Consider the following 72,089-nt stretch of genomic DNA (forward strand, 5'->3'; position numbering starts at 1 on the left):
CACACTTTATTTGTAATATTATTTTGTGATGCTAGATGGTATGTATTTGTAACAATGTGTTCTAGCTATATGTTACAACATACTACCATTCTGTAACATTTTTAGCTATAACATAAATTTTGTGTTACTGAAACCATAACCTGTAACACATTTTAACAAAACAAGTGATACGTGTTACAACGTTCATTATAACACATAGCTTTGTGTTACTATGAAATTTCTTTGTAACAGAATGTGTTACAGCTATATGTTACGAAATCTTTGTTCCGTAGTAGTAGAGATGCTCTAAGAAAACTGGCTGTGCAAATATTCGCCCCCCTCCCCCTATTATGATCGGCTCTCGAAATATAGTAGCATTCGCTTGAAAGTGTCGAATTACTTCTAGTATATGTAATTGGTTGTTAACTACTTCTCTATTTCAAATTGTGTCTCGTTTTGGCCTTCTAGATTCGTAGCTCTTGCTATGCATCTAGATATATGTTAGAGAGAATTTCCTATTTGACACCAAAAAAATGACCCATTCTTTCCTTAGCCCTCAAAATTTTTTCCCTTCAACTTTCGTTTTCAAATTGACACTCTGTTCGATTTTCCATCCGTTAAATTCCATGTGGAAAACACTATTTTATCCCCGTGAATAACTTGGGCCCACTACAACCACCCTTCTCCTTCCTCCCTCCCCCTCTCTCATGGCATGAACAGCCCAAGCCGTCCCTGTGCAGCACCACCGGTCCGCTTGCTATCGTGGCCCACCCCAGTGGCTATCCTCATGCCCCCATCGCAGCGTGCTGCCCACCCTGGTCGATGTCCCCATGCCGCCGAAGCCATGCGGTGTGGCAAGAGCCGCCCGACCTCAAGATCGGCAAAGCTTGAGGACGTGGACGAGGCGAAGCAGGGCCGCCGCCATGGACATCAGGGTGAAGCTCGCCCTCGACACCATCGGGGCCCGGCAAAGCTCGGCCTCGGCACAGCGGGTGCAGGCGGCACTAGTGAGATAAGGGGAGGGAGGAAGGAAAGGGGTTGTTGCAATAGGGCCCACATTCTTCACAAGGGCAAAATGGTCTGTTCGCAGGGAATTTAAAGGTGGTCGGATGGAAAATTGAACAGAGTGTCAATTGAACAGAGTGTCAATTTGGGAATGAAAGTTGAAGTCAGTGTCAATTAAGGGTCGAAAAAAATTTGAGGGTAAGGAAGGAGAGGATCATTTTTCTGGTGCCAAATAGGAAATTCTCTCTATATGTCATGTCTAGATACACTGTAAAACTTATGTTTATAGAAAACCTAAAACGACCTATAATTTGAAATGGAGTGAGTAGATATAAAATATGAGTGATACGTTTTTGGAGGATTACGTTGCTGGAGATTTTCCACAACTATTACGGCACTTGTAGTCACTTCATGAAAATTATTAATGGTTACTAGATGTAAACTTTTGAGAGATGCATGAAAACCATGTAGAGTGACAGAGTCTACAAAAACTTAGACTTGAGGAGGTGGAAAGCTAGCATCACATCGATCTATCCTGATCGACAGGCCCATGACTTGTGTTGCCAAGCTTTGGTGGTCTCTCCTATTCGCCGTTCCCATTTATATAGTATATAGTTTAGTTTATACAAGGCCAGATGCACACGGGCAGACGAATATCGCAGCAGGGTCGCTGTCTCGACAGCGCAAAATATCTTGCTGTCGTCGTCCTTGCTCAGACTGTTGTGGGTGCGGAATCGTCAAAAAGATGTACCTAGAAATAGGAGTGTTTGTTCGCCACTTTTGAATTTTGATAGCTGCCAAGCACCTGGAGTAAGCGTAGGTACATGAGTTGAGGATACAATAATATAATTAGGACAATAATATAGTAAGCGTAGATATACCTGGAGTATATCTTCTTTTTTCAAATTAAGTATTTAATTATAAATAGTGAGTGAAAATATTGCAATAACTATGCACTCTTGATATCCTCAATGGCAAAATTAAACATTGTAGCACGTTTTCTTCAAGACCATAGACAATCATCGTGAAATGGAGGGAGTAGATATACTTTTGAGACATAATTAAAATATTTTTCTTACACTTGAAAACGTAAATGGACTTATACATGGGATAGGAATAAGTAGTATATTAATTGTATTATTATTCTAACGAGATAGTAATGCTAACAAGCAATATTTTTCCAAGTAAAAGTCTTCATAAAAAACTGTAAATAGGATATCTCATTTTTTCAGTACTAAAGAATACGATTAAAGGCATAAAGCTACCATTTTATTCCGACCACTCAATATTAACACATTTTGACCGCTCAGCGTCTGCAGTCATGTATTTTACAATTTTTAAATATTACGTATTATCCACGTTCTGAGTTAAGAAAGGCTTTACTTTACAAAGAAACTAATTAATATATAGGCGAGGCAAGGCCCAGTGACCACCGCCAGCCCAATTTAATTTTGAATTTTGCTAGTTTTAAGGAATGTGTTTTATTAAATTTCTTACCATGTAATCTTAAATTGGAGAGTCATGCAGAAACTTTTCTCCAACGAGCATCATATAAATTTTGGAGTGCTTCATTAAGTCCAAAAATGATGTTAGGGCTTCAGGTTCACATTACGGGATTAGGATATAGGGCAGTCCCAACCCAAGACACCACCACGTAGTCTCTATTCATACCAGGTCATATAGAAATTAGATATAAAATTATGTTGGCAATAAATGATTTCTTCAAAATAAAGTATCAACCAATCTCCTCTCTTCTCTCCTTTCCTCTCCAATCCCCCTTCCTCATTTCTTGGATTGTGTGTAGATTCTTTCTCCCCTTCATTAACTCTCATGCCACATCACTCTTTTGCTTACATAGTATGCTATTTAATACTACAGAAACTATCCTAGTCACCGATTGGGACTGCCCTTAGTGGTGTCGATTCGTAGCTTGTAGAGCTACGAGTTGGGAAGAGTGTTTGATCGGTGGTGGCAATGGATGACGGGTAGGGTAGCTCGCCACAATAGTGGTGAAGGATGACTGTTGCACTACGGGAAATCTCTAATTTGCCGAGTGTATTTTTATTTGCCGAGTGTATTCCCTCGGGCACTCGGCAAAGAGCTCTTTGCCGAGTGTTTCGCGAAAAACACTTGGCAAAGTCATGACACTCGGTAAATCAACGCTTTGCCGAGTGTTTTATTTTTAGCACTTGGCAAACAAAAGGTTCGCTGAGTGTTTTATTTTTTACACTCGACAACAAATTTTTTTCCCGAAAAAATGAAACAAAAACTTTGCCGAGTGCCCCAATCGGGGACACTCGGCAAACCTAAAAAAATCCTACGTACGTAACCCCCACCGTGCCCGGCCCCTTTCCTCCGCACCCCACTAGGCCACCACCCCCCGAGCCCCACTAGCTCCGCACCCCCCCCCCCCGAGTCTCCTCCGACCTCCCCTCCCTGCCCCCTCCCTCCTCTCCCTGCCCTCCCCGCCGGCGGCTGGCCCTCCTCCCCTCCCCTCTCCCTCCCTCCCCGGCGCACCTCCTCCCCTCCCCTCTCCCTCCCCCAGCCGGATCTGGCGCGGGGCGGTGACGGGGGCGGGTCGAGGCGGCAGCGGGTCATGGCGGCCGGTGGGGGCGTGGCGTGGCGGCCGGATCTGGTGCCCCTCCCTCTCCTTCTTCCTCGGCCGGATCTGGCGCCCTTCTTCTTCCTCGGATCTGGCGCCCTTCTTCCCCGGATCCGGCGGGGAGGCGGGGGGGGCGTGGTGGCGGCGAGGGCGGGTCGAGGCGGCCGGCGCGGGCGGGTCGTGCGGCAGCGGGGCGTGGCGGCGGTGGTGTGTGTAGTGTGTGGTGGCGGCGGTGGTGGCAACGGTCGGTGGTGCAGTATGTGGTGGTGGTGGTGATGGCGGCGACCGGTGGTGGTGGTGGCGGCCGGATGTTTTTTTTAATTTTTTTGAAAAATTGGTTGCCGAGTATTTTTTGGCCACTCAGCGAAGGGTTTTCCCGAGTGCCCGACACAAGACACTTGGGGAATCAGCGTTTGCTGACAGATTTTTTGTCGTGTGTCATATGCCGAGTGTTACCCTCAGCAAACGCTTTGGCGAGTGTTTTTCAGGCTTCGCCGAGTGCCCCTGGCACTCAGCAAAGTCCCTGTGTCCGGTAGTGTTGGATGAAGAAGTTGGCAGGCAGGACATCATGTGTCGCTCGGATTAGCGAGGGAGTAAATGAGTGGCGGTTCTAGCGGGTGGCATGGGGGCCGGAAGAGCCTAGCATGGCGGTGATGCGGCGATGAAGCTCGAGCAAGAGGATGCAGTGGCGGGGCACATGGAAAATATAGGTTGCGTGGAGGCAGGTGGCTGCACCGGCTCCAGGAAAGGTGGTAGCGTGCATGCAGACTGTATTGAATTTTTATGTAATGAAATTTCTTACCAGGAATTCTACTATACGTACGTTTATAGTATTCCTATCAATCTATATTCTACTCTACTCTTGTATATGAAAGGTCGGTCCTCGTTAGAGGTTACTTTTCAGGTCACTCCTTTATTAGTAAGCGATGCTATGCCCATATCTATAATTAAATAGGGAACTGTATGAGTTTGTGGTTGTCTTGACCAAGGGACTTAGGGTGTTTGAATCCTTGGCTAAAGTTTAGCTCTGGTCACATCGAATGTTTGGATACTAATTAGGATTATTGAACATAGGCAAATGACAAAAATAATTGCATAAATGAATCCATTAAGCCTAACTAGTCTATAAACATGTCATGGTACAGTAAACATGTGCTAATCATGGATTAATTAGGCTTAATAGATTCATCTCGCTAATTAGCCCTGATTTATACAATTATTTTTGTCATTAGTTTAATACTCCTAATTAGCATCAAACATCCGATGTGATCCGAGCTAAACTTTTGCTAAGCATCCAAACATCCTCTAACTTGATGGAGAAAAAATATCATGTACCTAATAGATGGGGAAATGAGGATGGAAAGAAAGAGAATTAGTTGATTTATATGAAATTCAAATGTAGATCCATGTTGCGCCACTTCCAGCTAGTGCAGTCCCCATCGTTAAAAGTTAGGTCTCTCGTAGCCACGTTTATTCATGTTATTAATTGTATGTCCTTTCGGCCCAATTTTAGACGGCAAGTATTTAGGAGGTGTATAAAAATTAAGATCTAGATTAATTCATGATATCTTCTCACAGTTTCGTCACAAAGCAAAATTGTAAAAATAAAACTTGGCTCATTCTGCTTTTGTTGAGTATACAGTGCTTTTCTGTTTCCTCGGACTTGACTTGAAGTAGGAGCGAGCATCTGGGAACGAATTATTTAGCATTTTTTCTCTTTTACCCTAAGGCCCCGTTTGAATCATTGGAATTGAATTCCATCCTAATAATCATAATTTAGACACAAATTAATTAAGCTAATATAATTGTATGTGGAATATAGTTGTATATTATAGTTGGTGATATGGGAGAGATACTTGTATGCTGCACTTCTACTATAGAGAAGCGAGTCTAAGAGCGTGCTATAAGAATTGAATTCCATTCTAATAACCATAATCTATAGAATCAATTTCCATCTCCCACCCCATGAATTTAAGATAGGCTTATATCTAAACTTTGGAAAGTTGTGGAATGCCACATTCCAATATAAATTAGCCTACTCCATTAAATAGATTTCAATTCCTTGGACCCAAACGGGACCTAAGAAGAAAGCAAGAAGATTAGTCAGACAGGTTCGGATCACACAACGAACGGCAGAGATGAGATCATCCCGTGCTTTAAGGAGAGGCACAAGGAATCTTTTGATCGCTGCTGTTGTTCCTGGATCGTACGGCGCAGAGGTAGCCTTCGGTCGGAAGCTTCCGATGATAGCTTCCACGATCGGAAGCGCCGTGATTCTCGGCCGGGCCCACACCAGCTACTTCCAAGGAGGGAATGGCGAGCCGGCGGGCCCCACCTTAGCCGATTTAACAGGTGGGCAAGCAGCGGGCCCACCTCCCTCCGCTCACGTCAGCATCCCCCTCCCCTCTCCCAGAGCTGTATAAAAGCCGAGCCCCATCTCCTGCTCCCGGCACACACCCAATAATCAAATATCTAGCTAGCTCCTGTAGCGAGAAAGAAACCATGTCGGGCGTTTGGGTGTTCGAGGACGGGATCGTGCGGCGCGCGGACAGCGACCCTCCCAGCGGCGCCGGCGCCGGCGGGTCGCGGCCGAACAAGGTGCTGGTGCACGTGCCCAGCGGCGAGGTGGTGACCTCCTACGACGTGCTGGAGCGGCGGCTCCGAGAGCTCGGCTGGGAGCGCTACCTCTACGACCCCTGCCTGCTCCAGTTCCACAAGCGCTCCACCGTGCACCTCATCACCGTGCCCCGCGACTTCGCCCGCCTCAAGCTCGTCCACATGTACGACGTCGTCGTCAAGACCCGCAACGTCTTCGAGGTCCGCGACGCCGCACCAGCCTGACCGTGTCGCCGTCGACGCATACGCCGCTGCCTTGGTCCTTGTCGTCGATCGGACCGGTGCTGCTGACCGCCGGTCTGAGTGCCGCCGCCGTATCAGCGTACGAACACATGTATTGACGTATTGTATGTTGGAATTGTGAGATCGAGTGAGGTAGAAGAGTACGTGTGATATGGCGGCGCCCTGCTCGCGTGGCTGCTTTGCATGGACTACTCCTACGATTGTTTGGCGCCAATTAAACATATAAAGAACACGCTCTGCGGTATGCTTATATTGAGGGCGTGTCTTTCACAAAGGATTGATGTACATGTATTGATCGATTTGTATGGTAATGTTTGGCTTGTGAAATAAAGCTTCTTCTTTTCCATTCAAGGTTGCCAGATATCCGATTTTTTCTGGATCAATTGTTTGTGCATTATATATGGGTTATGAGTGTGAAACGCACAAGCTGAATTTTACTATGGACGGTGCTTCAATTTTTTTATCCCTTCATTGTTTTTGTTTCAATATCATATGTCCTCTTATTCAATTAATTTTGATTTTCGAATATTTTAGTTTATTGTTTACGAAAATAATTACCAATATAGGGACGGGGTAAAATAAGTACAAGTGAATACCCGAATAGATTATATGATATGTAAAACCTTAGATTTATATATATTGAGAAGTCGACTAGGACACGGATGACAACTACCCTCCAGTGCTGGATAGGTTTGCATCTAGTAATAGAACAATTTCACACATCCATACTTTTGCTACCAACAACTTTGTATGATAGTGACATCAATATATAAGAATTCTCTGCCAGGTTGTTGGAAGAACATGATATTTAAATTCTCATAATATGTTCGTGTATATTTAAACCGTACGTGTCATTGCATGGTAAACATTAATCTATAATTCCTCGAAAATGACGGTTATTTGCATGTTCAAGAAGAAGCTATAAAAAGCCACCGAACTGTCAAAGTTGAACATATATATTGCTAGGTGTCATTGTTAGAAAATATGTAGGAAACAAGAACAATGATTCATAAAATAGTTTTATATTGGCTTCATGGCTTCTCGCTATCAATTTTGCTTAAGTTTGCAGTGTTGTTTACATATATGTAGAGCTTGTTACAGAAATATATACATACATACATACATATATATATATATATATATGTATATGTACATTGTTTTGCTATATCATTCTTTTGCTGTTATACTACTTTTTCTTCCCACTAACAAAACGTATAATCCATCGCTGTGCCAACAGATCTTAGTTACATTATATTGCTGTTTCAACTTTAACTAGTAACTATAACAATTGAAAGGGGTCAATAATAACAGGTTTAATATGATCATTCTATTCAGACGTGGTTTTCATTTTTAATCTGGATGTACTTTCTCTCCCAGCTAGTACAAGGTTGGAAATCCATAAACATATGGAAGATAGACACATTCATGTAAATCAATATGTGTTGCTCACCGCATCAGATTTCATCTATGTTTTTCACTCAGAGATTCAGTTATAAACTTCATTGAGATTATGCGTATGATCCATTTACGATGAATATAAATGAGTAAAAACTGAAGTACATAAGGAATAGCATTCAATGATACTGTATGCTTCCAAAAAAAATCATATATTTTTTGAAAAGAGCATGTGTGTTGAGGAATATAAATTATACACAAATACACATGTTGTGCAATAAATAAAGCTGCTACATTTTGAGCATAAAATGGGTGTACCAATGATCTCGAACATTCACATGATATTTACAAAGAAATTCCCTTGAAAATCCTAAGAATTAACTAATTATTAAAGGAAACAAACTTTATTCCAAGGAATCATATTGTGCAAAATGTTGGTGAAACCATGAGTGCGGATAGAAGTTGATAAAGAGTCTTAGTGATGGAATTTGGTGCCATTCCCTTTGATATATAGTTACCTACACTACATATAATGGGTGCACTCTGCTTTCTTGCAACCTCTACTCTAATCAAAAGACTAAAGGACTTTTAGAATAGAACGGGCTACAATGCCTAAGTTAGTTAGCTGTGCGCTTTCAGGGCCGGGTCTAGATTATGTACGAATTTTACAGTAGGTGTGGTGCATACATAATTTTCCATTGATGAAACAATTTGAAGTAAGGCTTCAGGAACATGCATATAAATTAATTTAGGGAGCATCTATAATATCTTTTCACCATTGTGAAAAAAGTATTTTTATTTGTAGTTTCTGAACAATGTGGATAATAGGAAGCTTGCATAGCTTGGAATACAAAAATCTTAGAGGAAGTTGTAATTTTTCTCATTACTAAACAAATGGGTGCTTTGCCACAATGTCGGTAGCCAACCAAAGGTGCGCTAAGATTGTTCCACTTAGAGGAAAGTATGGCTCAAGACAGACATATGTAACTTGTAACAACCTTTGTCCCTAAGATGCACGACGTACCCGTAGCTGAGAGGGAGGATGGCAATTCGAACTCTTCCTCTCCTACCAGTTGCGTGTCACTTGTTCATGCATGTACCTGCTGTCTTGGGCTCTGCAATATTACAAGATATAGCCATGTGATTGAGTGCAGGATATTGTCCACACCTGATAGTACCAAATGGTCTTACTTATTTCCCAGCCACAAGGCTATCATTAAAAACATTTCTAGGAATTCATTGGCTCCCAGCACCTTGCATATTGTGATACTACTCTTAACAGACCTTCTACTACCACTAGCTAGGTAGTCTGTCGAGCACACCCCTACATTTTGGCACATGTGGCAGCTGAGCCGTATTATGTTTCATCTAGGACACTTGAACAAAATACGGATATTCGCAATAGGAATTCGTCTTGATATTGGCAAACAAAATGGTGCATGCACCTACCTTCCTCTCCTGCATCCATGCCGTTGAATGCATGCATGATCGCACATATATAAACATCTATATATAGCGAGGTAGGAACATAGCTGGTTGGTCTCCATAACATGACAACCAAGACATCTCAGAACAATGATTATTGTAACTATACGGGAAGAAGAGGATGTGCCTGCAGCAACGTACCCTAGCAAACATTGAAGTGCACCAATAGTCCTTAACACAAAAGAAATATAAGAGGAAATCCAGCACCAGTGGAACAGCGAACACATGTTCGTCCTGAATTTTCCTATCTTGAAACATTAGCTACTGGGATTTATTACTCTGATAAACTAGATAAAATAAATGTATTCTGTTATGATCTGACACACTTTAAGTTCTTGATTTGAATTAAATAAACTTGCAGTTAGATAGCAAAGATTATATTACTATGTTAGTAAACAATGCTAGACTAAGATAATCACTACAAGAAATGATTTCTTTCGTGACGATTTTCTCTGAGTAGCCAGTAATTTTAGTGTTTTTATTATTTCTCTCTCAAGGGGCCAACAAAATCATTATCCACAGTTATTGTGTGTAGTTATATAAATATACTAAAAATGTCAGGAAATATTTGGAACTAAAGATTGATACCAATATAGCGTGGAAGTATAAAATATATAAATAAACTATGAACATATATACATAGATACAGACTAATATCTAAGAATTAAGCTTTAAAATAATTCTTATATATGCACGCAAAATGGAGGAATTACTACTGTAGACATGCTACGATTCATGTAATACATAGTGAGTGCAAGAATAGTGAGTGACCAATGTTCAGGTCGATGCTGAACTGATATGATGGATAGTCATAGTGATGTAGCGATGCACATTTTGTTGTTCACGTGAAAATAGTTCTCTTTTTCTGATTCTTAATAATACGACTATTCACGTGCAACTACAATAGGACCATCCACAAAAACTGTACCATAAAAGATTCCTCAGTTCCTCAATGTAAAAAATGCTTCTCTTTATGTTGACTTTAATTTCAATGGTATTCCCCCCCACCCCGCCCCCGCCCCAAAATCCCAGTTGGGCCAACTACATGCTTTGCATGGGTGTGAATAGATCTTCTTGACCAGTCAATAAATAAGCTAATCAATTCAAAGCAGATCCAAATTAAATGAGATTAGAATATTATACCTCACTTTTATTCAGGTCAACCCATCTATACGACTATACCTACGCCGATGTAACTTATGAAACTTCATTTGTATTTGTTTCAATCATGTTCTCCACTCCCTTTCATATCAACTGTTATATTGCTTACTAGTGGCGCTACCTCGAATATATGCCATATAGACCTATCACTTTTTAGTTGTCACGATATTCATATCGCTTTTGTTGGTCGGTTTGCTTACAAGGTTGTGTCCAAGTGGCACCCCTGTTGCTTACTAGATTGCCAGCTTTAACATGTTCTTCATAGCCTTTTGGAGACGAATAGCGAAATTGTTAAGTGTTAAACAGCAGAACTATTCTAGCACTTACCTGCAAACAGAAGCTGCTGCAGTAGATGCCGACAAATACATACAGCGTATATAAATATAATTCTAGATTGGATCCAACCTCCAAAAGTTGTGTGATTACTTAATTTGATGAGAATAATAGAGAGAGATACCTCTATCAGCCTACTGGTGGGTTTTTCTGCCTTGCTGACAAACCAGAGAAACGAATAAAACCGTTACCGTCCAGCGTAAACCTTTCCCAGCTAGTGGCTGCGGCCGAACGCGGACGACGACGGAGACGACGAGGGGATTGGAGCCGCCAGCTGGCAGCAGAGCGGCACTTGGACGTCCTCCTCCGCACGCGCGGGCGATCCCGTCGTCGCCGTCGCCGCGCACTCGCGTCGCCGTCGGACTCGACGTGCCCCCGCCCGGCCAATCGATGCCTAGAATGGAAATCAACTTTTCCGGCCGTCCCGTGCGCACGCCCACCCACCCGCGCGGCGGCCGGCCGCACGTGAAGGGCCCCGCGGAGGGGCCACGGGAGGCGCCCCCCGCCACGCGCGTGCACGCGCAGGCGACGGCGCCCCCGCGACGGCGACCGCGTGCGTGGTGCTACAGGGCCCTGCGCGGGCAGTGGTGGGGGCCGGCCGGCCGATCCTGTCCCCGGCGACGTGACGAGCGCCCCGCCGCCGTCCACCGGACGGGCCGAGGTAAAATCGACCATTATTGCAAAGTAACCGCTGACTGGGGCCACGAGAACTCGCACGTGCATGCCATGGTAACTAAACCGTGTCAATGGTGGCCCTGGCCGTCGGTGTCGTGGGCAGGACCACGGATCGCCATCCTCTGGATGACTACGGACCCTGCCCTCACAGATGGTCAGTCCTCGCAGTGCAAGAGTCTCGGAGAGAAAATCTGCTATTAATGGGCTCCACAAACATGCACAAACTTTATACAAGATGCAAGGAAATGATATACCATTTCTGCAAAGATGTGGTAGTGATGACAACCCTGACTTTATTTTCTTTTTCTTCCATTTAGGCACAACGCTGGTCTTACCCGAAATCTCAGGATGTATCTTATTGTGCAATTGCATATCTGCAATAATTGTATCATACATATATATAGTATCACTTGCTTACTATATAGTGGCTTATGAACGAACATGGGCAAATTTGAAAACAGTGTTAAAATTTGAAAACAAAAGAGCAATACTCATGTTATTAAAGATAATGTCTCCTCTATGTCAGTAATCACCCAGCCTTACATTTAAATCATAGGAGAATACCATATTGCAACATTCAAACTTCATAAACCCAGTGGGTAGTATCATTCACATTAATTATGTGCCGTGTAGGATTTTTTGCTGCCTTGACACAATAATTAATGAGGGCAAAGACGTAGTACAGTGGAGATATTGTTTAGATACCAAATCCAGCTATTTGAAACCATATAATAGCTGCAAATGGAGTTGTTTCATATAATACTTGTTTTGTGTCCACTAGCATAGACACATCGTACAAAAGGGACCACAGAAGTGATCATACTTGTTTTTGCTGATGAGAGCTTTTTTTTTCTGCCAGAAAGATATCTCAAAGTGCAGACGCCTTAAAAAGTTAAAATCAACTCAGCAATAATTATATTGCGATTGCTCAAGAGACAGAAAGTGAGCTTCTCAAAGCCTCCAATTTTCTCTGGCCCTAGCTCATTGCCTAAAAATTCAGAATGATGCTCCTAAGTACACCTACCTTGAAATTCCAATAGATGTACGTGGGTTATACTCCCACTAAGACTTTTAAATTCCTAGGGGAGAGAGTGCAGAAACGGATCAACAGCTGGATTAATGAATTATTATCTAGAGGTAGGAAAGGAGATTCTTCTTAAGGCTATGGTTCGATGGATTCCGACCTTTATGTGATGACCTGCTTCCAAATTCCGGGTACAACTTGTGAAAAGATGAGGAAGTCCATTGCTGATCCTTACCTTGGGGAATGTGTGTGTTGGGGGAGGAAAGAAAAAAGATGCATTGGCGTTCTTGAGATTGGCTTTCTTTGCAGAAATTCCTCGGCTGTTTGGGATTTAGATATCTTCAACTTTTCAACCAAACCATGTTAGGAAGATAGGGGTGGTGCCTTCTAGTGGAACCAGATTCTTTGTGCTAGAGTCCTCAAATGTCGCTGTTTTCCTTTCTTTAACTTTTGGCATGCGAGCTATATCCTAGATCAGCTTCGTATACTTGGCGTAGTATTATGCATGGCAAAAATCTCTTACGAGAAGGAATCATGTGAAAAGTTAAAAGTAGAAAATCTATTCAAACGTGCAAATACAGATGGGTCCCTAACGAGAGACGGTTGGTGTTGTCACTCCATTGCCCTGCCAGCCTGCATCATGCTAGAGGACGAGGACACTGCTAATGCTTCTTTTTTTCGCGCCGAATACGGCAATGAAAATAAAACATGCATATAGCCCTTGCTAGAAGATAACAAGTGAAGGACCATGACACCCTAAGAGGGGGTGAATTGGCTGTTCTAAAATTTAAGACTCCAAACCACAAATAAAAATCTATTTCAATTTCTATCTAGATGTGCACTAGGTTTTTCTATGTGTTACTATCTCTACCGCAAAAGATTTTTGCATCCTAGGTTCCAATCCTATAAACTCCACATGGCGATTCTAGAAAAGGTAAATGCGGAAATGTAAATGCAATAAAAAATTATGGAAGGTAAATGAGATAAAGAAGGCAAACTCCCAACATGGCGACACGACGATTTTTACCGAGGTATCGGAAAGCAACATTTTCGACTAGTCCTTATTGTTGGAGCCCCTCTCACAGGGAATGCCCGCGCAATGGCATAAACTTCCCAATCAAATAACTCTGTAAGATAGCCGACGGGTTTTCCCGCGGGCAAGTGGGTCTCCACCTAGCCTCTCCTGGATGCTCCTTGCCGCTCTTCACTTAGTAGAGCTTTGGCAAAAATGCCTAGGGCCTCTCCTCCCTATCACAAGCACTAGCGTCCACTCCACAAGAGCAGTTGGAGGGTCTCGCAAGACTTACAAACTCTGAATTTACATCTCTTTGTGCACGCAATCACCGATACAAAGTAGGTGTGCAAATCTCGCCTAACTCTAGTCTAATCCCTAAAGTAATGCGCTAATAGGCCAAAACAAGCACTAATCAAGACCTAAACCTTATGCTAATTGCCTTAATCTTCTCTTTAGCACTTTGGTGGCCAAAGCACTTGTGTGTATGTGAGAATCAAGCCTATAGCTTCTCAAACCTCTAACACCCCTCAAATGGCCAGGCAATAGGGTATATATAGCCCCAACTCCCAGAATTAGCCGTTGCATAGCCGTTGTAACTTTCTGCGTATCACTAACTCATCCACTGCCCTAGTCTTTGTACCCACCATATGAATCGGTGAGGCCCAAATTATACTCCAAACCTTCGAGAGCCGATTTTGAGCCGATGCTGAGCCAAGCCGTCGATCATCGACTTATTCGGTGATGGTCACTGTTCCCACCAAATGAGTTGGTGGTAACACTGCACACGCCTACCTTTACCATGCCACTGTCATGTGGTCACCGATTGAATCGGTGATGATCACTATTCCCACTAAATGAGTCGGTGGTAACAGTGCTCACACCGATCTTGGCTTAGCCTGTGATCACCGACTGAATCGGTGATGGTTACTGTTTCGACCGTATGAATCGGTGCAATGTGTTGGTGCATATTTCTAGCAGGATTCGCTTCAAGTCTTTTTGTGTCTTTATCCCGGCATATTTTTAGCAAGATTCGCTTCAATATATCTGGATTTTTTGCTATCATTTGGATACCACAGAATTCTTCTAAGTCTTTCTTTTTCTTCTCATTTTGATGATTTTGTAATTCATCTTTGGGACCAATAAAACACCTATAAAGATACATCTCAAAAACACATTAGTCCTAATGAGCATGTTGTCATTATTCACCAAAATGATTATGGCCTAGGGCCATTTCCCTTACATCTCCCCCTTTTTAGTGATTGATGACAACATAATCAAAGCAAGAGATAATATAGAAATTAAGCACAGCTTCTTGCTTGGATGTTATGCAAGAGCAAGAATCATGTACTAATTGAAATATGCAATTAACATCAAATTGAAGTAAACTATATGCAATTAATTCCAATGCCACTTTTCTCCCTTTCTTGGACCAAATTCTTGCAATCTCCCCCAAGCTTGAAATGTAGAATCTCCCCTACACTTGAGGTTCTTGCTTTCTTGCATGCCCCCCCCCCCCTTAAGAGCGGCTCCCCCTTCAAGTACTACTTGCTTTGGTTGCTAAAATTCTCCCTCTTTGGAATCAAACACCGAAAAAGGAAGACATTAAAAGCACAAGGGAGAGTTTCATAGATCATGATCTTCTGGATGTGGAAGGCAAGAAAGATCATGAACATGAAACTCACATAACATAGACTAAGCTCCCCCTAAGTGTGTGCATACATACAATGGATGTCAAAGCATATGCACAACTAGTCAATAAAGATAAGATGAGGATTTTAATCTATATTATGCATGGAGATAGCTATAAATGAAATGAAATGCATGATATTGATGTAAACAAAGACACCAAGTGATATTTAAGCTCCATTTGAAGGATGATGCTTGCATATCTCCGGGATTGATTTCTTTCAATATGAGACTACACACATGATAAGCTTATAAACAATATTAGTCTCAAAATCACAAACCATAAGATAGCTCCCCCGAAATATGTGCATACAAGTGCTTGAATTACTTGTGAGAGACATGCACTAGTCAATAACGACATTGGAAAGTTACCCTATGTCTTGGACTTGGCCCTTAAGATATGAAATAAGTACTAGTGACATTTTCCTACAACTAATAAACCATGTAGGTTGCTCATTGGCTAGAGAGAAGCACAAGAAACCTACCATATGAAATTGCACACTAGGAAATGCAAAGGAATTTAAATATGCTTATGCAATCCTAGATAAATATAGGAATTAGATGCTATTTGAAAATGCATGAAATTACATCTAGTTACCTAGTTACCTTTGGAGGATTTGGGAATAGGATTCATCAATGATTTGCAACTTGCTTCAAATCTTGATTAACTTGGCACTTGCATGAAATGCTCTTCTCTTATGGCAAAGTCTCCAAAATCCTCCCGAGTCCCGCAGACTCCAAGTCGCCTTTGGAACCCAAACCATTTTGGAGCCCTTCATGGTAGTGATGATTTCCTTGGACACCCAAATAGGTTGGTTCCACCCCTTGCCTTGCTTGTTGATCAAGTGAGCCACCACCTTGTCATCTTTCTTCTTTAGGAGGTAGGGTGTGCTCTTCTTCTTATCAACCTTCAAGTAAGGCTTAGTGTTGGAGTTGACTTTGATATTTTCCTTTTCTTCCCCCTTATTCTTGTTCTTGCACTCATAGGACTTGTGGCCTTGTTGATGGCATGAGTAGCAAGTCACAGTTGCACCCTTCTCAAGCTTCTTCACCATCTTGAGTTGGTTATCTTGAGGAGGTTATTTCTTGCTCTCATTTGCCTTCTCCTTACTGAAGGATCTAGGCCCCAAAGCATTGTGCTATGATAAGTTTTGGTGATTAATGATAACTGGATGTGCAGGACTAACTATTTCCATGAGTTGATATGTTAGGTTGAGTTCCGGCATCAAGATAAGGGTTGATAGTGCATTGGTTGAGGAGCAACAAGTTGAGGTTGTGATTGATGACAACAAGACATTATGTGTCGATGGATACTTGTTGAGAAGGTGTGAACAAATATGAACATCATGAGTTGATGGAGATCAAAAGCATGGGCATGATGATTTTGTGATCAACAAGTATATGGTGTTGAATGAAGTGAATGAGAAAGTGAATACACTAAACATGTGGGATACAAAGTGATTTCATGTGGCCAGATGGTGAAGGGCAAGCAATACTCAGCTACGATGGACCATGCAAGGGTGAAGGGCAAGCAAGGAGCTTGGCGTCGAAGGACCAAGGCAATGGTGAAGGGCAAGTAAAGGCGTGGGGCTGATGGACCATCAGAGGCCATATGAAGCTATGAGTGATCCATATCAATCATATGAAGAATGCAAGAAGATAATCAGTGAAATCAAATGATATACTTCACATGGTGAAGGACATCACGTGCCTTGAAGAAATGAAAATGAAGGATCATCATGTGTCAATGAGAGTCAAATGATGTGGTGAGGAGTTAGAAAATGGAAATCATGTGTTGAACGACATCAAGTGTATTGATGGGATGAAATGGGTGGAGTCTATATGTTGATGAACATCAAGTGCCATGAAGAAATGATAATGATGGACATAATATGCATATGAGCATCAAGCTAGATCCAAGTGGAATTGCGCAAGGCAAAGGTATGATATGTAGTGCATTTCATTTTGTCAGTCTCGGTGTTTAGTGGAGAAAAGACTGGATTGATAAGATAGAATATTTTACTATTAAGAAGGGTCTTGATTATGCTTGAGTCTTTACTAGGTGTTTAAAAGCTCAATCTTGCATATGCATACTAGCCTTGGCATGGAACTGGTAGTTTGCAAAACTTGCTTAGCAAATGGTTGATGGTAATGGTTTGTGGTGCATCTTGCATTAACATTATGCTTTTATCCAATGTGTTTTGGGTCAAGCATTCCATTGGGATGTGTAGTACTCTTAATGAGCTTTCCATAAAGTCCAAGATCACCTAATTTGGACATCAGAGCTAAAAGTTATAGCCGTTTTATCGAGCCTCGGTTGTGCTGAAAATGGACCCGCGGATGATCCGCCATCGATATTGATTTTAAGGCCAGACACAAACATGTTGATTCTATTTTCATGATAGAAATGAACTGCGGACAGTCTGAACTTTTTAGAGTGGACGGTCCATGGGCATAGATTTTGAGGTTGAGAGCCTAGACATGTCCATGGCACGTCTATGTGTATTGGCACGAGGAATGGCAGACGGTTTGCCCCTGTAAGGGCGGATGGTCCGCCCACTCTGCAACAGTTGACTCCAAGATGCATTTATTGAGAATTTAGCTGTTGGGTCTGAATGGTGGACTATCCGATCCTGTAAGGGCAGGCTGTCCATGGAAACAGAGTGTTTTGGGCTGTTTGAATGTAACTGCTAGTTTTGGAGGGTTGGCCTTTGTATACCCAGTTTCCTGCGTGTTTGGCGAGTTCTAGGCATCTATTTGAGCATTCTTGAGCTTGTGCAAGTCTTCCCCATGAGTTTGTGCATTTGTTGCACATAAAAGAGGGTGGGAGGCAAGATTCAAGTGCATTTGCATAAGAGATTGAGCTTTAGGCACTTGGTGGAGGGTCAAGGGTGTCTTAACTTACTACTCTTCATGTTTGCCAACACCTAGACGGTTTGGTGGTGCTGTGATCCAGTGATCTTCTCAAGTGAACCTTGTGAGAAGTCCCAGTGTGCTTGTGAGAGGCATTGTGCTCACCTCACTGGAGTGGTGAAGAGCAACTCTAGTGAAATTAAGATGTGGAGCGGTTCTTTGATCCAAGCCGGCTAGCTCAACATCAAGCGAAGCCTTAATAGAGGAGCGGTTGGAATATTGAATCCACCTCAACGTGGATTAGGGGTGACTTGCAAGTTGCCAAGACCACGGGAAAAAATTCAGTGTCTCCATTGTGGTTTGTCTACTTGAGCTTATTTACTTTATGCAATTATTTTCAAGCAATTAACCTTAACAGATGAACTTGAATTGCTTGCTTGTCACCCTAGGATTGCAAACCTTGATCTAGATGTAGGGTGTTGTTGCACATAGTTGAGACATTGAATTTTGGAGGTGTAGTCATGTTTTAGTTGATCATTTTAATTCTGTATTGATTCAGTCGTGCTATATTTTTTAGAACTGACTATTCACCCCCCCTCTAGTCAGCTTCCTCGATCCTACACTTACCCTTGAGACTTATCAAGTCCCTCATGAGTCTTTCCACTTCTTGCTTGAGCTTATCATTTTCTTGATCAATGAGATCATCACATGTTTCTACAACAACATTCTTGGCACAAGTCTCATTGCAAGATGGTGAGCAAGATTTATCAATTAAATCAATACAAGAAGTAGAGGCATAATTTTTAGATTTATTTTGAAAAGATGTGGATGCCTTGTTAGAGGTAGTTTTAGCTTGTTCAAGAATATCAATTTTCTTAGTTATCTCATCATTTTGGTCAATGACATCATCAAACTATTCGGCCAATTCTTTATAATTGGTTGATGAGCTAGCCAAATTTTATTTTGAGTTCCTTATTTTTAGTAAGAAGTTTTGTTAGGCAAATATGTGATGACCTTGATGATGATAAGAAGGCGAGTGGCTTGCAGTGGGTTTCTTCATCACTTGATCTTGTCATATCAAACCCACCCGTAGCAATGCTTGTGAAGGCCTTCTTGATCACCTTCTTCTCCTTCCTCCTTTGTTTTCTTTTCTTTGCTTGTGTCTCTTCTCTATCAACGAGCAATACTCAATGTAGTATCCCTACTCACCACAACCAAGATATTTCTTCTTCTTTTTCCTTAGGTTGTGGTGAACCAATGGTTCCATAGGGACACCCTTGGAGTTGAGTTTCTTGAGTAGCTTGTTCACTCCTTTCACAAGTTGTTTAATTTTTTCAACATCGGAGTAGTTGCTACTACTTGCTTGATCATCCTCTTCATCTTCTACCTCATCATCACTTTAATTTCTTCTTCATTATGACTTAAACTTGAAGCTTCAATTGAGCGTGAGCTTGAACTTGATGCTTGCTCTTGAGCTTTCTTGCTTGAAGTGGAAGATTCTTGCTTATTTTCACTTTTCTCTTCCTTCTCCTTATCCTTCTCTTCTTTGCTTGATGTACCAACATCTTGACTTGAGAGAGAAGGGTTTTTGGTAATCTTCATAGATAGCTCATGAGCAATAATTTTGTTCAAGACCTTGGTTGGCTTCAAATTGTTCATATTGGTTGGTATATTTAACGATCACAAATAAATTCACAAGTGCACGAATATATTGTTGTAGCATTTCACCCAAGAGTATTCCCAAGGGTATCGTATTTCCAAAAGGAATGCAAGTAGGTCAAAAGAGTTTACTATGCATATGAGTATATCATAAGATGGATAGAGGCAATACTAAAGGTAGGAGTAAGATAATGATAAGAAGGGTAGTGTGACACACACAAGAATCATCTCAAGGTAACTAAGCTAGGGAGAAGGACTATGAGTTAGCTCTAGGTTCATATGTACTTCCTATATACTGCACAGATCATACAAGCATAACATACATACACATTGTATAGGACTCAGGCTAATGCCATGAGGCACACACGGAGAGATAGTACCCGTATCGGTGCTGCCCAGCAAAGTTACTGCTAATTTACTAACTCCTAACGTGTACCCGAACGTGGGGGATTATGAAGGATGGATAGGGCTATCACCACCTGCCGCCTACCCCTAGCAACCCATAGGGTAAACTCATATCCAATGAAGCTAAGCAATCCAAGCACCATGCTTGCATTGTTAACAACACTCCAGCTGTCCTGAGCTATTGTGACCAGGGCTGAAGCCACCATAAATATGGCCATTGAACTGATGCCGTAGCATAGATTATCTAAGCTATACAAGGTATATATGCACATAGAGTATGTACTGAAGCATGGTCTCATGGCATACATGAGAGTATATAAGCCTCTACTATGGTATCAAGGGTATACGGCTAGCATACAAGCATATAAGCCTAGCACATCAACATAGCAAGGGTATATGATTAACTCAGGCATAGAAGAACCAAACACAACACTATATAAGAAAGATGAATACTTTGAATAGAATAAATTCAACCTAGAAATGTAAGCTACAAGGGCTATACCCTAGACTCCAAGAAGACCTGGAACCTTGAATTAGTTGTGGAGCTATTGTCAGGGACAAATTGTAGACCTGGATCACGACCAGTAACTTGAAAAATGTGCCTACCACTATGAAGGATGTTTTGTGGGCCACATTGAAAGAAAAGTTTAGTTTTCGTAAAGGTCAAGAGGATTCCGTAAGAAAATTTGCTAAGGGCCTCCTTGGAAGATGTTTCAAGAATTGAAGGTAAATTCTTAATACAGAATATGTAAAGAAGGGAAAGAATGCTAGGAACGACTTCGGTAGGATTCCTCCACAAATGTGCGAGGAGTTCGTACAACAGAAGAACATGTCAGAAGCAAAAGCCTTAGGCGAAGAAAATACCAGGATGGCTATGAAAGCCACCGAGAACCCCCATCACTTGGGTGTGGGAGGGTGCACGACCAAGATCGCTAAATGGAGGAGAGAGGAAGAAGAACGGAGGATAGCTGGTTTACCAGATTTGTTTGAAGGCTTGGATGAGCACAACAGGAATTAGGTGCTAGCTCGAATTCTGTATTCACACCTGAGGGCAAGGTTACTGTAACAACTCTACCTAAATTAAGTGCTTTTAAATCTAAACAAGTGGTTAGTCACTAAGCAAAGAGGTGAAATGTTCATTTTAGCCCTAAGAAGCTCTTTTTGGAGGTTAAAATAAAACTTGAGATTTTATATGCAAACCTAAATTTTTTCCCAAATAAGAGTTGTAAAACTTTTAATTTCAAACAACTTTTGTTAAAGACACTTTGACTAATTCGGAGTGGGAGGAGGTCAAAAACAGGAATCAAAACCGGAGTATTAAAGAACCCTATAAACCACCTAAGTCCTGGAATTCCAGTTTTCCTCCAACTTTGCAACCTGTTATCTCACGAATTCATATCTAAACTCAAGTCGGGCCCTTAATAAAAGTTGTAGTCCCTTGAGTGTGTTCTAACTTTGTTACACTGACCCAGGTTCAAATCGAATCCGATCCTGTTCAAAATCTTGGTCAAGAAAAACCCTAAATAGAAGTTGAAGTCTTCAGTTTGGAGAGCAACTCCTTTAATAACACTTCGGCCTAATTCAACTCAGAAGCTTCCCTAAAATCGAGTCAAAGATAGCTAAACTCCTGAATTTCCACCTCTCCAGCTAAATTGCCTAAGTCTAAATTTGCAGATTTTTTGCAAACTTTGGCTCGACGTATCTCCAAATCCTTTCAAAATCTGAACAAACACCTTAAACCAAGTTTGAACTACATCCAGAGTTGAACAAGTTTGCTTAAAGGAGTTTTGAAAGTTTAGTTGAAAAATCTAGAGAGGGGAGCTCCCAAAGCCGGTTAGGCTTGCTGCCCGAAGTGGCCTCGACGCCCGCGCGCCGCGTGGCCGCCGGCCACCGGCAGCTTGCCGGCACCCTATCTGCGGCGAGACAGTGACAGGGTGAGAGCCACGGCGTCCAACCCGCACCTGCGACAGCACCGGGCGAGCGCCGGGCCGGCCAACCGCTAGCCGCACGTATCCGTTCCCCTGCCGCGCATCTGCTCTGCCCAAACAGTGCGTCGCCCACTCACCGGAGAAGCCGCTACGCCGTCGACGTCCTGCGCCTCCGCCCACTCGCCCAACCTAGGCCGTGGCCCTCCGCTTCACCCGCCCGACAGACCGGAGGCACACGACACGCTCCGCCCGAGGCCAATCACGGCAGGAGAGCGCCTGGAGCTCTGCCTCCCCAGCCCAATGGCGCCGCTGGCCAATGGCCGCCTCGCCCGCACACCCGCCACTCCCCGGCTTTATCCTCCCGCCACCGGAGCCCCGCCTCGACCCTCCGTTCCACCGCTGCCCTATAAAAGGGTCAAGCTCGCCGTTAGCGCCACCCTTTGCCACCACCCGCACCCGCGCCTCTACTTTTCCTCTACGTCGCCGCTAGGCTCTCGTGGAGCTCACACCTCCGCACCGCCCCGCACTCTGACAATTTCTCCGCCCGCTTCGCTACCCCGCGCACGTCTCCGAGCAGCCCGTGGCCTCCCCGACGCCGCCGGTGTGCCGGAACGCCACCTGCACCGCCGCCCGCCAAGCTCTGTCGCCGCCGCCATGTTCCGACCCCCGTCGGCCATCTCCGTCGCCCCAACCCTGCCAAATCGAGCTCAGGTGAGCCCCTGAGCCTCTCCGGCAACTTGTTGCCCCATCCGCGCCGGCGAACCGCCGGGGATTTCACCGCCGCCGCCGCGCGCACCCCAGGGACGACATTGCATCTTCCCCATTCTTTTCAGGGGCCTGGGCGCAAAAACTCAGGGACCCTTGCATGTTTAACCCTTAGACTCAGGGGGTAAAATGCAAGTTTGCCTCGGCTTTTAGTTTAATAATAGGCAGAAATAGAGTTAAACTTTGTAAATGCCCAGTAAATCGTAGAAAAATCAGAAAAATGCCAAACCACTTTTGTTGGAATCCTTGTTCTGTCTAGTTCCTAAGAAAAATAAGTTTGCTAAAGTTACTATTGTAAATAATACCCTATGGTTTTAATCATGGTTTAGGCCTTTTAAATCCTAATAAATAGAAGAAAAGTGAGAAAAATGTAAAACAAACTCTGTGATGCTTGTTTCTATGTGTAGAAGCTTAGAAAAATAATTAGGGCTCTGATCTAGAACTTAAAGTCACTGCTTTAACTTTATTTTGGGAATCTAAGATTAAATCTTCCTTTTTGCATAAGTTTTGATCCAGAGCTCAGAAAAATGTGAAACTAGTTGGGTTAAGTTTTTTTTGCTATATAGTTTGCAGGAAAAATATGAGTTGTGATAAAAATCAGAAAGAAAATCAACTTCCTCTTTAAGCATGTTTAATTAGAAGGAAAATAGGGAAAATAGCTATCCTTCTCCAAAAATCATGAAAAATTCACCAAAGCTCCTGTAACACACCCTTAACATACTGGTAAAATTTCACCCTCTGTTGCACTATAGAAAAATTTAAGCTCATACTACCTTTAATAATGAAATGCATGTAATTCCTTTTTGAGTCACCCAATGGCTTCCAAAATTTTACAATAACTTATCGATGGCTCAAGTGAGGTGCTGTAATTTTCTCAATATCTTTAGCTACTGTTGGTTATTAAATCATTTTTGGTTAAAATAATCGACCTAAAGGAATAAAAGGAAGCACAAATCCTAATACACTAAATAATCCCGCCAGCACAGAATTCTTTTAGCCGCCAGCATAAATCTTTTGTGGTCTAGTGAGCTCTGCGCCACATTGGCCCTGCTCCAATATCCCTCCACCGATGTATTTATTCCTAGATTCGCAAGGGCCCTGCTGCATACCCGAGCTCGTCGGACTTGATGAAGCTGGGCATTGCACGTACCCCAACCTTTCCACTCCCCCGGCCTGACCCTCACCCCATCGCTGCCACACGAGATGCCGAGTGCTGCTGCACGCCTAGCCGCCCGCGCATCTGCCCGCAGCCACCCACGCTCTCTCCCTGCTGGCTCTTCCCGTCTTCCGCTCGCGGACTTGTTGACGGAGAACGATCCGCAACTACATGGTAAAAGTGGATCGACCCCAACAGCTTGATTTGAAGAAATAGTTCCGACCTGCACCTACACACGGCATATTCTCTATTGGGTCCATGCTACCCACATGGACGCACCCAATCAAATGCTACCTTAATTAATCTGGTCCAACTCGCCGTAACCTATTTCAACTCGCAAATCTTTTTTTTTTGAGTAACATTTCAACTCCCAAATTAAGCACATCGTAATATCGTACCATAGATGCTCAGATGGGTCGTGTCATGTTCTGGTGTTCACGTATTTTTCTTTATTATTTGAATAGGATTTGCCGATTGTAATATTTATTAAACCATGCTTGAGCATTATTTTTCATGTCTCCTTTTGGACTAAAATGGAACTATATAGGTGGGAAGCTCACGATATCGTTATCCAAGGCCGGAAGCTTACTCCCTCAAAAATGTGGGCCGTCCAAACAAGCAGCCAGATGTTAGCCCATGGTGGCCCAGGTAGGCCGTAATTGCATCATAAAGGTCATGAATAAGGGACCGTTCGGTTGAGCTGGCTGTTGCTGTTAAGCAGCACAGCTGATCAGCCGGCCATGCAGCTGCTACAGCAGCGCATCAGCTAGGCAGTGGCGTATGAGCTAGGCAGCAGCGGCTGCAGGCAGCTATTTTTGTACCCAGCGATCAAGTCGAGTTTTGAAAACAAACAATGTTGTAAACTCAGTTGGAACTGGATTATATAAAAGGCAAAATTCAATGAGCAAACAAAGGTCACTTTAAACAATCATTGAAAGAGCAAGTACAAATATTTTTTGATTGGGGCTTCAGAATATAATTGCAACAAATTACAGTACAGAACCACATTGATAATATTCAGATGACTGACCTATTAAAATAAGATCACAAATGCATACCATATTTCATGATAATGTGACCAGTGAATCATTAATTCATCTAAAAGACACATTTTTTTCAGCTCCTTCAGAAAAAAGAAATACCGTGACAAGCATTGCCGTCTCAGCTCCTTGATTGTCTTTAAAAGTAACGTAGGCAAGCAGACAAACAGAGAAATAGGCCCAAGATATTGACTAAATATATGATACAAGCATAACCAAACATCTGCAGACAGTGATATGAACGAAATCACCAGAAGTGCTATCCATAACTCTCAAACACCTCATTTTAGTTTCCAGGACCTGGGCACCCTGATAACAGTCTAGTCTAGCACAAAATAAATGACATGCATATTGAACTCAAGAGTACACAGGGCATACAATTAGAACATTTCAGCCCTACAATAGTTGATCAGTGCTTTCTCAAGTCACAACAACAACAAATTAGAAAGAAATTGATGGGTTATATTCATAACAACTAATTAGCAAATTGAGAAAATATCTCCGTCATGTCAACCCATAAAGTCCTGCTGCAATCCAATCACGAACTTTACTAATATCATCGTTGGCAGTAGCGGCAAACCAATCTGATGCAGGATCATTTTCATCACTTGTCCTACTCAGGTAGGTCCCATGAGCAAACATGTCAGCACCAACCATTCCCGGTTCGTTGTTGTCCAATGCAAAATTGTGTAGCGCAAAGCACGCAACAATAATCTTTGATTGCTTCTCCATATTATATAACGGTATACCTCTTAGAATCTGCCACTTATTCTTTAGCACTCCAAAAGATCGTTCCACAACATTCCGAAGGCACGAATGATGGTAGTTAAAAATTTCATTCAAATTCTCAGGACCTTTGGCATTAAACTCCGATAAATGGTACCTGCCCTTGCGATATGGCGCCATATAACCCTCACGCAGTGGGTAACCAGAATCCACCAAATAGTACTTTCCTACATATCAACATTGTTATACACATAGCAATTTAGATTGGCACTCCCATATGTTGCATACTATAAAACTTACAAACAACATAAGATCACCTTGGGGTGGGTGAGGGAAATGCTCAGCTTTGTTTAAAGCCTCCCTCAAAACAGCAGTGTCATGCACAGCACCCTTCTTCCCCGTAGCGACAAATGTGAACCTCATGCCCATGTCACAAACAGCTAAGACATTCTGGCTGGTGAACCCCTTTCTATTGATAAAATCATCATGTGCGTGCTCAGGGACTGACACCGGAATGTGGGTTCCATCTATAGCTCCTATGCACCCATCAAAATATGGTGAGAATTGATGCAGCTTAGGATGCACATACCTGAACAGTGGATCCATTGGCCTAATAATAGTACGTGCAAAAGAGACCACGGCATCTAACACTTCACCGAACTTCCGACTCACGGTGTCCAGTGACCTATGGAATCTATCCGACATTTGTCTCTGGCATTGTCTTGTGCCACATGCCCATAGGAACATCCCTAATGCCTCAACTGAATCACATTGTCGTGTGGATTTTAGCCCATGGTTGGACACTAAGATTGAATGCAACAACTGGAATGCAGATGGATGGAGACGGAAATTTTTGTAGCACTTCTTACTGTCAGCAAGGTTAATAGCAACCCATTGACGCCCAGTCAACTCCTGCAAGTGCAATGGACCATCTTGCACGCCACATGCACTTGAGGTAGACGATGCATACGCAGCTAACACACCAATGGTTGCACCCATGTCCCACCATGTAGACCACTCATCATTCAACCTTGCTGGTGAGGTACTGGTGTTGCTCGAATTTTCGGAGCTTGACTTTCCTTTCATTTTCGGACCATAACAGTGATCAATGGTCCCAGCTTCTTTAATCAGCGATCTGGAAAAAATCTGATTCTTTGTTAAGCCTAGATATGCTAGTTTCAAGACGACATATAAAAAGCATGCCATCTTTTCTTGTCTAAGAATCTCTATAACAAAAGAATAGCATATTCAGTACCCATCTTTTAACATGTTGTGCCCCTTTTCTTTTCTTTCAAAAATCCTAAGTACTTAAATATGGAAATATGATTTCATTGCATACCTTTACGATCCATTTGACCTTCACTTGTTGATAGCCACCTCATTCATCATGAAGACCTTCAGGCTGTAAGGTTATAAACAATAATTTCCAAAATGTTAAAAACAACAGTAGCAGCAGCATACTCAAGTGGAACGACACAAATTTATATGGATTAGTAGCATGAATAATCAAGGTCTAACACAACATAATTCACATTACAAACATGCTGCCACACCATGCCATAGTCACATTACAAATACACACATTCCTAGGTAGATGCAAATACACTGTAATCATGGACCGGTATTACTTCCTTTTGACATTATCCCAAGTCCATCGGAGCCATGCAATCCGGTTCTCTGAAGCGGTAATGCTCCTATAAGATGCACGTCGAGCTGGCGATCTAAACAGCTCAGTAGCTATGAAGTACAACTCAGACCCATTCGGTACACCATCTTGTTCTACAAGGTGCAGCATTTCCGTAACCTCCTCTTCCTCACGGCTGATTAGATTTCTTTCATTCATAGTCCTTTGAATCATGCTCTCAGATATACGCTCGACATAGTACTCCATGCTCTTAGTTCTCTTGGGTGGTGGGCTATTAACAACATGCTCCTTTCCTGACCTTTGCGACACACGACCCACACTAGACCGTCCAACAGTGTCCTCCAACCAGTCAACATTTTCATCCGCCATTGGGTCAGGGGTGTCTTCACTTCCACAGCTTGGTGTTCTATCTCCAATTCCACCAACACACAACATTGGACCGCCTTCAGTGTCCGTTGTCCCGAAAAGAGTGGTTAACTCATCATAGAATGGAAACGCCTTGCCACGGAAATGTTTGTTTGCCTCGTTCTCCTAGAAGTCATAAATAGGAAATATGTAAGCATGAGGAAAATCCGAGGACAAAGCCGAAGGTAAATGATAGAAAGCCGTAATTATTAGGACGAAAAGTAGGTACCTCAATTCGGGCTGCCCACCATTCATCATCACAATCAATGGTGTGGGTATTGTTGTTCCACCCGGTACCACTCTTGTCCTTCAGTTTCCTCCAATCCTTGTATTACCTCTTAAAGGCATTAAATTTGTTCTGAAGCTGTTTGCAGGAATATTTCCTGCCCGTCTGTTGTTTGAAATTTGTATACAGGTTGTGCCAACCTACCTTGGTTAGGCCCCTTTTATTGTAGTTGAGCTTGTTCTTCTCATCAATGCAGAGGTCTAGGAATATTTTTGTAGTGTTATCATCCCAGTTGGCACGACCTGCATCCATCTGTGTGCTACTTTGAATTATATGCCTTCCTAAGTACAAGGTGCTACTTTGAATTATATGCCTTTCTAAGTACAAGGTTTGTATGCCACACACGCAGTAGCAATGACTGCAAGATACGATTCAACATGTATCACAAAGGGAACAAATAAGATGGAATTGATGCTTGCCTCGTTGTGCTTACGTCTTGCAGGAGTTGTACGAAGCAGGTACCGAGGGGCTTCATGTGGAGACCATGACGATGTAGAGGAGTTTGCCAGTGCTGCCGCCTGTGGAAGTTTCTTTTTTTGGCACACAAGGAATGCTCTCCTTAGCTAGAGTCGTATTTACTACTGTAAAAAGACTATATAAAGTGAGAGAAATTTAAAAGCCAGCCTAAACATTGTCATATTTTAATGCAGGCAGTAAATAGTAATGAGAAAAAAAAAGAAGAAGAATATTTCCTGTCAAAATGGAGGAGGAAATTTACAGTCACCTAATTTTTGCAGGCACTTCACAATTCCCACCCACTGAATGTTACTGAGTGGATTCAGTGGTTTATATAACTAAAACTAGCCACTAACAAGATGAAAGTAGCAGCAGTGCAGATGCAAAATAGGAAGCCCGTGGTGGTGATGGCCGCATTTGTGGCATTCTAGAGTAGCAGCAGTGCACGTGCACCGTCCAGTTCAGTCAGATAGATGAGCATCAGTTGATTTCCGAGGGCAAGGCAGAGCAAGTAGGCAATGCAACAAGCAGGCAGAGGTAGCCAACAATGCAGCCCTTTCAATTAGAGGTACTGGGCAGTGCAGCTGACAAAAGCACACCAAAATAAGGTTACTTTAGCTAAAGCGACTAAACCTCTAGTCAGAAACTCATAATTTAATAACTGCAGGAGATTCTTTCATAATTTACAGCAGAACCATGTCTACCACAACTATTGCCAAGAAACAAAAAAACCACAATCCCACGTTAGAGATGGTTGTCAAAAATCCAAAGTAGTACTAAACAAGCTCAAAAACAATGAAAAATTTATGTGCTTGCCAATTTCATGAGTTACTTTGCAAACCTCAGCACTTACGAGCGAAATCGTACCTGGAAAACAAGAGGCTTGTTCAGATCAACAGTGAACTCCTGGACAACCATCTTCCCCAACCAGAGCTGCACCACAGAATTCCACATTACATGCCAAACAGAACAGTCAAGAAAAAATAAACAGCTTCGGAAAAATACAGCACATACAGCACAGAGGCACTCCTACGCGCAAGACAGGTGACGACTGAAACCAATTATGAATGACAACGGAGAGAGCCAGTGCCATACCAAACTACTAGTGAGTATCAGGCCTAAACGCAAATGCGGATGCCATGATTGCCACCTTTTCCCCCAGCCCTTGACAAGGTTCCTCTTACCGAGCAATCCTCAGCATGTGGCTCCAGGCACAAAACAGCCAATCTTTATCTCCTTCTCACCCACACTGGATGTTCACACGAATTTGGCAACCAATACTTCAGTGCTATAAGAGTGTGCTACACGATTTTTTTTCTCAGGCAAATGTTTACGCGAATCTGAACAGAATGACAACACCGTCGCAGCAAAATGCGGCCACAGAAATCTCGGCCTAGATCCAAAACTTCGGGTCAAAAAGCGCGCTGCCCTCGAGTCACCATTGCTGAACCACGAAGATCCCGAAAAATCGACGCAATGTCCTACATCTAGGAAACTATACACCAAGCGCCATGCGCGCGAATACAACCAATGCGGCCGCGAGGTCTACGACACAGAACCCGGAACAGCACGATGGGATCGAGATATGGGTTCAGGGGGACCTCACCAGCAGTGGCAGCAATGGCGGCCTCTTCCCCGGAGCCGGAGACGCCTTCCTCCCCGGGCGGCGAGAGAGAGAACGGGCGAACGACGACGAAGAGGAGCAGCGGAGTGGATGACGCGAGAGGGAGCGGCGGGGCGAATCTAGCCGGCGGCGGGGGAGGGGCGGAGCTGGGTGGGCCTTCGACGGTGGGGCGGCGACGGCGGGGGCGGGGCCGGCCAGAGGCGGACTGGGCGGCGAGGTCGAGAGGAGTGCGGGGCGGCGGGGCGCAGTTCGGGAGACGGGAATAAGTGCAGCTGTTCGGCTGCCGTGGTGGGCTGTTGCTGTTGGGCCGCAGCCGAACGGCTGGGCTGAACAGCAACAGCTGCAGCCGCCCAAATAGCTTAAGCGAACAGGCCCTAAATATGTACACATAACACACTAGTAGAGAATTGGCTTTCCATGCGCCCCCTTTTATCCCGGTTTAAAGTTGGCCCGGGACAAAAGGTTCACTAACCGGGACTAAAACTCGGTCACTGGTGGGGGGCTCACCAACCGGGACCTTTTATCCCGGTTGCAAAGGCTAGTGGGAAAAAAAGACTCTGAGAGGCCTTTTGTTCCGGTTTGAAACACCAACCGGGATAAAAGACCCCCCCTTTTATCCCGGTTGGTAACACCAACTGAGATAAAAGGGTCAAGAGCCTTTTATCCCGGTTGGTATTACCAACCGGGATAAAAGGGGGTCATTTATCCCGGTTGGTGTTTCAAACCGGGATAAAAGGGTCCCCAACGAGGTGACTGGAAGGGGATTAAATCCTCGAACCCTTTTATCCCGGTTTGTAATACCAACCGGGATAAAAGGGGGTCTTTTATCCCGGTTGGTGTTTCCAACCGGGATAAAAGGGTCCCCCACGAGTTAATACAAAAGGATAGCATCCCCTAAATACTCAGATGTGGTGTGTAGGTGGGATGGCAAGGAAGCTACGCGCGAGGCTGGAGGTTGTGGGTTGAGTGACCCGGGATAAAAGACTCCCCCTTTTGTCCCGGTTGGTTTATCCCGGATGGATTTTCGGGATCTTTGCACCCTACCAACCGGGACTAAAGTCCAATTCTCTACTAGTGACATAACACCGGATGGTTACAAATTCTTAAAATGACATACAAGAAAAATATTAAACCAAGCCATGATCAGACCTAAAAAGGGAGCTGAGAGGACAACCACACCTGTGTCACAGCTTAAAAAGGAAGAACCACATCTTGTAGAAAACGGGAATTCTTAAGGGAAAATTGGATCCTTACCATCAATGGTAAGAACTCATCTTTGGATATATATCATCAAAAGATTCAGCTATAGATATATACCATTAAAAGATTGGACTTCTTAGCAACTTAGCACTTCGGGGAACTCCATGTTAACTCACCGTGCAAGGAGGAGAAGAGCAGCCCGGACCTCGTCGCCTCCCGCAATCGCCTATGTGCTACCGGCGCCCGTTTGTCGCGGGGGCTGCGCTCACCACCACCCTAGGCCATGGCTGCGGCTTCAATGACGGAGGCGACAACATTCACAGCCGCATGCCCGTGCGACCTCTTCTCATCACTCACAGGCTCTGCATAGTGCTCTAGGCCCACATCGCGCTGGCCGGAACTCGCCAGTGGACGAGCAAGTCGGCGCCGGGAACAGCGAACCAGGCGAGCCATCACGCGGTGGAGACCAAGGCACACCAGAGGTGCCACGCTATCAGGAAGAGAGGGAGGAGGAAGCCACAGCTGCTGGAAACCGCCCCGCCGACGAGACCTCCCAGCCTCCCGGGAGCACGCAGCTGATGAGGCCTCCTGGTAGCGCTGATAGGGACGCCACCGAGCAGATGCGCGAGGAAGAAATTTGCGCCCCTCGTTCCAATCAGGCGACGAGGTTGAGTTTTTTTTGCAGATGGATAAAATTGGAACGGTAAATACTTGATCGGTAAAAAAGGAAAAAAACAAGAAACTAGCGGCCGGTCATACTGATCGGAAGTAAAACGGAATGGTACATATCTGTACTTTACCATCTTTCCATGGTATATATCTATAATTGAATCTTTTAGCGGTATATATCTAAAGATGGGTTCTTTCAATGGTATGGATCCAATTTTCCAAATTCTTAAACCCCAATCTGTACTCCTGCACGCTCCTCACAGTTTTCAATATTACAGACATTTTATTTTGTTGTTACGACGGAGCATCCGATCGGAAATTGTTTTCATAGGACGTTAGAAAATGCTAACTCCCGTCTTCGAATAGTTGTCATTTCAGATCCAAATCACTATTTTGACCATGAATTAATGATACTAAACCTATTCAAATTAAAGAAAATATGTAATATTTCAAAACTACTATTGAAGGACAATCTATCAATACCATTTTCAAAAGTTAATTTGAAATATTCAAAGAGAAGGTCCAATCTGAAATGTATTATATTGACTACACGCATCTTAAAATGATAATTATTTGAATGCCAGATGGAGTATATTAATGACTAATGAGTATCATCAACATATATATATTAGGTAACGGTCTTCCATCTACTTTTTGCAGGTAACGTCTCTCTTTGTGTACATCACCTGCTTTATCCTTGCTTTGTGGAAAAGAAACGTTTGCAGTGTAGGTGCACCAGCTTCCAATGTGGATCTCTCAACGCACTCCAAAATTAGCAACCACTCCTCTTACCGACAAAGCAATTGTACCACCAGACCCCTGACCACGGAACCACAGCCCTGCACCCCATTACATATTCTCATATACTCAGCGCCTGCACCCGCACTATACCAACCATGAGCGACCTCATTTCCTACATCTCCAAGATGTTGTGTATCAAGGCAAGGTCCGAGGCAACACCGGCCGGCGGCGAGGACGGCGGCGGTTGCGCGGCGGAAGAGTGCCGCGTCTGCCTGTCGAGGATCCGCGTCGGCGAGGCCACCCGCCGGCTGCCGTGCCGGCATGTTTTCCACCGGGACTGCGTCGACCGCTGGCTGCTGTCCTGCAAGCGAACCTGCCCGCTCTGCCGGGTTTACGTGGCCGACGAGAACAGGCATCCGGTGGCGGTGAAGCACACTGGCCGTGAAGCACTCGCCGACGACCTGGTGATCTGGTTCTCCACCGTGCTCGTCCCCGGTTTCTGATGACAAAATCTTCTTCATTTTCGCTTGAAGCTGTTTTTTGTTTTTGGCATATACTACAGCTTACGTGTATGTACTTATGTTAGTCTATAGAACAGTTATCAACAAATTTGTGTATGCATGCCCGGATAGATTCTGGTTTCATTTATTGGTGGAATTTTTTCTATTCGATGCTGCTTACTAAACGAGAGTGACTGAAAAATAAGAGCATTCAGAATCGTGGCCTCTCCTATCCAAATTTCTGCTTACGCATCATCAGCCGCCTTAGGGTGCGTTTGGCAGCTTCCAGTACTGATTTTCTGCTGAATCCAGTAGGAGCTCTGCCAAATAGTTTTTGAAAAAGAATTGATTCTTTGCTGATTAAGTGAAGTGATTTTCTGAAATGAACTAAGAGGTTGGGAGCTGCAAGAAGTAGCTTCTCCTGATTCATTGAAGTGATTCTCTATTCTGATTTTAAGAGTTTATGGTAGAGAATTATAAAGAATCACTTTCAGCTACAGAATCACTTCTATAATCAGCTTTTCATATAGAATCAGAATCAGATGGAGGCGTAACCATATGAGTATGGTCCATGCTCTTTGCAGTTACTTCCAGAGTTCCGCCCGTGCACCAAGGTGCTCCTCGGCGATGGTACACTGACATGACCACTGGATTGGGTCTCAGCCACTTGCATTCACCTTCCCGGCGTTGTTCTGGTTCTGCAAGCGCGCCAACATCACTGTCCACAATGCTTGGGCCAACGGACAGTGGAATTTGCAGCTTCTTCCTCAGCTCAGCTCCTCTACGTCGATCGAGAGCTTGGCACCTTGCTCTTGGCTCGGCCTTCTACCATTAGCACATGGCCTCTGCACCAATTGACCCCTTTGCCGCCAACATCGGGTACGATGCGCACTACTAGAGAATTCGGTACTAGTTCCAGTTTGTAGGGTGCATATCTTCCGAAAATGCATCCAGAATTAATCTGTCGAGATAAAAGGGGGTCTTTTGTCACGGGTCCCTCAACCAGGATATAAGACCCCTTTTAATCCCGGTTGATAATACCAACCGGGATAAAACGGTCGCCACGTCAGGGGCTACCTCCCGCCTTTATCCTAGTTGGTATTGGACTAAATGGTTTTGCAAAAAAAATTGCAAAAATAAAAAATCCCTGGAGGTCCCGGGAGGCTCCCCACACGCGCACGTCGCAAGGCACAAGTCACTTGATTTTTCACGCGCATGTGTGGTCCGTGGGATTCAAACCCACATGGGATTCGAACCCATGATCTCAAGCCTCGCGCGTAGCTTCCTTACCATCCCACCTACACACCACATCTATCTATATAGGGGATGCTATCCTTTTGTATTAACTCATGGAGGACCCTTTAATCCGGGTTGGTAACACCAACCGGGATTAAAGACCTCATTTAATCCCAGTTGGTATACCAACCGGGATAAAAAAGGTTCCAGGGATTTAGTCCTTTCCCAGCCACACATGGGGACCCTTTTTATCCCGGTTAAAAACACCAACCAGGATAAAAAGGGTCCAAGGGCTTTATTCTTTTTTCAGCCACCCGTGGGCGACCTTTTATCCCGGTTGGAGTTTCCAACCGGGACTAAAGGACCCCCTTTTATCCCGGTTGCTTTAGTTCCGGGTGGTAATACCAACCAGAACTAAAGGGTGACCTTTTAGTCCCGGTTGATCTTACCAACTGGGATTAAAAGGTCCCCCATGTGTGCCTAAATTTTTCAACCGGGACTAAAGGATCCTCACGGGTGGCTGATTTTTGAACCGGGACTAAAAGGTCCCATTTAGTCCTGATTGCAAATACAAACTGGGAGTAAATTCTAGCCTACCGTGACGTACCCTCTTTTCTCCTGGACCTAAATTAAACCGGGATTAAAGAGGGGGATCGAAAGTCATTTCTCTAGCAGCTCTCCCAAGGTGCAAGCATTTCCTGTGGCTTCTTCACCGCCACCGTCTGCCGCCTTGGTACATCATGGAAACATCATTGAATCCTCGGTCTAGCCTACTGCGGTGAATATGAGAACCAAGACCACCTTGTCCTCCGATGCTCACGCACACGACGTTTTTGGAAGCTCGTCGGCTGGCCTTCTGTCCCATACCTTGACTCTTTTCAGGGACCTTTGGGACTTGCCTGAACTCATGTCGTTGTGTGACACCCGAGTTCGCTCGGCGATTATCACTGCACTGCTCTGGAACATCTGGAAGGCTAGAAATGTCCTGGTGTTCAACCAAACTGTGCAGAGTGCGACAACCACCTTATATGCTGTGGCCGCCGACTTTAGGACTGTGGAAGCATCGGCTGCGCAATGCTGAAGCTGCCAATTCTATCCTGCTGTGGGGCGGATATTTTTATACCAACGTAAACTGTCACCTCTAGTACCCTCCACTCCCAAACTCATGTATGCACCAACTTAGTATATCGATATATTTGTTCAGACCGGCTAGAAGCCTGCCGTAGCCCCTTCAATAAAAATAAGAGTAAATTAAATGGCGTCCAAATTTCTGCTACTCAATCGTTCAGTTCTATGCACGTGCATTATTATGCCTCCTGTACCTGTTTTTTCACATGATTTTTGTTTCTTCTTTCTGATGGAAATGTTCCACAGGCTCGCTTTCCAATGAACCCCTACCTAACGAGATCTCATCAGAACAAGAGTTCCACCCACCGAACAACAATTGTCCAACTGTTTGTATGTTGTATATACGATAGGTGCAATTCAATTTATCTCCATAAATCACTGCACCTAGCATACTTGGACCATATTGTTGGGATACGAGGTAGGCTACGCTAGCGCAAATCAAAATTTCTACCGCGTATAACCAAGAAGAACTGCCGTATAAGGATCACGGGATTACCACTCGACGCACTACTGGTGCGGAAGATGTAGATATGCGTCGATGCAGTGAAGACGATCACGTAGTCGATCACGTCCAGCAGCTCCTCAGCAGCTCGTCCACGTGCACAGCAAGATCGCCTCCGGTACCGCGGCTCGTCGTCGGCTCGTCGTGGCTCGTCGGCGGCTCGTCGATGGCTCGTCCAAGTGCTGCAGGCGCAACACCTCCAAGGTATCCACACGTGCAGGGAGGAAGCGTCGCAAGCCGGATTGCTAGATCCGCGAGTTGCAACAGGCGAGGGCGTGGGAGGCGCGGCAAGTGTGTTCAGCCAAAAAGGTGTGAACCCTAGGGCGCCCCCACCCCTCTATTTATAGAGGTTCCTGATGGGCCTCTGGATTCGAGGCCCATTAGTACTCCTAAACCTAATCCAACTCAGATCAAATCCGAATTGGGCTTCCAGCCCCTTAAGTGTGCGACCCTTTGGGTTCGGATACGTATAGACATGGCCCGAGTACTCCTACTCGGCCCAATAGTCGGTAGCGGCCTCTAGCAAGACGTGCCAACTCCTATACGCACACGAAGATCATATCAGACGAACCATCACAACATAATATACATGCTATTCCCTTTGCCTCACAATATTTGGTCTAGCTTCAAGCCGACCGCTCTTTCTCGATCCTGTGATTCGGAATCCCTTTGTAGGTTAACTCTTAACCGTACGTAGCATGGCCATGCATTTTCGGATCCGATCACTCGAGGGGCTCAGAGATATCACTCTCAATCAGAGAGGGGCAAATCCCATCTTGATTGACCATGTCTCATAGCATGCTTCTTGACAAACCCGAAAGCTACCTTTATAACTACCCTGTTACGGCGTAGCGTTTGATAGCCCCTAAGTAGGTCGATCCACATCTAGAATACATGCGACAATCTCAGGTCTAAGGACAAAGCGTATATGTTGTTTAAAGAGAGAACTACTTCTCGTGTTGGGTCAGTCCTAACACATGTCTCCACATGTGTCCACATTATTAGTTCAACATCTCCATGTTCATGACTTGTGAAACATAGTCATCAACTAATACATGTGCTAGTCTAATATTCATGTGTGTCCTCACATGAACTGCGACTAGGGACAACTTTAGAATAACCATACAAGTAAAGAGTTTCACATACAATTCACATAATTGCAAATCAATTCAAGTAGCCTTTAATGGATATTCAATGAACACAATATACAAATCATGGATACAAATGGAATATCATCATCTCTATGATTGCCTCTAGGGCATACCTCCAACAGTCTCCCACTTGCACTAGAGTCAATCTAGAAGGTACCTAATACCCATAGCTCTTACATGCGCATCATGCTTAGCCTGCGGGAGTGGTTTTGTCAACGGATCAGAAATGTTCAGATCCGTGTGTATTTTGCATATCTTGATCTCACCCCGGTTAACGAAGTCTCGAATGAGATGAAATCGCCGCATTACGTGTTTGTTCTTCTGGTGGTTCCTTGGCTCCTTTGCTTGCGCAATTGCCCCATTGTTATCACAGTAGAGATTCAATGGGCTGGACGCATTCGGGAACACACCAAGCTCAATGAGGAAATTCCTTATCCAAACACCTTCCTTCGCGGCTTCCGAAGCCGCGATGTACTCGGCTTCTGTCGTAGAATCGGCCACCGTCTCCTGCTTGGAACTCTTCCAACTAACAGCACCACCATTCAGCGTGAACACAAATCCTGATTGTGACTTTGAATCATCTCTGTCGGTTTGGAAACTAGCATCGGTGTAACCTGTTACAACGAGCTCCTCCTGACCTCCATAGACGAGGAACATATCTTTAGTCCTTCTCAAGTACTTAAGAATGTTTTTCACCGCTGTCCAGTGACTCTCACCTGGATCAGATTGGTGTCTGCTTGTCATACTTAGCGCATATGAAACATCTGGGCGAGTACTTATCATTGCATACATGATAGATCCAATGGCCGAGGCATATGGCACTCTACTCATGCGATCCCGCTCATCAGCAGTCGAAGGACACTGAGTCTTGCTGAGATGTATGCCATGTGACATAGGCAAGAACCCTTTCTTTGCCTCTTCCATGCTGAACCGCTTCAACACTTTGTCAATATAAGTATCTTGGCTCAAACCTATAAGCCTTCTCGATCTATCTCTATAGATCTTAATGCCTAGAATATATGCCGCTTCCCCTAAGTCCTTCATCGAAAAACTATTTTTCAGTGAAGTCTTTACGGACTCAAGCATAGGAATGTTATTTCCAATCAGTAATATGTCATCCACATATAAGATTAGAAATACTACAGAGCTCCCACTAACCTTCTTGTAAACACAAGACTCTTCTTCGTTCTTGGTGAAGTCAAACTCTTTGACCACTTCATCAAAACGAATGTTCCAACTCCTAGATGCTTGCTTCAATCCATAAATGGATCTCTGAAGCTTGCATACCTTTCCAGCATTTTTCGGATCGACAAAACCCTCGGGCTGTATCATATACACGTCCTCAGCTAGGTTTCCATTCAGGAAAGCTGTCTTGACATCCATCTGCTATATCTCATAATCGAAATATGCAGCTATAGCTAGAATAATCCGAATGGACTTAAGCATCACTACGGGCGAGAAGGTCTCGTCGTAGTCAACTCCTTGAACTTGTCGAAAACCTTTTGCGACAAGTCGTGCTTTATAGATGTGAACATTTCCATCCATGTCCTTTTTCTTCTTATAGATCCACTTGCACTCTATGGCTTTAACACCATCAGGCGGGTCAACCAAGTTCCAAACTTGATTGTCTCCCATGGACTCTATTTCGGATTGCATGGCACTCTGCCATTTTTCGGAGTCTGGGTCCATCATTGCTTCTGCATATGTCGCAGGCTCATCATTGTCCAACAATAATATTTCTCGCATTTCGCGGAGCCTTGCTGACCTTCGTGGTTGTGGCGGTGCTTCTCTTGCTATGGGTATCTCAACTTGTTCTGCTACGTTAGCATCACTCATTGATTCTTGCCCGATTGGCTCATCTTGAACTTCTTCAAGATGCACTGTCTTTCCACTCTTTTCTCCTTTGAGAAACTCTTTCTCTAGGAAAACCCCGTTCCGAGCGACAAACACTTTGCCTTCTGATCGGTTGTAGAAATAATATCCCAAAGTTTCCTTTGGATATCCCACGAAAATGCACTTATCCGACTTGGGTGTGATCTTGTCCGACTGAAGTCGCTTGACAAACACTTCACATCCCCAAATCTTTAGAAAAGACAGACTAGGAACCTTTCCAGTCCATATCTCATATGGTGTCTTAACTACGGATTTAGATGGTACCCTATTTAGTGTGAAAGCTGCTGTTTCTAGAGCGTATCCCCAAAATGACAACGGTAGGTCCGACTGGCTCATCATTGATCGAACCATGTCTAACAAAGTTCGATTACGTCGCTCGGACACACCGTTTCTCTGAGGTGTTCCAGGCGGCGTAAGTTGTGGAACAATTCCGCAACTCTTTAGATGATTGCTAAACTCGTGGCTCAAATACTCGCCTCCACGATCAGATCGTAAGGCCTTAATTTTCTTGCCACGCTGATTTTCAACTTCATTCTGAAATTCCTTGAACTTTTCAAAGGTTTCAGACTTGTGCCTCATCAAGTAGACATAGCCATATCTACTAAAATCATCAGTGAAAGTTATGAAGTATTGGAATCCTCCTCTAGCCGTCGTGCTCATTGGTCCGCATACATCACTATGTACGAGTTCCAACAAGTCTACTGCTCTCTCAGGAAATCCTGTGAAAGGCGTCTTGGTCATCTTGCCTAGCAAGCAAGCCTCGCATGTCTCGTATGATTCAAAATCAAACGAAGTTAGAAGTCCATCAGAATGGAGCTTCTTCATGCGCTTTTCACTTATATGACCCAAACGACAATGCCACAAGTAGGTAGGACTCAAATCATTAGGCCGAGGCCTTTTAGCACTTACATTACAGACAGGTGAACCATCAAGATTTAAAACAAACAATCCATTCACAATGGGTGCAAAAGCCATAAACATATTATTCTTAGAGATCACACAACCATTGTTTTCACTCGCAAATGAATAACCATCCTTCATCAAACATGAAGGAGATAAAATGTTTCGACTTAAACTAGGAACAAAATAACAATTATTCAACTCCATAATAAATCCTGACGGGAGGTGGAGTTGCATCGTCCCGACGGTCAAAGCAGCAACTCTTGCATTATTGCCCACGCGGAAATCAACTTCTCCTCTTTCAACGCTTCTACTTCTTATCATTCCCTGCATCGAATTGCAAATATGAGCAACCGATCCGGTATCAAATACCCAAGAATTAATAACTGTATCAGCGAGAAATATGTTGTCTATAACATAAACAACAAGCGTACCTGAGGTAGAAGTACTCTTACTTCCGCCGTTCTTCAACGAAGCTAGGTACTGCTTGCAGTTTCTCTTCCAGTGACCAAGTTCATGACAGTAAAAGCACTCTTTATCTGGAGCAGGTCCAGGTCCAGCTTTAACCTTGGGCGGTGGGTTTGGCTTGGACGTTCCAGCCTTGCCCTTCTTCTTCCAAGAATTGTCCTTCTTCTTAAAGCTGGGCTTGTTCTGTATCGCCATCACATGGCTGGTACTAGCGCTTTTCTTTATGTCAGCCTCTGCTGTTTTAAGCATGCCACACAGCTCATTCAGACCCTTCTCTGTCCCATGCATATGGTAGTTCGAGATGAAGTTCCCATAGCTAGGCGGAAGAGACGAAAGAATGAAATCAGTGGCCAACTCTTGGCCCAGTGGGAAGCCTAGCTTCTCCAACCGTTGAGTGTAACCAACCATCTTGATTACGTGTGGTCCTACTGCTGCGCCTTCTGCTAGCTTGCTCTCAACAAAGGCCTTAGACACATTGAACCTTTCAGTCCTGGCCTGTGTTTGGAACATGTCTCTAAGCGCCACGATCATATTGTGCGCCTCATGGTTTGTTTCGAACTGCATCTGCAGCTCGGGTTCCATGCAAGCAAGCATAAGGCAGCTTACTTCGAGGTTAGCATCACATGCTTTCTTGTAAGCATTCTTAGCAGCAGCGGGTGCATCCTCAGCAGGTTCTTCTGGTAGTGGGTTGTCTAGAACATCTTCCTTTTTCTCAGCCCTGAGAACAATTCTCAGATTGCGGATCCAATCCGAGTAGTTTGTTCCATTCAACTTGTCCTTCTCAAGGACCGAACGCAAAGCAAACGATGTGGTGGTGTTGCTAGGTGCCATTTAATGTACAACAAAAGTAATGCAAAATACACTAAGACAAACGTATCCATGATAGAGCAAATCATATTAAACTATTTTAACAGAATCTACTCCCACTAAAATCAATATCCCTCTATTGAAACTTAGTGATTCAGGATCCACAACTAACAAGTCCACTAGTGAGCTTTAGCATCACCGCTAGCAAACGAGGTAGATCGGTAAGCAACTTTTGCTAATCATATCAACATATGACTCCTGTTGTTGGGTGACATCTCTATGTCTCGGCGCCCAACCTTTATGCCCCAAGGTCCTTAACCGTTAAGATATCCTTGTTAAGCAAACCAACCCTTATGCGTGTAAGTGTCCGACACAAACCCGTCTAGTCAAGGAAAACTAGTGGCACCCTAATTTCATAGACCCACCACTAATTGTACAAGACATGGGACGGTGCAAGTTTTAGTTGGGAGGGCATACTAACTTAAACTTTGTGAGGGATCGTTCTACTTCTAACATCACAGCATGCAGAAAGTAAAACATAAAACAGAATAGCATTCACACAGTTGTGACACAGTATGGCTCGTTTTCATATGGTGATCTCCATCTCCATAGAACATGTTCACCATGGTGATCTCCATCTCCATGTTCCATGTGCGCCATCCTCCTGGTTATGAGTCCTCCAAGAACTAGAGCATGCTATTACGCCTAATAGCTAGTAAAGAATCTAGTAATGAAGATTACATAGTTGCTTGGATCATCACAGATTGGTACGCAGACCATTAAATACAATAAAGTGACAACACATATGGCTCCTGCCGTGTTGCCGTACGCGCGACACGCAGGTCACGAATGAGTTACACACATGCATCACATACACAAGGGGGCCATACTGATCACAAGATACATACATACATCCTGCAAAACAGAGTTAGGCGTCCTAACGTTCCAAACTTGGGAGGCCCGAAACTCCATCTTCCAAGCCGAATTTGGGGAATCTAATCTCGCCGAAAACGGCGAAGCGGTTGAAATTCATGTGTAACTTTTTCTGTAGATCAATTTTCGTATAGAAATCGCCTCGATCCGAGATCGTACCGAAAAGTTACGGCTGATTTACCGAAGCATACGCATACAGCAAAATCCCGACCCCGGCAGTAGATCCTATCTACTATTGCACATCTAATGCGCCTGGCGTATGACCCTGGATCTCGATTTGACCAATCATATTGATCTTCCCTCACTGCAACTGGGTTTACGTGTATCACTTAACTCCGATGGCGGAAACCGACCGGTAGGAGTATGTCGTTACACTACCATTGCGGCAAGGGCACGAAATCAGGACATAGATCAAACAGAGAACTCGCATATCTCCATATGCACACATCCCGAATCCAAAACTAAGCAGCTACGGCTCTTGATACCACTTTTGGGATACGAGGTAGGCTACGCTAGCGCAAATCAAAATTTCTACCGCGTATAACCAGGAAGAACTGCCGTATAAGGATCACGGGATTACCACTCGACGCACTACTGGTGCGGAAGATGTAGATATGCGTCGATGCAGTGAAGACGATCACGTAGTCGATCACGTCCAGCAGCTCCTCAGCAGCTCGTCCACGTGCACAGCAAGATCGCCTCCGGTACCGCGGCTCGTCGTCGGCTCGTCGTGGCTCGTCGGCGGCTCGTCGATGGCTCGTCCAAGTGCTGCAGGCGCAACACCTCCAAGGTATCCACACGTGCAGGGAGGAAGCGTCGCAAGCCGGATTGCTAGATCCACGAGTTGCAACAGGCGAGGGCGTGGGAGGCGCGGCAAGTGTGTTCAGCCAAAAAGGTGTGAACCCTAGGGCGCCCCCACCCCTCTATTTATAGAGGTTCCTGATGGGCCTCTGGATCCGAGGCCCATTAGTACTCCTAAACCTAATCCAACTCAGATCAAATCCGAATTGGGCTTCCAGCCCCTTAAGTGTGCGACCCTTTGGGTTCGGATACGTATAGACATGGCTCGAGTACTCCTACTCGGCCCAATAGTCGGTAGCGGCCTCTAGCAAGACGTGCCAACTCCTATACGCACACGAAGATCATATCAGACGAACCATCACAACATAATATACATGCTATTCCCTTTGCCTCACGATATTTGGTCTAGCTTCAAGCCGACCGCTCTTTCTCGATCCTGTGATTCGGAATCCCTTTGTAGGTTAACTCTTAACCGTACGTAGCATGGCCATGCATTTTCGGATCCGATCACTCGAGGGGCCCAGAGATATCACTCTCAATCAGAGAGGGGCAAATCCCATCTTGATTGACCATGTCTCATAGCATGCTTCTTGACAAACCCGAAAGCTACCTTTATAACTACCCTGTTACGGCGTAGCGTTTGATAGCCCCTAAGTAGGTCGATCCACATCTAGAATACATGCGACAATCTCAGGTCTAAGGACAAAGCGTATATGTTGTTTAAAGAGAGAACTACTTCTCGTGTTGGGTCAGTCCTAACACATGTCTCCACATGTGTCCACATTATTAGTTCAACATCTCCATGTTCATGACTTGTGAAACATAGTCATCAACTAATACATGTGCTAGTCTAATATTCATGTGTGTCCTCACATGAACTGCGACTAGGGACAACTTTAGAATAACCATACAAGTAAAGAGTTTCACATACAATTCACATAATTGCAAATCAATTCAAGTAGCCTTTAATGGATATTCAATGAACACAATATACAAATCATGGATACAAATGGAATATCATCATCTCTATGATTGCCTCTAGGGCATACCTCCAACACATATATGATCCTACGTACTAACTTTATGCATATGTTTGCATGTTTTGCAACTTTTTGAACTAAACTGATACACGGTAAATTACACCCACCTTACAACAACTTGTCCAATAGTTTGTATGTTTTATGGTGGGTGCAATTTTATCTCCATAAATCACTACACCTAGCATACTTGGACCATATATGATCGTATGTACACTGGTAGACAACTCGGTATTAGTCCCGGTTGGTAGGATGCAAATCTCCTAAAAATCTATCCGGGATAAACCAACCGGGACAAAATAGGTCACCATGCACTAGTAGAGAATTGACTTTCGATGCGCCCCCTTTTGTCCCGGTTTAAAGTTGGCCCGGGACAAAAGCGGGTGCGCCACGGTAGGCAAAAATGGAGGGGAGGGTTACTCCCGTTTGGTAATTGCAACCGGGACTAAAGGGGCTAGTTCCGGAGCGTCGGTGGCGGCACCCTTTTGTCCCGGTTGGAGGCTCCAACCGGGATAAACGGGTGTCCCTTTTGTCCCGGTTGGAAGCTCCAACCGGGACTACCCGGGTGGAGGCTTCAACCGGGACAAAAGGTCCACCCTTTTATCCCGGTTGGAGCCTCTAACCGGGACCAAACTTTCAACCGGGACAAAAGGTGTTCCTTTTTGTCTCGGTTGGAGTTTTTAACTAGGATAAAAACTTATCCCCATTACATACCAAGACAGAGGCCTTTCTTCCTTCTCCAGCCCGAGCCAGTCCAGCAAATAGACAGAGGGCTGAGCTTCACCTACTCTCCGGTGGTGCCGAAGCAAGGGAGGTTCTGCTCGAAGTTTTTTCCCTCATTTTCGTGGGAATTTCACTAACCTACTCTCCGGTTGTGAAGGTTTGCTACTTCATCCTTGTGTTATGCTTTGATTTATGCTTTGGAGATGGAAAGATTAATTGCTAGAATGTGATGAAGTAGAAAATGGAGAGGTATTTTGAGCTAGAATATGAGGGAGATTGATATGTCATATATAGTATGTATTCTTGCAGTGGTTTAAAAATGATGCTACCTTGTCTAGACGGTTTATCTTATCAAATTCAATAAGGTTTTTCAAATCCATACTTGTTGAACTTGCATACCGTATTCATCTCTGCGAGGATGTTCTCTGCCGAGCAGCAACGTATGTCAAGAAGGAGGTTCGATTCTACGAGAAAGAGTGGATACGGACATCGTGACCGTGTCCCCTTTTCCGTAGCATCTAACCTCTTTCATCACAAAGTGCGGTGCCGTCCAGTTGAGAACATGCTCGCGAGATGATCACGGTCTTCAAGTTCAACAACTTCTGCAGTGCTAAGAAAAGAATTTTTGTATATAGATGGCTTCTACTACTTGTTGAACTTATCAAATTCAATATGGTTTTTCAAATCCATACTTGTTTAACTTGCATACCATGGTCATCTCTGCGAGGATGTTCTCCGCCGAGCAGCAACGTATGTCAAGAACGAGGTTCAATTCTACGAGAAAGAGTGGATACGGACATCATGACCGTGTCCCCTTTTCCGTAGAATCGAACCTCTTTCATGATGAAGTGTGGTGCCGCCCAGTTGAGGACATGCTCGCGAGATGATCACGGTCTTCAAGTTCAACAACTTATGCAGTGTTAAGGTAATAATTTTTATACATAGATGGCTTCTGCTACTGGAGGAAGTGGCGATGGTGGGGGCGATCGTGGTTCCTCTTTCGGCAAGGGAAAAATCATAGTTGTCCCTCAGCATAAGCCGAAGAAAATGAGCGTGTTGGAAAAAGCAATGCTTCGTTATTTGCAGCAACGTCATGAAGAAGCGGTTGCCGCGGGTCAGGAACCTCCTTTTGGTGGTCGTTATGCTCCACCTTCAGTCCTGGGTGTTTCACGTCCACTTAGTACTACCGTTTTAGGCGGCACAAATAAACCTAAGGATGAGGCTGGATCAGCGGAACCTTCATCTTCACCGTCCAAGGATGCTTAAAGTCCTCCTAGATAATAACCAGTGGATGGCTTGTTGTAGTGTATTATGTTGTTTGGATCTTTAATTTAAATATGTGTATTTGGATCTTCATGTTGTTGTATTGTACCATGTTGTTTGGATCTTTAATCAATTTTCACGCGTAATCCATTGTCAAGTGTAATCCATTTTCATGCGTAATACGATGCAGATGGACCGGCAATGGATGTATAATGCAGACAGGCGGAGCTAGGTGTTTATTGATGGCTTGCATTATTTTCTCGAAGTGGCCAAAGCGAACAAGCCAGAGAATGGGTTCGTATGTTGTCCATGCTTCCAATGCAATAACAAGAAGGAGTATTTAAAGGATTCCTAGGGGACTATTCACAGCCACTTGTTTAAATACGGTTTCATGCCTAACTATTTGGTTTGGACCAAGTACAGTGAACGAGGGGTCATAATGGAAGATGGTGAGGAGGATGAGGAAGATGACACCATTCCGGACTGGGTTGCAGGCCAAGCTTTTGCAGGTACTACAATGGGCGAGGCTGATGAAGATGAGTTTGCAGAAAATGGCCGTACTGATGACCTTGGTCAGGTGATACGAGATGCACATAGAGATTGCGAAACTAAGAAGGAAGCAGCAAAGTTGCAGCGCATGATAGATGATCACCAAAAATTGTTCTACCCAAGTTGCCAGCAGGGCCATAAAAAACTAGGTACGACACTAGAATTTGTGCAATGGAAGGCAAAAAAAGGTGTGTCTGATCAGGCATTTCAGGGGATGTTGAACATTGTCAAGAAGATTCCTACCGAAAATAATGAATTACCGTCCACAACATATGAAGCTAAACAGATTATTTGCCCTCTCAGATTGGATGTTCAGAAGATACACGCATGCCCTAATGACTGTATCCTCTATCGGGGTGATGAATACGAGAAATTGGATGCTTGTCCCGTCTGCGAAGCGCTGCGGTATAAGATCAGGCGAGATGATCCTGGTGATGTCGAGGGGTAGTCTTCCAAGAAGAGAGTTCCCGCGAAGGTGATGTGGTATTTCCCTATAATACCACGCTTGAAGCGGTTGTTTAGGAACAAGTTGAATGCTAAGTTGATGCGATGGCACAAAGAAGAACGTATGGAAGATGAGATGCTGAGACACCCCGCAGATGGGGCCCAGTAGAGATCAATTGATAGAGCATTCCTGGACTTTGAAAGTGAAGCAAGGAACATAAGGTTTGATTTAAGTACTGATGGATTCAATCCATTCGGTGAGTTGAGTAGTGGCCATAGTACTTGGCCTGTGACCCTATGTATGTTCAACCTTCCTCCTTGGCTGTGCATGAAGCGGAAGTTCATTATGATGCCGGTGCTTATCCGTTGGTTGATGACCTTTTACAACTCTGGAAGGAATAAGGTGTACGTGTGTGGGATGAGGATAGACAAGAGATCTTTAATCTACAAGCATTGTTGTTCGTAACCATCAATGATTGGCCAGCACTAAGTAACCTTTCAGGACAGACAAATAAGGGATATCGGGCATGCACCCACTGTTTAGATGACACAGAAAGCATGTATTTGAAGCACTGTAAGAAGGTCGTCTATATGGGTCATCATCAATTTCTCCCTGCTCACCACCAGCTGAGAAAGAGCGGGATGCATTTCAAAGGGGTGCCGGACCATCATAAAAAACGTGCACACCGTAATGGAAAGCGTGTCTTCGAGATGATGAAGGATGTAAATGTAGTCTTTGGAAAGGGTCTTGGTAGACAACTTGTTCCGAACGACGATAACGGACATGCACCCATGTGGAAGAAAAAGTCAATATTTTGGGAGCTACCTTATTGGGAAATCCTAGAGGTTTGCAACGCAATAGACGTGATGCACCTGATGAAGAATCTTTGCGTGAACGTTCTAGGCTTCATGGGTGTTTATGGGACCTCGAAAGATACATTGGAAGCACGACAGGACCTGAAAGCCATGGGGCAACGAGATGACCTACATCCGAAAAAGCGAGATAATGGACAGCACTACTTACGTCCTGCTAGTTACACTCTCAGCAAGGAAGAGAAGGATAGCATGTTTGAATGCTTGAATAGTATGAAGGTCCCGTCTGGGTACTCCTCGAATATAAAGGGAATAATAAATATGAAACAAAAGAAGTTTACAAATCTCAAGGCCCATGACTGCCACATGTTGATGACCCAGTTGCTTCCGGTTGCACTGAGGGGTCTTCTACCAGAAAATGTCCGGTTGCTGCTCGTAAAGCTATGCACGTTTCTCAATGCAATTTCGCAGAAAGCAATTGATCCATCCAAGCTATCAAAGCTACAGAACGATGTGGTGCAATGTCTTGTCAGTTTTGAGTTGTTTTTTCCACCATCCTTCTTCAATATTATGATGCACTTACTGGTTCACCTAGTAAAAGAGATTGGTATTCTCGGACCTGTATAGCTGCACAATATGTGGCCTTTTGAGAGGTTCATGGCAGTTCTAAAAAAACTATGTTCTTAATCGTGCCCGTCCAGAAGGAAGCATCGCCAAGGGATATGGAACAAAGGAGGTGATCAAGTTTTGTGTTAATTTTATTGATTCAATTGACTCGATTAGGGTTCCAACTTCACGCCATGAGGGGAAGCTCCGAGGAATGGACACCCTTGGAAGGAAATCAAGTTTCAGCAATGATATTGATTTGTTCGACAAGGCACACTACACTGTTCTTCAACAGTCATCCTTTTGTGTCTCCGTATATCGAGCAGCACAGGCAGATGGTAGCTTACAAAAACCCGACCAAATCCGATGCTTGGCTTACCCGTCATCACATGGAAACTTTTCCCTCCTGGTTGCGCCAACAACTTATGGGTAACTCTGAGATTCACCCACAGCTTGCCTGGTTAGCCAGGGGACCTGCTAGGATAATCGTCAAATTCCAAGGCTATGAGATAAATGATTATACATTTTACACAAGAGCCCAGGACCAGAAAAGCACGAACTAGAATAGTGATGACCGCATAGATGCCATGGACAGAAATAATAGCAAGGAGTCATATTATGGTGTCATACAGGAGATATGGGAACTCGAATACGGACCGTTGTACATCCCTCTATTTCTTTGCAATTGGGTGAAGCTAACTGCCATAACCAAAGATCAGTACGGAATGACAATAGTAGATCTGAGCAAGACTGGATACAGTGATGATCCATTCGTACTTGCCAATGTTGTGCATCAGGTGTTCTATGTGAGAGACATGTGTAGCAAACCCAAGAGAAATCCAGAAGAGACATGAGAGCTAAAGTGCCACATAGTTCTTCCAGGTAAAAGAAAAATCGTGGGAGTCAAGGATAAAACAGACCAATCAGATGATTATGATCACTTTGATGGCATGCCTCCATTCGTAGTTGAAGTTGATCCAAGCATCCTGCTATCCAAAGAAGAGGCTCCGTACTTACGACGCGATCATGATCAAGGAACTTTCGTGAACAAGAAATTTTACAACGTCGTATTGTAATGTGCTAAATTTACATGACCTTTGTGTAGTACTTGATACAATTTTTAATTTACCCTATGTATGATTTCATGTGTTCTTAAATTTGTTAGGTGAAGATTTATTAGATAAACATGAACAATGTTAACCACATACATACATGGATTTTTTTGCGCGTTGAAATTATTTAATTGAATAATTTCTTGATCACAGCGATGCAGTAAAATAAATATTTTAGAGGCTAAATGAACTGGTATAGAATTAATGACTAAATCACACTTATTGTCAATATACTAACTAATTAAATATATATTTTGCATGTACAAAATATGTGAAGGTTTTTGTTTTCCATCCTGAAATGCAGTGAAAATATAAATAAAATCCATTTCCAAAAAACAGGCGGGAGTAGAAAAATGGGAAAAGGACCTTTTGCCCCGGGTGCCAACAGCAACCGGACGAAAGGCACCCCTTGTATCCCAGTTCCAAACTGCAACCGGGATAAAAGGGTAGTTTTCGACTCCTGCCGGGACGTACCCTTTTATCCCGGTTGCACTTGGCAACCGGGATAAATCCCGGTTGGTGCCCAGCCCCACCTGGTGGACGCACCCTTTTGTCCCCGGTCCCGTCACCAACCGGGATAAAAGGGGGGGCCTTTTATCCCGATTGGTAATGGGACCCGGGACAAAATGTCCGTTAGTCCCGGGTGCCATTACGAACCGAGATAAAAGGGGGGGGGGTTAAAAGGCACTGTAGCCTCTTCTACCCCCCATGCTAGTTACATTTACCCAAAATTTCGCCAAGATACCGCGCTCTGCTCCATCGCCGCCTGTCCACCTCCCTCGCCGGCTGCCGCCGTCGTCGTCCCCCATTGCCCCGGCCATCGTCATCTCGCCGCCCGACCGCCTTACCCGCGCCCAGACAGCCTCCTCCTCCATCGCCCCGGCCCGCCTCGATCCTCCTCCGTCGCGCCCCGACCCCTCGACCTCGTCGCCGCCGGCCACCTCCATCGCGGCGCCTCGCCGCCCCCATCCTCGTCGCCGCCTCCGTCCTCGTCGCCGCCTCCGCCCTCGTCACCGCCTCTATCGCGCACGCCGCCTCGTCGCCCCTCATCGCCGGCCACCTCCGCCCGGTGTTTGCTTCGCTCCGTCCTTGCCTCCGCCGTCCCGCGGCCCCGGCCGCCGCCGTCCCACTGCCCCGGCCACCTCGTCGCCTCAGCCACCATCGACCGCGCGAGGTCCGCCGGCACTGGTGCCGGGAGTACCGCTCTTGCTGACGTTAGCAAGGGCCCTTTTTTAGTTAGAAAATAAATAGAAATGAGTAGTAATTAGTTAGAAAATCAATAGATATTTGTATATGTGTTAGAAAATCAAATTAGTGGAAATGAGTAGTAATTAGTAGTAATTAGGTTAGTCGCTCCGCCTAGATTAGAAATTAATCGTGTTTCGTCGTGGTTCAATCCTTCGCATAGGAGACGGTGGCTAATTCCAGAGACGTCCGTCCTCGCCTCCACCTAGGTTAGAAATTAATCATTGCCGCGGCCACCTCGCTCTATCCCCGCCTCCGCCGTCCCGCCGCCCCGGCCGCCACCGTCCCAACCTAGGCACCATCGACCGCGCGAGGTCCGCTGGCACTGGCGCCGGGAACGAATTAGTTATAAAATCAATAGATATTTGTATATTAGTTAGAAAATCAAATTAGTAGTAATTAGTAGTAATTTGCTAGAAATTCCAATAAATATTTATAAATTAGTAGAAATTTGGTAGAAATTCATACAAAGTACTACTAATTTGTTGAAATTTGTAGAAACATTTCGAACTTTGTGGGATTCATGTTATTTTATGATTTCATGTATATACCCTTATGTACATATAACCAAGGCGATTTCTATGACTGTCATGTATGATTCCATGTATGTTTCAATCAATAGTTGAAATGGCAGACGACGAGACCGCAAGGTATCTCATGGAGCAGATAATCACTGGTGATGGTAGTGGCGACAACCTTCCACTATCGTACACTGATGAAGAGGGCACCCAGGCGGACATGTTCCTCAACATGTCTGCCGATGGGAATGAAGAGCATGAGCCCCAGCAACACCTTGCCGTGGCGGAAGGTTCCGGCGAGGTATATATAATGAATCTTGTATTGTTTCACACCACCATTACTACTACATACTAATTAACAAATCTTGAACTGTTAGCCCTCTGAATCGACGCAAGGGCAGAAGACCCGAGGTCATACAACGGTGATGGAAGGGAGGCTTGTCATCACGGAAGTGACAGAAGAGGGCAGGCCGGTTGCTCCCGAGAAAGTAGCAAAGAAGTACGTGAGTCAGATCGGGGCAATCGTCCGAGACAACGTGCCTATCAGCATCAGAGAATGGAAGGGCAGAAGCACTAATCCGTACGCCCTCCCGAAGACAGAAAAGAATATGCTGTGGGAAGACGTCAAGAGACATTTCACATTCCCCGAAGGATATATTGAAAAGGATGTGAAAGCGTGGATGCTGAAGAAGATGGCTACACAAATCTAGACATTCAAGAAGATGCTGGATGCCCACTACATTAAGAAGGGCCGAACTCCAGACTTCAACGTGTGGCCAAAGTTGAGGGACGACTGGGAGGCATTTGTTGAATATAAGAGGAGTGAAGACGGTGTGAAAAAGATCCTGACCAACACTACAAATGCTAGTCAAAAGGGCTACCATCATCATCTGGGGCGAGGTGGTTATGGCACAGCAATTCCCAAATGGAGGAAGATGGAACAAGATCTGATCGAACGGGGAATCGTACCTGCGACTATTGAATGGCCCGGACGATCAAAAAATTGGTATTACGCTCATGGAGGCTCCCTGAGCCAAGAGGATGGGACGTTGATTTTCAATGACACAATACATGAGAAGGCCGAATGTCTTATGAAGAACATTGAAGATTCTAAGACTGGGAGGTTGAAGGTGGACCGAGAGAATGATGAGCTCACATTGGCCTCGGTAATCCCGAGCACCCAGAACGTTGCTGAGGGTTCGGGGTCATTCCTTGGAAGTTTTCTTTCCGAGGTGACAGCGCATCGTACAGAAGCCACAAGCGAAGAAAGGAACAGATCGAGGAGAGTTGGCGGCAGATGCTAGAATCCAAAGTGCAGGCACAAGAACAAAGAATGTTGGAGGAAATCAATCGTCGAGTGGCCCACGTAGTTGCAGAGTTGGCCCAATCTGGAGCATTGCCGAATCCAAACTACGCCAGCCCTTCTCAACGCCTCTTGAGCAGTTGTGCTTCTACAGGGGTTCCCGATGCGCAGACGCCCAGGTTACCTGTGGAGGAGCAACGGTTCCCCGTGGATGCCATCACGCAACGCACCACATGTGAGCTGTATGCACTAGTCGGCAACCTCACTATTAAGGTATACTTATACATAATATTTATGCAATCTTGTCAATTGATCCACGCCTCGTGATCAGAGTTTAATAACTTGTTTACTTCTACTATATGTACAGGTAGCGTACGGGAGTGCGTTAGCAACCCTGGCGGGGCAGAGCAGTCATGGCATGGAGATTCCACCTGGCTACGCCAGCGTCCGCGTAGAGAAAATTGTTGATAGGCAATATGAAGGCCTAGAGCTCGACCTCCCGGGAGGTGACGGGGAAAAGACACTGGCAGATGCGCTTCATGGGATCATTTTATGGTAAAAATGCTACATCATTATTCCCGACACGGAGCCATCTCCTCAGAGCTCAAGACCGCTCCCCGTAGATCCCCAACAGCGACTTTCTCCTCATAGCTCGAGACCGTCATCTCCTGCACAACCTGCTTCAGGACCGTCCTTTCCTGCTTTATCAAGGTCTCCATCTCCACCACATTCTAGTGGTGGGAGCGACGATGACAATAACAACACCCCTCCCCTATCACCGTCGCCGGCACCAAGAGCCGCCCCCATGAAGAAACCCGCAGCACCACTAAAGAAGTCACGAGCACCGCCTCCCAGGCAAAGATACAGAAAGAAGAAAACAAAGGAGCCTGAAGTGACTCGTAAGGAATGCTGGGAGGCAATGACTCATGCGGAACAGTGGGTAGAAATCCAACGAGAGGCTAGTGAGTGGTTCAAGAAACAAGCCGAAGAAAAAAAAGCAAGGGAGATGGAGCCACCGCCAGTAAATCGAAGAGATTTAAACTTTTTTATCAGGATGGAAGAAGGAGCCAAGAAAAGGATACCACTCTTATCAAACTATGAACGGGCTTTAGTAAAGGCTGATGAAAAGGACAAAAGGAAAAGAAAGTCATCTTCCAGTGGTGCTGTCCCCGACCTCAGCCATTTATCAAAAAAAGACGCTCAAAGGGTAGCAGCAATGCCCTTGGATCAACAAGCAGAAGTATTGAAATTCATGCAAGAAACAGGTCTGGGACTTGATGAATTCTTAGGGCAAGTTGAGACGCCAACTGCACCGCCCCCTGAGCCGAGATGGCCTTATGAGCTAGGCAAACCTCTTGTAAGGCCCAATCTAGTATGGAAGCTATCAACAACGATGTATGCATTCCATCAATGGTACATGATGGCATCCACCGACTCGAGGGAGATGCTCGGCCTGAAGGTAAAACCGATAGATTTTTACGACGAAGGTGAGAAAGTGCTGTGGCTAGACTTCAAGAATATATACGAAGTGTACCATCATGATGCCCTGGACGTCTCTCTAATCAGCGCTTGGGTTCTGTAAGTGTCCGTTTATCTCTACGTGTAAATTTTGGCGTGCGTCACCGTACTAACTTCGTCTTCCATTTTACGTAGGATGCTAATTCAGATGTGCCGACGAGAGGCGTACCTACATATAGGCTTCATGGATCCATCTGTAGTTAACCAACAACAGATACAATTAGCGCCGAAAAAAACCTTGGTGAAAGTATACGATTTCCTAGACAAACAAACATTCAAGGATTTCATACTACTTCCATACAACTTCAAGTAAGTGTGTGTATACCGTCTACTTTCGATGTCTTTTTCCTTATCTCTACATGTTAGTTAGCTCTAATATGCATGAACATTTTACGTACGCAGCTTCCACTAGATCCTTATTATAATTGAGCCTGAAAGAAGCCACGTCACTGTCTTCGATTCATTGAGGAAAGATCCGGTGGAGTACCAAGACATGCAAGACATGCTAGGCTTGTAATCATTCTAGACCTTTATCTCTATGCAAAAGTTTGTTTCCTAAATTTTATCCCTGTTATACTATATCATTCATTATTCTAACCCGCAGCGCATGGAAACAATTCATAAGGACACACAAAGGTCCATTCAAAGAAAAACTAACATGGAACACAGACTTCCCGGTATGTATGAAGTCTGCACATTTATTACATTGTATAACACGAATATTTCATAACTTATTTTTTTCCGCACTGAAGTGCTTAAGATAGGAACCCGGGAATAATCTATGTGGCTACTACATCTGTGAGCACATGCACAGTTTTATGGAATCCAAGGGACTAAAGATGACGCCTCACAACTTTAAAGTACGTAAAATAAAACTATCACTAGTTAATTATTTTCTAGCTCCTTATATTTATTTTTTCGTATAACATTCACAAATTTCCAAATTATAGATGTTAAATATTCTACAATGACTCTTGAATGAAGAAAGAGTAGCAGCAATATGTGAAGGTCTCATTGGATTCCTAATGGATGAGGTGCTAAATCCACAAGGAGAATTTTCTTATGATGGACGACAATTAGACACTCCGATCAGCAACACCTCGACGGGAAGATTGTAGATATATACTTTGATTTATTTATATATATAATATGCGCTAATTATGATCGATTTGTACTAGTTGAATTGTGTATATGAATTGTGTATATATATAGTAATTGTATAATTACAAATTTCATTCGTTTAAATACTAGTTGATTTCATTCTATAAAAAATCTCAACTACTAAAGGTTAACAAAAGGGCCGCGGTATTACGTACGTGATGCATGCATGAAAATTTCAGGTGCCATGCAGGGCGCCATTTAGTCCCGGTTGGGTTTCCGGTTGGGAAACCCAACCGGGACTAAGGGTAACCCTTTACTCCCGGTTGCTTTTACCAACCGGGAGTAAAGGGCCTGTCCCGCGCCTGGCGTGGCAGGCCCTTTAGTCCCGGTTGGTGACACCAACCGGGACTAAAGGGTGACCTTTACTCCTGGTTGAAAGACCCGGGACTAAAGACCCCCCGTTTTGTCCCGGTTGGTTTATCCCGGATGGATTTTCGGGAGATATGCACCCTACCAACCGGGACTAAAGGCCAATTCTCTACTAGTGATGCCAGGCGCTGCAAAAAAAAATTCCTGGGAGGGCCCCCCACACGCGATTTTTAACAAGTCACAAGTATAATTCACAAGTCATGCGATTTTTCACGCAAAATATGGGCGTGCGCGCTGCGTGGGATTCGAACCCACAACCTCCAGCCTCGTGCGTAGCTTCCTTGCCATCCCACCTACACAGCACATCTAACTATATAGGGGATGCAATCTTTTTGTATTAACTCGTGGGGACCCTTTTATCCCGGTTGGATTTCCAACCGGGATAAAAGACCCCCACACCAACCGGGATAAAAGGGGGTCTTTTATCCCAGTTGGTGTTTCAATCCGGGATAAAAGGCCTCTCAGCGTCTTTTTTTCCACTAGCCTTTGCAACCAGGATAAAAGGTCCCGGTTGGTGAGCCCGCATCAGTGACCGAGCTTTAGTCCCGGTTGGTGAACCTTTTGTCCGGGGCCAACTTTAAACCGGGACAAAATGGGGTGCATGGAAGGTGAGTTCTCTACTAGTGGTACATGATAACTTTATACATCTGTTTGCAGGTTTTGTAATTTGTTGGACTAAACTGATACAATACAATAAGTTGTGTATGGTGGATGCAATTTACTCTTAGTAAAAAACAATATTTTTTTAAACAAACGACTCTCTAGCCACCGTTTAATCTTGTAGCACTAGTTAGCATCCCTCTCTCTTTTTTTAATATAGGGCAAGATTCAATAAATGCAGCAAATAATAGATATGAAGGATGTGAAGATGCTGACCTAGAGAAATTTATCGTAAGTCATATGATTTGGAATATATTCACTTTTCATATTATATTTGCTTACATGTAACTTTTTATACACAATTTCATATTCTATCGTACAGGATCTTAACGATGGTACCATTGATGATAGCAGCACAATGCCAAACTTTGCAAATAATGTGTACGGACAATCTTCCTCCATGGCAGCTCCATTGACCCAAGAAGGATATGCCAAACTTTACAGTTCCGTATATCCAAGGAGGATATACAAATCTATTACTTGGAGTTGATCAAGTTGCAACATTACAGCCTGCTGTTAAGAAATTAAATTTTGATGGAATGCCAAATCAAGAAAACAAGTGACCTTGTTGTGTTACATAGAATTTTATTTTTCATTTGTGCTGTGTTGGGACCATATATTTGTTATCTATATCAGTCATGTAACTCATTTATATTGTTTGAGAATTATATGTAACAACATTATTTGTTATTTTCATTTGCACTGTGTTCCGGGCTTTCTGCACTTGGGAATTATATGTAACAGCATTATTCGCCTGTACAAATTGGCTCATTGACGTTTGTATCTGCTAATTGTTGTTGTGGAATCACCGAATGAACGAATGAAAGAAACAATGGAGAGAATGGACATGGTAGTGCCGTTGCCGGGGTAGTTGAAGAGCACAACCGATCGCAAGGATCGTGGTGGACGCACGATGAGCGAGCCGAGCTGAGCCGCGGACAGAAAGTACCACGCGGACGGCACACACGTCAATGAGGCAGGGACTATCGAGCCGAGCGAGGGTGCCTCCATCCGATCCCACGCGGAGGGTATCGGGCGACGGACTGCAGGGCGCTCCGTCTGCAGCCCGACTGCATGCAATTTTTTCCACTTTGGAAACTATGGTGCTGGCTTTTTTTACGAGGCGTCGGTTCCTAACAAGATCCGACATGGATTAATTTTGAGCTATCTGTTGCTTTTATTTTGAGCTGGTGTCTGCATCGGTTCAAGTACTTTCTCGCGTTCACAATTTGAATTTTATTATTCTTTTATAAATTTATAAAAAAAATTATATAGATTCAAATGGAAATTTGTACCAAAATTGTAGGTTTCAACAAGATTGTTTTAAAAATTTAAAGTTATTTAGATACTTAAATTGTTAATTAAAGTTTTTGACAACAAGAATCAAAAGAAATAAAATCCCTATTGCATCAATAATAAAGAATCGGCGGAATGGTAGGTAGTTCTCGTGCGAGGGGGAAGATTTTGCCATGAAACTGTCCTTGCAGTCAGGGACGGATCATTGAATATGTATATTTTTGCCAACACGCGTATGCTAAATCTATACACAACAATTTTACCATGGGCATCAGAGGAACCGGCTGGTCACACTCTGTAATGTAGGTATCACTCGGTCACGACTTCTCTCCATCGCCATCGATCTAACGCGGCAATCACTTGTACAAGTAGGTATCGAAGAAGAGTGCATAGCTAGGGCACTGTGACGATCAGCTGGAGTGCTTCACTGAACAAGCCACTACTTGAGCCCAGTGCCTAAGTCTTGTCTTCACAAGCTGAGGGTTGTCACCTGTTGCATCAAAACCATCAAAGGAAAAGAAAAGAATCAATACAATATTACAATTTAATGCCAAGATAGATGATTCCGAATGAACGTCTTAGAGATTGGATTTCACGGTATATAGTAAGAAACTGCAAAAAAAAATGAAAATTGCAAATTACCTGGACTGCAAATCTTCCACGAGTCCATGGGGTTAGAGTGCGCGCAAGGGCTACCCGGGCATGGCGTGCCGCACAGGTTGGGTGACGACTTGGTCGCCGATAGAGACGGCGCCGAGCTGGTAGACCACCGCATCTTGGGCTCGGAGAGCTGCCGGTTGACGGCGAAGTAGAGATCGAGGGCGGGGAGAGTGTCGCAGAGGTCCTGGCCGCCCTTCTGCTCGTCGAACCTGAAGCCGAGATCCATGGACCCCTTCAGCTCGTCGAGGTCCTCGTCCGTTAGACGCTTGGCCACCCGCTCCGTGCTCGAGCTTGCCTCGCCGTCGCCGGGACAGGCACCTCCGCCACCGGCGGCCGTGTTATCGTCGGCTTCGTGCAGGCCCATGCTGCTCCTCTGCCGTTGTATCTGCCGCCGCCGCTTCTCCCACTTGACCTCCCGGGTGGTCTCCTTCATGGACAGCTGCTTGGTCAGCTTCTTCTTGTTGGTGTTGCCGGCCGCCGCCGCGGTCGATGTCGGCTGGACCGGCGACGACAGCGTGGGCCTGCTGGCCTTGACGACCTCCTCTTCCTCCCAGTCCCTGTAAAGTGATAATGGCGGCGGGCGTGGGACGCCACGCCTGTGCTCTCGACCGTTGCTGCCCATGGCTTCTATCGCTGTGCTCTCTATTGCGGTCTGACGAGAAATTGTTGGCTTAAACGTGGCGTCGTCTCCTTTCCTCCTCCTCCCCTGAAGAAAATTGTGCTTCACAGCAGCTGTCGTGGTCCGACAGCTGCCGCTGGTGCTGGAGGAAGGAGAGGGAGGGGGAGACGTCGACAAGAAGAGAGGGGAGGTGATGCTCCCCCTAATATCAAGGTGACCAAGGAGAAACAAGAACCCAAAAATAGGGGTGTGTAACCTGTCCCATGGCCTGGCTACACGCCTCTTTTACTACATCCAAATGGTAGCCATGCAGGGACGTTAACCATGACCGTCGGCGGTGCGCGTTCGGGACCATTCATGGCTATGCACTTAAATTAGTTTTTAGCCAAAATCAGCATAGAAGCAATAGATTGTTATTTAATGAAAATCTAATAACACAGGCAAGAACCTTACTCAGAAATCAGAATGCTTGTACAAACAGCGCATTAATTTGGAGGCAGGGAACGAATCTGGAACTGATTAATTATAACAATCAATAAATTAGATGCGGGCTTACTCCCTCCATACCCAAAAAACCTGACGTTTAGGACAGGATTGTGGTAACCAAGGAGTGATTAATTAGGGGTTAGTTTTCCTTCTTTGCCTCTAATAAATATGGTTGCGCTTGCTCTCTGTACGAGAAAGTTAACCAGCTCAATTGGCTAGTGCGCGGAGCCTGCATTGCTGCGCCCCAGGTTCGAATCCCGGCTGCCCCACCTTTTTTGTTGCCCACTTCATTTTGCATGGCGATGGTCCGCTGCGTGGCACTGTTCGCCCTGCGTGGCGCGCGCGGACAGCAGTTTTGCTTGGCGCCTGCATTTTCGCTTGGCGCGGACAGCAGTCTTGCATGCGCGCGGGGCAATTGTTTCATTTTCGTTTGGCACTTGTTTCATTTTCGTTTGTTTCCGAGTGCATGGTCCGCTGCGTGGCACTGTTCGCCCTGCGTGGCGCGCGCGGACAGCAGTTTTGCTTGGCGCCTGCATTTTCGCTTGGCGCGGACAGCAGTCTTGCATGCGCGCGGGGCAATTGTTTCATTTTCGTTTGGCACTTGTTTCATTTTCGTTTGTTGCCTGCGCACTCGGATAGCTGATGGTTCACGCTCGTTTGGAATAAGAAGACCGACGTTTGAGTTGCCTGTACTCCACGCCACTGGCTTATTTATGCGGCAACTTGCTTTCTCTCTTCTCCACGCCATTTGCTTGCTTGCTTAAACGCCTCTCTTTCCTTCTTTCTCAACCATCTATTCTTGCCATCTTCTCTGCCCACTTAACCGAGCAATGAGTGCTTTTTTCCCTGCCTTTGATCTAAATGTTCGTTTGGAAGAAGATGACAACGGCAACCTTCCCATCGATCTCAACGAGCCAGTTTTGGAAGATGAGAACCACGGTAATGTGTCTTTCTCAGTTTGTTCTTTCTCATTTATATGAACAGCACCCCATGCAAATTATTTTCCTTTCTAAGTGTGGTCTTTCCTTTTCAACAGGAATAGATTTGAACTTACCATTAGATGAATTTGGAGCTGTTGACTTTGATTACGTACAAAACCTCACTGGTACAGTCCTCTCACTTTGTTTTTTTGTTTTACTAGTCATGCCGTGCCTAATTTGGAGCTGGTTTTTTTACTAGTCATGCCGTGCCTAATTTGGAGCTGTTTTTTTTACTAGTCATGCCGTGCCTACACGGCAACCTTTCTCATTTATATGAACAGCACCCCATGCAAATGATTGTTTTTTCCCTATAATTACATCATGTCGTGACTACTTTGGACTGTAAATAAGCTTGTTGTTATCATTATTAAAATGATTGGTTTTTTCCTTTAACTACATCATGCCGTGACTACTTTGCACTATTAAAAAGCTTGTTTTTTCGTTTTGCTAGAACAAGATGGTGATGCTCCCGTTCCACTACACCAACCGAAGAATGACTATTCTGATCGTGTTAGACAACCAGTGTATCAAGCATTGTTGATGAGAAGCAAAAATGGGAAACTAGGCAACCATGATACAACAATTGTATCTAACCAATTTGGAGTAAAAATTAGATCAGTTCAGCGCATATGGAGGCAAGGTAAAAACCAACTTTCTCAAAACATTCCGGTCGTGGTTCCTAATCTAAAGAAAGGTAGAAGTGGCCGCAAAGCAATCCCTCTAGATTTGGAAAAGTTGCGGGATATTCCTCTCAAGCAAAGTATGACCATAGAAGATGTGTCTAGTAAACTTGGTATTAGCAAATCTAGGATACAAAGGTATTTGAAAAGGGGTTTCATTAGGCGCCACTCTAGTAGCATCAAACCTTACCTCACTGATGATAACAAGAAGACTAGGTTGAAGTGGTGCATTGACATGATTGATCAAGGTTTGCTTGATGATCCAAAGTTCAAGGATTTCTTTGACTTTGTGTTTATTGATGAGAAGTGGTTCTACCTCACTCAAAAATCAGAGAGGTACTACTTGCTACCCGAGGAAGATGAACCACACCGCCTTTGCAAGAACAAGAACTACATCCCTAGGATCATGTTCTTATGTGTATGTGCTCGGCCACGATTTAGAAATGGAGTATGTGTGTTTGATGGCAAAATAGGTTGCTTTCCACTAGTCAATTTTGAACAAGCTATTAGAGGAAGCCACAACCGTCTTCGTGGAGAGGAAGTAATCAAACCAATTCAATCAATCACAAGGGATGTGATAAGAGATTTCATGATAAATAGAGTGTTGCCTGCAATTAGAGCAAAGTGGCCAAGAGAAGATGTCAACAAGCCAATATTCATTCAACAAGATAATGCTCCATCTCATTTAAAAGTTGATGATCCTCATTTTTGTGCGGTTGCAAAGCAAGATGGGTTTGACATTAGGCTTATATGTCAACCACCCAATTCTCCAGATTTTAACATTCTAGATTTGGGGTTTTTTCGAGCTATTCAAGCCATTCAATACAAGAAAGATGCTAAGACAATTAAAGATCTAATTCCAGCAGTGCAAGAGGTAAATGATCATCCATTCGATTGATTAAATTGATCTTGAACAACTAAAGTACTCTACTCATTATAATCTGTTTTTTGTAGGCATTTTTGGAGTACTGTCCAAAGAAAGCAAATAGGATCTTTGTCACACTACAAACTGTTTTGAAGGAAGCAATGAAGGTAAAAGGTTGCAACAAAATCAAGATTCCTCGCATGAACAAACAAGCACTAGAGAGGGAAAAGAGGCTGCCATTGCAAATCCCTTGTGAAGCTTCATTGCTAGCCGAATCACTTGCTAGTCTTCCTGTAACAAATTAGAAGATGCAAGTTTATGCAAATTATTAGATGAGTGTATCTTAGGTTTGCAATGGCCAAATTGAGAGATGTTGTACTGTACCTTAGTGCTCTTTGTTTGCTGCTTCTTAATATGCTCTTCCACCTTCTTCAAAATGTCATCAGTCAACTTGATTCTAGTACCATCCATTTCAAGTTTGGCCACATCAGGAATATAGAACTCGCAATCGAATTTGTCCATTAGATGGAACCACTTTACTGGCATATCGTAATCTTCGTGTAGAAGTCCACAACGGCCACACCTGCGTGCGTTCCGGCGAGCTTGGTAGCAAGCTTCTCCGAAGACACCGCCAGCGTGGAACGTGCCACAGCGAGGGCATAGAGACTCGACGGAGTCAGGCTTGACGGAGTCGGGCACCATGTCGACTGAGTCTGCAACCATGTCGACGGAGGCCGCGACCTGCTCGACGGAGTCCGGCACCTCTTCGACGTCCGCGAACGTCTCATCCGAGTCCGCGAACACCGACGAGGCCACGACGGCGAGCACCTCCTCCGCAACGGACTCCGACGAGGCCGCGACGGCGAGCGCGCGGCGAGCAGCGAGCACGCGGCGAGCGCCCTGCGACGAGCGTACAGGCGAGCGAGCGGCGAGCGCGCGGCGCGCTTCCGGCTAGCATGTGGCGAGCGTCATGGCGAGCGTGCGGCGCGAGTGATCCATTCGTGGCGGCAAGGAACAGCAACGAACTCTAATAGCGAGTTGAGCGTGGAGAGGAAGATGAAGGAGCGAGCGTGCTATGGGAGATCGTGCTGAGGCAAATGAAGGAGTGGCGAGTGTGCTGAAGCCAGCTGCCAGCGTGAATCGAGGCGACGCAATTAATGGGGAGTGAAGACGGGCGGACGGCCGGACGGGCAATCGAAGCGAACGGGCGGTGTCGGCTAGGGGCAATCCAGTCCAAAGTTCACCCTGCCATGGCACAACGTCAAGCTTTGTAAAAACGGGCCAAAGACCCAGAACGTCGACTTTTTTGAGTACGGAGGGAGTATGTAACAATCAATAAATTCAAAGAGTTTAAAAGACTATTGAATTGTACCATGGTGTCAAACAGTACGGCTCCAAACTGTCCAAAGGAGTTTTGCCAATGTTTTTAACGTGTTTTCTTCCAAGTTCCAACTTTTGAGATTATGTACGTGTCTTTCTTTTTCGAGAGAGATAATGTATGTACTAGTTGAGACAAACCTTCAACGCCAATGAAATTCGTTGTCTCAATCCACCTACTCCTTACACAAAGAATTGGCTTTTCAGTGGCATCACCAAGAATTATAGGTGGCCAGATAGTTGGGCTTGCAGTAATAAATTCTATAAATAGTACTCCAATAGGCTAGGATTACAGTACCGCTTTCAGAATTTTAATTTGGTGACCGGTTGTCGACATATAGTAATTTTAGGACTTGTTTATTACGAAGCCCTGAAAAATATCTTGACATTTGAAATATCTTTGCAGTGGCACGAACAGGTGAAGAAAGCCTCTTAGACTATCCGCACCCGGAGTCTGCAAAGATGCCTCAACTGGAAAGATAGAGGTGCATGCACTGCACCGCAGCACGCTATCCCCATCTTCACTGGAGCGTTCGCTACAGGAAACCTGGATACCCAGCGTTTGACCCCGCTACGCTACGCTCTCTCTTCGCCTACCACGGGCCCCGCCCACCCCGCCGCTGCCCACTCTCTCTCTCCCGGGCGTGATACAGGCAATGCGGCGGCAACATCCATGTCCTCCAGCGCCTGTAAAAACCCTTCTGACAAACCCTTCTGACAAGTGAGCCAACCCCTTAACCGACCCTTCTGACAAGTGAGCCAACCCCTTAACCGCGTCCTTTGCAGATCGCCGCGGTGCAGTCAGCCTTAAAACCAGTGACACGCTTAGCAGCCCAAATTTATAGTAGGGGCCGTCGTGTGAGCATATCTCGCAGCTGCCAGCACTAAAATACTAGTGGAGGTCTTGGACATTTAGAAAATCGTGAAATTTTTTAATCAAAAACATCTTGCTAAAGTACTGAATCTGCAAAATTAGATCCTATTTGGTTCCTTTGGTTCATGGATTAAAGTTTAGTCCGTAGACTAAAGTAGCTATTTGGTTCCTTGACTAAAGTGGACTAAAGTACTTAAATGTTGTTAAACAAAGACCCTTTTATCCTTATTCCCAACCCACTTGTTATCCCTACGCTGCCTCCTCCGGTCACCAAGCACCGCCCATCTCCTCCGGCACCTCCCTCACTACCACCCCTCCGCGCCGTCGGCCTCCCTTTCTTCCTTTCCTTACCGTCCATGCGCTGCCCCTTTGCGCACCGCTCGCCATTCCTCCGCGCCACCGCCCTCCCTCTTTCCTCTAGCACCTCCCTCCCTACCACCCCTCCGTGCCACCTCCCGCCGTCCTTCCACGCCACCCTCCCTCCGTCCCTCCCTCTATGCCACCGCCCGGCCAAGATCCCGGGGCTCCACGAGTGCAGAGCGCGGGTTAGCGCCACCTCCGCCTCCCTCGCCGGCACCTCCTCTGCCTCTTCCCCACCGACCCCACCCTTGCCTCGCCGATCCTACTCGACCCTACTGCCCCCACCGCTTGGTGGCCCCTTCCCCGCTAGCGCCGCCGCCGCCCCGCTGGGCTCCCCTCTCACGCGGACCCTACCATGATTGTTGTCATCTCGTCGCGGCACCACGCCTCGGCCGCCAAGTACTCGTGGAGCGGCGGCTGCACGGCGGGAGGTAGGCCGGCTGGAGGGGGGGGGAGGCCGACGGCGGGGGCAGCGAAGGGAGGCCGACGGCGAGGCGGCTGGTGGGTAGGGGAGCAACCGGCAGCGGGGGTGGGAGGGTTCGGGGAGGGGGGGACCGATAGTAAATGAGGGGTAGGGGTGTCCCCAACCCCCTTTAGTCCAGTTTTGTGGACTAAAGGACTAAAGGCTGTAGTCCTACTTTTAGTCCAAGTGTTTGGGTGTTTAGTCCAACTAAAGTACACATTTCAATCCAAATTTTAGTCCATAGTGGGAACAAACGTCCCCTTAGAATCTAGATGAGAATTACACGGTATAAATCTTCCTCAGTCCTTTGGAGCAAGATACTGAGATTTGACTACCAACGGGATATCATTTTGCACCGGTGTTGTCCTTTATATTTGCTAGGTAATTCGCCGTGTTGTTTCGCCATCTCACAAGCAAGGTAGCTGCCCCAAATGAAATCATTGGTCAGCATGCTCATTTTATGTGGGCATTGAAATCTGGTAAATGACGATTGTGATGGTACTTTACCATTTAATTGAGTCCAACAAATTTGTTCTTATTTAGCTGTACAGTAGTCACTAGTACGATTACAACTCGCGCATTATTTGTTCCACTTGCAGAGGTACTATTGCTGTACACTGATTGAAGTTGGTTTGGCATTCCACGCAAGCAAATAAGAAGTTAGGTTGCAATCAAAGCAGCGTGCAAAACTGCTGAACTGCACCTCAAAAGCACGGGCATCCTGTTGGATTTTAGATGGGCTCGACCAATATAATAATCTGAAAGTCCAAAAAATCACAAAGGTCTATTTCTTTAGATAATGGATAGAAATATGACCTCTATGTCCACAAGTGGATATATATATATATATATATATATATATATATATATATATATATATATGCCTCCGCTATTCGGTCCCCAGGGTACAGAATAAGCTATTCTGTACCCGAGTCCCTCCACGCACCGGCCTCCCGCGCGTCCCGCGCGCTCGACTGACCCTCCGTCCGCGTCTCTTTTTTTTTCTCCCGTGCGTTTGACGTTTGCATCTGGAACTGCAGTTTCCAATTCTGCCGTCGTATGCCCAGGGGAGGACGACGCCCACGATGCCCAGGGGAGGACGACGCCGCTGTCCCGCCGGAAGCAACGCCCAGAGGACGGCGACGCCGCGACCCCTGGGGTGGTTCCGCGCAGACGAGCAGCAACGGCCGTGCTGTCCTCGCGTTCTACGAAGAAGACGTAGACGCCCAGGGGCTCCCGCAGATTTCGGAGGTGGGCAGCGGACGGCATCCTCGTCAACGAAGGGCTGCTGTGCATTCAGTTTGGTCAGTCAAACAGCCACTTTCATACAGCCACTTTCCAAACTTTGAGATGTAAATCAAATATAAAAAACCGAATTTGTCTTGACCAAGAGCTACTTTCAACTGTTGACTATGTATCATAGATCCCATTCTGCATGTTGATGCCCATCATTTACATATAGAGTGCATCAAAATCTTGAGCCAACGTCAGACCAATGTTCACTGTCTTGAGAGTCGGACTCCAGGGTTCAGACTACTGAAAGTGAAAGAGATAGCCCATGCATCAGGTTGTAGTTGCAGTTTGAACGTACAAGTTCAGTATGCAACAGTATGCAGGTAGTATTATCCAATGTTCACTGTCTTAACGTACGGTCTTCAGAGTGGGAATGGTCATTGCCATTCAGTTTAGACAATGAACTCTAGACAGTGCAACTTCCAAGCTTTGAGCTACAAACAATTTTTTTTACCAGATGGTTGTTGTGTCATTGAATATTTGTACAAACTCTGAATCAGGTTGTAGTTGCAGTTTGAACGTACAAGTTCAGTATGCAACAGTATGCAGGTAGTATTATCCAATGTTCACTGTCTTAATGTACGGTCTTCAGAGTGGGAATGGTCATTGCCATTCAGTTTAGACAATGAACTCTAGACAGTGCAACTTCCAAGCTTTGAGCTCCAAACAATTTTTTTTTTCAGATGGTTGTTGTGTCATTGAATATTTGTATAAACTCGGAATCGGCGAAATACAGTTCTCTAATGGATATGCAATGTGTTGTTACCTTTCAGACCACCTTGCCAGTGATGGGTTGTCGGAGGATATTGTTTGAAGAAGCAGGGCCGTCCGCGCCGAGTAGGGACTCTGCGGATAGCCCTTCACCGAAAAGGCTGGAGATGAACGACATGAGAGTCGCCGTCGACGTGAGAAATACAAAAGTGCCGAAAAGGTCACCGCCACGATTTGAACCGTCCCAGCCGGGAGAACGAGACACTATTGACTCCTGCATCAAAGTTCCGGAGATGTTGGAGAGCTCCAGCACTGGATTTCGAACTCCGCCCACACAGATAGGTTGCCAGCAAGGGAGTAATGAGGATCAAACCATTACAACGGGAAGACAGGGTGTTGTGTTCTTGCCTCCGGATACTTTGAACGCAAACCAGATGATTGCTAGTGAAGAAGAAATTCCACCACAAACACACGTAAGTGATGCATGATAAATCTTTGTTTGAATTGTACAAAGCAGTTATATGCACAGTTAAAAAGCACAAATGCATGAGAGTAGTCAGTGAAAATATATATTATGTTATATCTTTAAGGCTGTGATGATAATTGAATTTTCTACGCAAATATTGATTCATATGATGGTGCATTAGTATATGATGTTAATTGAAATTAATGTTATTTGAAGCAGAATGAAAGCATGGATCCAAATATGATACCCAGAGAAGGGATGTCATTCCACACGGAAGCTGAAGAAAAGGCATTCTACATGAGATATGCACGACTGGCCAGGTTCGGCGTGAAAATGTGCAACAAGAAAAAATTCTCTAGAGTGATGAGGTGTAGCTGTGAAGGAAAAGGAGATTTTTATAAAGATGATGAGGCTCTGCGAGTACGGAACAAGACAACAATGAAGATGAAGTGCAAAGCTCATCTGAAGTTTACGAGAGTGTATGACAGTGAAGGCAACGAAGTAGATATGATTATAGAAAATGCAAACCTATTTCACAACCACCTGTTGCATACACCTTTGAAAACCAAGAAAATGAGGTCACACAAGAGCACGGAACCAGTACTTTATCAAATAATTGATGAATTGCAGGAAGCCGGCGTGAGTACGCAAAGTATAAAGAATGTATTGCAAAATATGCATGGGGGTGCAGAGCTTGTTCCGATAACATCGCGGGACATAGAGAACAGGTAAAAGAACCTCACTCAGTTTGTTATTCCTGAATAGTAAGGTTCATGCCAAGCTAAAGTATATGATCATTGGTGTCGTTAATGAAATGTACTTACAATTTAGAAGGATAAAATGTTGAGTTTTTTTAACCTGTTTTACAGGAAGGCCACTAATGTACGGGAAGAACACGCAGATGACATAAACAAGCTTATTGAATTCTTCAAGGATTGTGAGGCTCAAAATCCGCAGTTCCGATGGGAACCCATGTTGGACTCTGAAGGTGTTATACACAGCTTATTCTGGAGTCATGCAAGCATGCAGGGCGATTATGCAGATTTTGGTGATGCAATGAGCTTTGACACAACTCATAAGACTAACATTTATGAGAAGCCACTAGCAATGTTTGTTGGATCAAACCACCATCTGCAGAATACATTGTTTGGATGTGCATTGGTAGGAGATGAAACAGCTGAAACTTTTGAATGGGTGTTCAAAGCATTCAAAAAGTGCATGGGACAAAGTAGAACAAGGTGTATCCTCACAGGTAATATGTTCATCATGGATGTTTATGATAAAAATATTTGATACATGAGCATATACAACAATTTAGAGCAATTAAAGAACTAACAATGATGAATTTGCATCTTGTGGTAGACCAAGACCAGACAATGGTAGTGGCAATTGCCAAAGAGTTCCCAGGGGTTGTTCATAAGATTTGCAGATGGCATGTGGTGAACAAGCACATGCCACATCTAACCAACCTCTTTGGGATGTATGCGAAGAAAAATTTCAAGGACAAATTTTATTTTGTGCTAAACCACCCACTCACCCCTGTGGAGTTTGAGGCCGCTTGGCAGGAGCTTTTGGATGAGTTCGACCTACAAAAGGATAGCACTTTAGATAGCCTTTACTGCCAGCGAGAACTGTATGTGCCGGCATATTTCAAAGACCAATATTGTGGTCGGATGGCATCGACACAGAGAAGCGAGAGCTCAAATTTTGTTATGAAGAAGTGTTTTGTTGACAAGCACACGGCTTTGCACAGGTTCGCCAAAAAAATGCTTGACTTCATGCATTCACGTAAGATGAAGGAGTCTGAAGAGTCGTACCATGGAACGGTAATATAACAAGCGTGTCAATTCATATTTATGGAGTGCGTGTATAAACACCATTTCCCTTAACTAACTGTTGCACTTGTACTGTGACAGAGCAAAAGGCTCACAAGAAGCAAGTGGCCATTTGAAATACAGGTTTCAAGAATTTATACTAGAAATGTGTTCAAAGACTTTGAAAAGAAGATGATCGATTGCACGGCTTTCGATATAGAAGACAATCCAATAGAGGGTGAAACATGCTATCTGGTAACTCACACAAATAGGTCTTCTAAAATATCTTGGGGGCAGCACCAGTTCAAAGTATGTGCAAACAAAGAAAATGGCGAGTTTCATTGCGAGTGCAAGGAGTGGCAGCATACAGGTACATGATAAAACTGTTACAATATTTATAGCGTACATCCCAATTTCTTATTAATAGTACATATACTCTCTTGGTTGTTTAGGTTTGTTCTGCGTGCACTTGTTGAGAGCCTTCATGAGAATCCAGCTAAATAGTTTACCACAACATTACATTCTCTGTAGATACACAAAATATGCACAGCAAGAGTTGGGATTCAACAGGAATGACAAGCTCCTAGTTGGAGCTGATGGAGTCACACAGTTGTACAGAATCAAAGATCTAACGTCCCTAGCAATGGCTGCAGTCAGGTCTGGGAGCATGTCGCGCGTTGCGCACATTAGAACGAGAGAGGTGTTGGCAAAGCTTGACAAAGATAACAAAGAAATACCCCCTGACATCGGGCCAAGCACAACAAACATGCACCAAGAATCACTTGGAGAGGTAAAAATTCTAAAATGTTGCATGAAGTGTATGTTGCATGGCAAGGCACTTAACCGCATACATCTGGGTTTGATTTTGCAGGAGTTATCAGATTGTAGTGAAAGTGATGTTGGCTATGGTGACAACACAAATGATGAACAATTGGCGAAAAGGGTTACCCAGGTAGGCTTGTATCATGATACAGGTGTATGCGAGTTAACGCACTAGGAAAAAAGATTTGCACAATAACAATGACGCAATGTGAAGCAGGAATTGGGACAAGCGAACGTGGATGGAAATGAAGCCAGAGAGAGTATAAAGGGGAAAATGGTTCTTGCAACAAATCTGGTATGATTTGTAATGGAAGTAGTGTAAATACGGGAAAGACACAAGTTAACTTGCATATCAGCAAGAAATATTAAAAGAGATGTGTTAATTGTATTTCAGGATGCTTTTGGCGGAGATTTTGTGCGCAACGAGGTTGTGCTAACCAACCAAACAGGCATGACAACTAAAGATGCAAGAGTGCATGAAGGATGTGCAACCCACAGTGGTGAGGTTAGAAGAATGAGTTTGGAAATAATTAATGCCATCACCATTGTTGCATTGAATTTAATGTTTGTGCAATAATCCTTGCAGTATCATGCCAATGATGATAGACTGATCAGCCGAGTCCCACCTACGAGAGCCAAGACTAAAGGGCGGAGCATACCACCATCTGAAAAGAATGAAATTACGTTGGGAGCCAAAGGTGTGAAAAAGGGCACAAGGAAATGCAGTATTTGTGGGTACTACGCAACACATAATGCGAGAACATGTCCCAAACTCCAGCAAAACAAAGAGCGCTTGGAAGTATTGAAGAACAGAATGAGAGGCAGGCCACGAGGAGCACAACATAAGAGTAGTGCCAGCCAGCATGATAGTGGAGGAGAAGAGCATAACATAGGGCGACAGCAGGACACAAAGAAGTGCCAAGAAAATAAATATATTGATTACGAGAGCAATGATGAGGAGTCTAAGGACACGGATATGGAAGGGTGAGGACCAGATACGCGTTGTACATAAATTTAAATATTTTTTGTCAACAGTGTATTCCAGTCTTTGTTGTCTACGCATTTAAATAATTCAATGTTATCCGTTTGGGCATCATGACAACTACTAAGCTAGGTAATGTTTGTATGTTTGGTTCGGACAAGGTTTTGTTTTTATTTTTCGGTGTGTTTGTATGTGTGTGATGATTTATGAATGTAACCAGACTAAGGTAGAAAAAAGGAAGCTCCAACCGAATCCTTGAAAAAAAAATATCTGTGTGTCCTTCTCAACGCCCTCACAACCACCAAGTGTGATTGTAAACAGCTTGAATTTTTCTATGTGCAGCTGTTGTGTGTGTGAACGAGAACCAGTCAAATAAGGATGCAAGAGGAAAAAACGGACCGGCGATTTGAGGCCTCAGCCAAACTCTATGCAGCGCAGGTTAAATTGAACCTTCAAGAAACTTGCAAAAGGCTTGGTCTATGATCACCAGTGGATATGCACCATGCAGCACGGAGACTATGGGAAGTTTTTTTCATGCACATGCAATGGAAAGCAATCTCTGAAACCGTGCATGCATGGTGATTAAGGAAAGGCTGGAAAGGGATGGAACAAAAATCCTTGGTATGTCTCCGTGCATGCATGCCTTAATAGAAGAAGCTGTTTGTAGTGAAAAAAAGATTGTGAGGCTAGCCGCATTCATTGCATGCCTAGCATGCCTTAAACCCCACTTAAGTGTTGACCTAGATTAAATAGTTTTTGCGGGATTCGTCCAGTGCTCATTGTATATAAAAGGGCATTGGATGTCTCTGTAATATATAGGGAACATTGCCAGTAGTAGTTCCTCTGAGCACGCCTCCGTGTGCAACGATGCCTAAGTGCAGAGACATGTCTTTTGAAGAATACTGGGATCATTATCAGCAACGA

At 44.6% G+C, this 72,089-nt stretch overlaps 3 protein-coding genes and 1 long non-coding RNA gene across 5 annotated transcripts; 2 read left to right on the plus strand and 2 right to left on the minus strand.

The window, feature by feature from the left end:
- Positions 1 to 6,055: 6,055 nt before the first annotated feature.
- LOC117864540 (flowering-promoting factor 1-like protein 4) lies at positions 6,056 to 6,791 on the plus strand. The gene has a single exon (XM_072295034.1). It carries the CDS (start codon positions 6,089 to 6,091, stop codon positions 6,425 to 6,427), a length of 339 nt encoding a protein of 112 aa, XP_072151135.1. The 5' UTR covers positions 6,056 to 6,088; the 3' UTR covers positions 6,428 to 6,791.
- Positions 6,792 to 25,402: 18,611 nt separating this feature from the next.
- LOC117863257 (uncharacterized) lies at positions 25,403 to 32,169 on the minus strand. 2 transcript variants are annotated; one of them, XR_011898860.1, is made up of 6 exons: positions 31,544 to 32,169; positions 29,411 to 29,476; positions 28,031 to 28,668; positions 27,091 to 27,927; positions 26,069 to 26,886; positions 25,403 to 25,978 (listed from the first exon to the last, which is right to left on the minus strand). It is a non-coding gene; the product is annotated as an uncharacterized lncRNA (long non-coding RNA). The 2 variants fall into 2 exon arrangements; XR_011898859.1 differs by having other exon boundaries at positions 26,069 to 26,897.
- Positions 32,170 to 32,849: 680 nt separating this feature from the next.
- Positions 32,850 to 33,443, plus strand: LOC117864520 (E3 ubiquitin-protein ligase RHA2A). Its single transcript, XM_034748657.2, has one exon. It carries the CDS (start codon positions 32,933 to 32,935, stop codon positions 33,278 to 33,280), a length of 348 nt encoding a protein of 115 aa, XP_034604548.1. The 5' UTR covers positions 32,850 to 32,932; the 3' UTR covers positions 33,281 to 33,443.
- A 24,475-nt stretch (positions 33,444 to 57,918) lies between these two features.
- On the minus strand, positions 57,919 to 59,433 carry LOC117865682 (uncharacterized). Its single transcript, XM_034749909.2, has 2 exons — positions 58,356 to 59,433; positions 57,919 to 58,203 (listed from the first exon to the last, which is right to left on the minus strand). Exons 1-2 carry the CDS (start codon positions 58,993 to 58,995, stop codon positions 58,124 to 58,126), a joined length of 720 nt encoding a protein of 239 aa, XP_034605800.1. The 5' UTR covers positions 58,996 to 59,433; the 3' UTR covers positions 57,919 to 58,123.
- Positions 59,434 to 72,089: the final 12,656 nt, after the last annotated feature.

Source organism: Setaria viridis, chromosome 7 (genome assembly GCF_005286985.2).
Source record: "Setaria viridis chromosome 7, Setaria_viridis_v4.0, whole genome shotgun sequence".
NCBI lineage: Eukaryota > Viridiplantae > Streptophyta > Magnoliopsida > Poales > Poaceae > Setaria > Setaria viridis.

Excerpts from the sequence above, each read along its gene's own strand:
- LOC117864540 (XM_072295034.1), top strand. The coding sequence starts at position 6,089 with ATGTCGGGCGTTTGGGTGTTCGAGGACGGGATCGTGCGGCGCGCGGAC.
- LOC117864520 (XM_034748657.2), top strand. The coding sequence starts at position 32,933 with ATGAGCGACCTCATTTCCTACATCTCCAAGATGTTGTGTATCAAGGCA.
- LOC117865682 (XM_034749909.2), bottom strand. The coding sequence starts at position 58,995 with ATGGGCAGCAACGGTCGAGAGCACAGGCGTGGCGTCCCACGCCCGCCG. Across the intron at positions 58,204-58,355 it reads GTGGAAGATTTGCAGTCCAG|GTGACAACCCTCAGCTTGTG; the intron begins GTAATTTGCAAT and ends TTGATGCAACAG.